The 72,089-nt window shown below is 39.0% G+C and overlaps 1 long non-coding RNA gene and 1 other non-coding gene across 2 annotated transcripts; one reads left to right on the top strand and one right to left on the bottom strand.

Annotated features, from left to right (window-relative positions):
* Window positions 1–2,026: 2,026 nt before the first annotated feature.
* Window positions 2,027–57,029, bottom strand: LOC138402413 (uncharacterized). The gene is made up of 3 exons (XR_011236783.1): window positions 56,840–57,029; window positions 4,954–5,078; window positions 2,027–2,125 (listed from the first exon to the last, which is right to left on the bottom strand). It is a non-coding gene; the product is annotated as an uncharacterized lncRNA (long non-coding RNA).
* TRNAM-CAU (transfer RNA methionine (anticodon CAU)) lies at window positions 51,796–51,867 on the top strand. Its single transcript has one exon. It is a non-coding gene; the product is annotated as a tRNA-Met (tRNA).
* Window positions 57,030–72,089: the final 15,060 nt, after the last annotated feature.

Below are 72,089 nucleotides of genomic sequence, written 5' to 3' on the forward strand. Positions count from 1 at the left end.
TGGATAAGTAGGTCAATTGGTAATCTTGTTTGGCTAAAACCGTCTAACAACAAGTGTAACACGAAACTTTGGTCGCCCAACCATTTACTCATTTGAGTCAAAGTAGCATTGATACCTTACCAACTTAGGAATTTAAAAAAACCGGCCACAAAAACAGAGGGTTCCGTAATGGGTATGTTTTTCGACATTTTGCACGGTAAATCAATAATTGTTATGCACAAAATAAACAAAAATCTGTTTTAGAATGAACAGGTAAAGCCCTTTCATATGATACCCCACTTGATATAGTTATCTTAGTTTGAAAATTGAAACACATTTAATTTTTTTTTGTGATGTAACCACAAATTCAGGGTTTTCGGATTTTTCCTTCAGACAGACAGACAGACAAAGAAGTGATCCTATAAGGGTTCCTTTTTCCTTTTGAGGTACGGAACCCTAAAAATATTAAAAACTAGCTGATGCCCGTGACTTCGTCCGCGTGAAATTAGGTTTTTTAAAAATCCCGTAGGAACTTTTTAATTTTCTGGGGTAAAAAAAGCCTATGTCACTTTCCAGGTCTTTATCTATACCCATGCAAAAAATCACGACAATCCGTTGCACCGTTGCGACGTGATTGAAGGACAAACCAACAAACAAACACACTTTCGCATTTCAATAAGGGTGGTACTGATCATTAACTTTTCTTTACCATTGAAACCATAAATATCAGGAGAGCATAAAATCAAGTCGTTTGTCTTCAACGGCCAGTAGCCCCAACGGGTCATATCAGGGGACAGTGAAATTATGCGCAAATGCCCCACGGCTCGTTTGCTAAACGTCGCATCCTTGATACCCGATTGACCCAAAGCGCCTTGTGTCAATTATTAATAGACTCTTCTGGATTCAACATCAAAGTTTCAGAGCCGAAAACGAGGAAAATTTTATGACATGGTGTAAATAATTTAACATTTTCTTCAGTGACTGTTCGCCATTACAGATTTAGGTAAGAAAAAATAGACGAAATAAATTGAGAATTATGTAAACTCTGATATGAATCCTCAACCCATCACCCAGCCCACTACAGAGCACGGGTCTTTTCTAAGAATGAGAAGGGTTTTGGTCATAGTCCACCACACTGACCAAGTGCGGATGAGTCGACTTCAAACACCTTTGAGGACATTGTAGAACTTTCAGGCATGCACTTTCCTCACGATGTTTCCCTGCACCGTCCATACTAATATTATAAATGCGAAAGTGTGTCTGTCTGTCTGCTAGCCTTTCACGGCCATCCGTTCAACCGATTTTGACAAAATTTGGTACAGATATAGCTTGCATCCCGGGGAACGACACATGGTATTTTTTATCATGGAAAATCAAAGAGTTCCCACGGGATTTTTAAAAACCTAATTCCACGCGGACGAAGCAATGGCGAGATAATAAAGCAAGTGATTGTTTAAAATTATAGTGTACAATGCACGTAGTTCCAAAAAGCGGTAATAGTCTAGTGGTTAAGATGTCGGCTAACCTATAGGTAAATTATCCAAGTTTATTTTTAAACTAGCTTATGCTCGCGACTTTGTCCGCGTGGACTACACAAATTTCAAACCCCTATTTTATCCCTTTACGTGTTAAATTTTCAAAACTCCTCTCTTATTGGATGACTTCATCATAACAGCTATCTGCATACCGAATTTTAGCCCGATCCGTCCAGTAGTTTGAGCTGTACGTTGATAGATGGGATGGCCGTCTCTGCATAGGAAGCCGGTTTGCGGTCTTACCGGTCTAAGTGGCCGCTCATTCAGATGACTGTATGTTCAGCTAAATAACTGACAACAGAAATAAGAGGATAGATCAGTCAGTCAGTCCAGTCAGCTTTTCTTTTTAACAATGTCTCCATCTTAAATCAGACGTGCGTACCGCTATAAAAGTGTGCACACATGCTATAAATATTCAGCAGAGTGTACTGAGGTAGTGAGGAAGGCACCCTCCGGCACGTCACCACTCACCTGGCGGCTGGCGTGACCTAGCCTGCCGCCTGCCGCCTGCCGCCTGCCGCCTGCCGCCTGCCGCCTGCCGCCTGCCGCCTGCCGCCTGCCGCCTGCCGCCTGCCGCCTGCGTATTTAGGCTGCAACTGCACAGCGACGTACTAAAACAGAATATCGATTACTTTCGCTACTATAATGTAATCCCCCGCCCACTTTTCGTTTTTTTACAACAGGATAATAATATAGTGATCTCTGTTCTACGCGCGGGAGGCTCGACTCCCTCGTGGACGCCCTCTCACTCTCGACGGCACCCCGGCGTATGTAAATGATCGTCTCCTCAACCCTGTGTGCGAGGCACCCTCACACACACACACACACACACGACGTTTGAGGTTTACTGCCCTGACAGCTTTTGTCCTATTTTAAACACAATTTTGACGAGTCCCATACCTAAAGGTAGCCGTATATAAACAAGAGCATAACTCACAAGTACATTTTTTTAACTACACAAGCTTGCACTTGACTGCAATCGCACCACATATCAGATGATGATGCAGTCTTAAGAAGGAGTCTATTCACTGTACTTTTGAAGGTAGGCACCAATATTATAGTTACCGGGGAAAACGGAAGCCGGAAGGGCATTCCATATTCTAGCTGTGGTTGTTAAAAACGAGGAAGCGAATCGCTGTACTTACTGTACGAAACAGTTGAAATGTACCCAAGAGGGGATTTTGGGATTTGCTCGAGCGCGTCAGATTACGACAAGGTAAGTTAATTAGATGCAGAAAAGTGTGCATTTCATTGATCTGACAATTTGAGCGTGACAAAGGAAATGGGAGAGTTACAAAGTTTCAAAAATCTGCCATGACTTTTGGTTGCGTCCAAATCACTCATCCCTTCTTTATTAGGTTATTGCTAATGAAGGTCTCAAGTGGAATCACGCCAGTTTATTTTGAATGCACTATACTTCCGTGGAGATAGGGCACCGTAAATAATACCGATACACCGTAAACCCGGTACCGAGATATGCTAGACATGCAAATATGTCTACTGATGACAAAGATAAGCGGGGGCAGTTTGGAGCGCAACGGTTTTCCTCGGTTCCCATTCTCGAAAAACTGTTTCACCATCAAGCTGTATTAACTTCTGTTGTCATTGTGTTAAGGTTGGATTTTGCTTGGGTAGGTTAGAAGGTAGTCTTAGCCGTGACGTCACGCGTACGTCGAAAATGACACTTTTACGAGCAATAATTTACATTATTTCGGTGTTAAGCCTCGCGTGCCAGCCGATTGATTTTATGTCAGTCTCGTCTCCTATTTGCGTTCGGTAAATCGAATCACTAGCTACACGGCGGAGTTATTTTGTAATGGTAGTTTTGCGTGACTTTTTTGGTTTTTTTTGTCGTTGTTTAGTCCCAATTCAGACGCGAGGCTTTGTGTCTGCGATCAGAAATCATCATGTTTCAGCAACTGAGTCCCGCCCCCCGATTGTGTAAGAAAAACGTACTCAAGTCATAGTTATCGTAATCGACAGCAAATTCTTCCCTTTGATTGGTTGATTCGCTGTTTACATTTTTTCACAGCCATTCATTTTAAGAATTACCAATGTTGACCATGTTTATTCCTCTCCAACGAACCGTCAAACTTGGACAAAAAATCGTAATACCAGAAAAGCATCAGCAGTAAAGAGCTAGTCGTTACAAGCAATCATATCGCCGCCGCTACAAGAACTGCGTGTGCTTTGGCTCTAAAGGATTTAGTTATTTTTTGCTTATCGTATATTGTGGCCGGTCCCTCGGGCCCCAGTATAGTTGTGTCAGCGCGCAATCCGTTACATTTTATAATGTATTCCTGCCATGTTGTAACGTGATATTCTTTTATTCTAACTTAGAGAATAATACTTCTATGTATTTACTAGCTAATGCTCGCGACTTCGTCCGCGTGGACTACACAAATTTCAAACCCCTGTTTCACCCCTTTAGGGGTTGAATTTTCAAAAATCCTTTCTTAGCGGATGCCTACGTCATAATAGCTATCTGCATGCCAAATTTCAGCCCGATCTGTCCAGTAGTTTGAGCTGTGCGTTGATAGATCAGTCAGTCAGTCAGTCATTCAGTCAGTCAGTCAGTCAGTCAGTCACCTTTTCCTTTTATATATTTAGATTCTACGATAATTTCTAAGGGAAAGATTTCTTTTTCTTGTGTGTAAGCATTTTTAATGATTCTGTGTCGGGACTGGTTGGGACTCTACCTCGTCATCGTTATCGTTTCAACTAATAGAGATCACAAGTTTCTGGGGACATAGGTTAAAAAATAATTAAATTGGCTAAATAGGGTCCTACTTAGCCAATTTAATTTTTATTTAATTTTTGTGACCACTTACTAGTTTTTATTATTAACTAGGTGATGCCCGCGACTTCGTTCGCTTGAGTTTCGGTTTTTAAAAATCCCGTGGGACCTCTTTGGTTTTCAGGGATAAAAAGTTCCCCACAATGCAAGCTATCTTTGTACCAAATTTCGTCAAAATCGGTTTAACGGATGGGCCTTGAAACGCTAGCGACAGACAGACACACTTTCGCATTTATAATATTAGTATGGATGTAATCACGGAGTTAGGAATCAGCTTATCAGTAAGCTGTATCTAGGAAATACTAGACAAAATATAGCAGGAATGTGGTATAAGGAGCTCATTCATCGTCTTTTCGGTTGCTGGACGTCCACTGCTGGAGGACTACTTATTGGCGTGACTGCAATCAAGTGCAAGTTCCATACTCTGACAGCTGTTGTGAGTGTCCTTTCGATTCGCTTGATATTTTTAGTCCATCAAAATGGGGGGTCGTCACTACGGCACCTTGGAAGTCAAAATTGGGGGTCACCGTTTGAAAGTTGGAACACCAACGGCCATCAGTGATCCGAGCTATATGGGCAATGGGGTCGCTAGTTGCCCCTTCGGCTTTAAGACATTTTAGTGATGATAAAAAATCGAATTACCAGGAAAGCATCAGCGGCAAACAGCTAGTCCATACAAGCGAGTCGATAAGGGCACGGACACACGCGCGCACCCAATTAAGATCTTCATTAGGCGCCTTCTGCGAAGCCTCTATCACTCGCACGGACTGTAATAAAACGAGCCATATGAACTAAGGTTTACTTTTTAAACTTTTATAAATTGCGACTTAAAACACCATCAAATTCTCATGTAATATTATGAATAATATTGTTCTTTTAACTTTCTTAATTTGAGGTCTGTCTGACTGATAGTTTTCACCTATTATTATTGATATTATGTAAATAATTTTGAAGGTTTTGAATAATATTCAGTACCTAGTTCAGCATTCGTTCAGTACCTTTTCTAGGTAATATTTTTTATTCTTTATGTATTCGTAACCTTTTGTGCAACTGAACCCACATCGAAAGCTACATTTAGACTTTGAATACACAGTTACTTATCACCAAGACGCACTCAACGGCTTATAAAAAAAGTTTTAACAGCCTATCAACATTATCAAAATATCACTCAATTTAAAAACTATTAAAATTTTAATTCAGTGCGTGATCGGGGAGAAAAAATAGACATCAACATTTATTGAACTTTTCGAGACGCCATAAGTTTTTCTGGTTGTCAGTTTATCAATGACCAAGTTGGATGTCTCATATGAGTCTTTGGCATTAATTAGCGGGTGATATGAGATTTTGGCCTTTATTGCGATGGGTTAAGGGTGACGGTGCGGAGTGTGGTGGCACGGATGGTAGCACGTATCGGAAGCAACAATGATGTACCACGACCAGTCCATTGCGAGCGATTTTTTTTATCAGTATCCTTTGGACGTCGAGCTACGAAACTGATGGTATGGTATTTTTATAAGAGATCGAAATTCACTGTCGAAATTAGATAGATTTTTAGAAATGATATAGACAGTGTAACCTATAATTAAGAGCTAGAGCCTCAATAGCTCAACCGGTAAAGGAGTGGACTGAAAACCGAAAGGTCGACGGTTCAAACCCCGCCCGTTGCACTATTGTCTTACAATACCTACTCCTAGCACAAGCCTGACGCTTAGTTCGAGAGGAAAGGGGAATATTAGTCATTTAACATGGCTAATATTCTTTAAAAAAAAAAAAATATTCTTACTCACACCTGTAATGGTGATAGAAGAAAAAAATTGAATTTGAAGAAAAAGCGGTGAAGTCAGACTCGCACACTAAGAATTCCGTACTATCGTACTAGATACTTATCGTTACAAGATATATACTTATAGCACTATTTACTTTTTTTTTTTAATTTACATTTTGAAATTTTTATTAGATTTATTTTATTTTATTTTATTTTATTGGTTTGCCAACAGATAGTACACATATTATAAAATAACAATTACAGTTCACAGAGAAAAAATTTAGAGTGTACACCCAATTACTGGCAAACCGGCATGCATTTTAAAAGTTTGCAAGTGCGGGATTACCAGTTAACTTAAAGCTAAAAATACAAATATGAAAAAATAAAAAATAAAAACACTGCATTTTACAATAGTACTAAAAAAATCCATACATCAAATCCTACACATAGAAAATCCATACTCTCTGAAAATTTCGATTTTCTACCTATTATATTTCATGAGATATAGCCTGCTGACGGACAGACGGACGGACGGTCAGCGGAAGCTTAGTAATGGGGTCCCTTACTCCCTTTGGCACCTTTCGGGTACGGAAATCTAAAAAAGGGATATTTTAGAGGGATATCTAATACCAGACTGGTGAAGAGCTGATTGGTGGATCTAAGATCCTTATCTATTGTTTTGATCTCTAATCCTTTTACCATAACAGGTCTTCATTTTAATACGCAGTTGGTCATGCCATTCATAAATAACTAATCACATTGTAATTTAAAATTTCCAATTAGTCTGCGTACCTGACGATCATATTAACCCAGTGTGAGTAACTAATATATTTACAGCCATGCGTGGCTGTGATGCTTATACATCAAATCCAATCCATCAGCCTATAGCTGACAGCTGGATACACCTTCGCCTTTTCAAGAGCGCGCTACCTTCGGTTCTGTGACAGATATGATCTGACCACTGCCAATTCAGCTTGTTTGCCCGCCCTTTGAGCCCTTTAAGCTATGCAGTGCAAATATGGATTAGTGTTTCCTAATATGGCATGGAAATTTCATTTTGTGTGTACGATAAAAGTTCATCAATCACAGTTCAGCATTTGCTACACGAGCGACATTAAAAGTTCGTCATTTTTTCAGTTTAATTTTCCTACAATTACATGCTTATTTCATCTCGTTAACTTTACTATATACAAGTAAATTGTTAATTCGGCACCCGGAGAGACATCAGGCACTGGACCAATGATCTTTCCCTGCTTTCCATCTCCAATACATGAGAGTGTAACACCGAAAACTTCTCAACAGAATTTCGTAAGCTTTAATTTTTTGGTCTGACCAGGGACTCAATCCTGGGACCTCATAATCCACAGACGATTAAGCTTAACACTAGACCAATGAGTATATTAAAACACTAGTGAGTAACATACAGATTTATAGTCATGTGACAGTCAGTCGTGGTTGTAATTGATGGCTCATATACGAGCAGTTACTCTTTATGGCGCCGCCACTGAACTCGGTGCATGACAATGAACTGAACACAGCTCTACACGGATGTTTGATGACCTAATAGGTTCTATAAATCATGCTACTATAGGTGATTCCATAATATAGGTACTACAGTAAGTCTGTTGTACATGTAACTTCCTGCCTCTAGGTTTTTCTACAAAAAGTTTGTCTAAAGCTGGCAGGTGAAATATTAATCAAAATTAAGCAGATCTTAACCAGAGAAAACTAAATATAGCTATGTTTACACATTTGAATCTTCTCAAACTTTATTTTCTACGTGTTAATCGTTTGCAACTTAGATTTGCAATCATTACGTCACATTGTAAAATCTGTTACGTACTAATATTATAAAGAGGTAAAGTTTGTAAGTAAGTAGGAAATAATCATTTATAATACCACAATTGAATTCAACCTGTCAGTTTGACGTGTGGTTAATTTGACTGGATCATTTTTATTTATTTATTTATTGACACTTTATTGCACACAACACAAAGTAAACATTGAAAAAACACAATACAGGATCATGTTTGTTTTTTATATATAGCAACTACCAGAGAAAATTTTCAAAAAATTATCAGTATAATACCATGTAGGTTGTACCACGTGACGTCGAATGGTGCAATTCTATTGGTCGACATTTGGGTCGGAAAAATAATCTCTGGAAAAGTGACATTGTTCCTAAGTTATTTTCACAAGTTTATTGATTGTAAATTTTCACACTTAATTATTCTACGATAATGTAGTTACTATAATAATTTGCACACCAAGTTATTGGTTGAATGTCAAGGGAGCAAAATAGATTTAAGACCAAATTGTACCACGTTCTAGCAAATAAAAACTATTTCTATTTCTATTTCTATTTCACAATGTTCTCTGCGGACTCGGAGAAGCTTTACTTTTTTACTTGTAACATTTTTATAGTTTCAGAGATTACGGACAAGAGAATTAACATCAATATTTCCCTTTTGATATATAAAGTAGCTCATCCATCCCTCGTGGCTCGGTGCGGCGGGAAGACAATGAGCGCGGGCCCACCGCGTCACTCCTTAAACCTTTTCGCCTTATTTCACTAGCCTTGCCTTCCTTTTGTTTCGACCACTTCTTTATTTTGTTGTGCGATCTTATTATTTCGCTACCGTTCGCATTGCTGCACTCCGAGAGCTGGAGGCTCCGATTTAGCATCGGTTTTAAGTTTTTAACTTTGGTAGGTACTCATCTTAAACAATGTACAAACATAATATCTTTCTCATGTATAGATTAGACAAAACACGCCTTTACACGATTTGCTTTCATCAGCAGTATCATCATCGTCATCATCAACCGATAGGTGTCTTGTAGATACTTCCACACGCCTCGGTCTTGCGCCACCTGAATCCAGCGCCTCCCTGCGACTCGTTTGATATCCAGATGGGTGCCAAGTTCTATAGAAGGTCTTTATATCATTAGAATCACCATCGGCTCCTCGTGTACCTGGCTGGCTGCGTTTTTGTTCACATTGTCGTAGCGTCGCCGGACTGTGCGCGGAATGATGTATTCCCACCAAAAACATAAATGTGAAAAAGAAGCCAAGTTCTATATGAACAAAGTGAGGTATTGTAAGCTTCACCGATACACGCATTGATATCCAGATGGGTGCCAGGTTCTATAGATGGTCTTTTAAAGATGGGCGTTATTGGCTATTTATGTCAACGGTTAATCAACAGTTATTTAGTTTCAATACCGATATTGATAACCGTTGCCGAATATCGGTATCAGAGTTGTGTTTCAACTAATTTAATATGCGCAACGCGCAGCGGTTTCCGTAGTAGTAACTAAGCTAGCTGCCGTATCAATACCGTCTGCATAGCTAGCGCGCACATATTCACTAAAATAAAACCAATTTTACTTTCATGAATATCGTGAAGTAATCACAACCTTAAGTTCATAGCAGCAAAGTTTAATTTGATCATTGACATAGGTCAAACTATAGTGGACGCCTGCACAAATAGTTTGCCACAGTCCAGTTAACCAAAAACATTTCACGAAGATTGATAAACCAAAGAGGACCTTATCTCTATGATTCTAAGGCTAACTATATTAATATTGATAGATCAAAGTGTTGTGTGGACAAGTACTTGTACAGTTAAGCCTTAGCGTAATAGAGATAAGGTCGGCTTTGGTTTACCAAGTTCTTAGTTACTAAGCCGGTAGCCAATAACCGCTCCTTCTCAGCTTTCAGTGAAAGAAAGAAAGAGAAGGCATAATTATTGCGTTTCTAGTTACCAAAAAACCAAACAATGCATTGTCAGTTGCCAGTTGGCAGTGTTGCGTTGTCAGGTGGTTCGTCATAGATGTTAGCTGAAAACCGTTGCTAGCTACGACAATAACGCTACGGTACGCTATAGGCACTGCAGCGGTTTTCAGTTAAGTTTAGCTATAGCGGACACATGTCTATGGTCTTTATATCATTAGATAGAATCACCATCGGCTCCTCGTGTACCTGGCTGGCTGCGTTTTTGTTCACATTGTCGTAGCGTCGCCGGACTGTGCGCGGAATGAAGTAATACTGCTCACAACTCTCCGGTATTGTGTATTTGCGGGCCTTTTTGTTTTTCATAATGCGCAGTGTCAGGTTTTTGTGCGGAACCCGTTCTGTCCTATGCGTGTTATGTAACGTTATCCTTGTTACAAAAACTTGATATAACTACCCACTATCAATAATAAACTCAAAACTGAGGCGACTTCGTACGCAAGTGTTTTTTTAGGGATCCCGTCGAAACTCTATGATTTTCCTAGATAAAAAGTGGCTCATGTCACTCTCTAGGGGTGACCCTCCCTAGGTCTTTAACGCAAAAATTAAGTTAATCCGTTGCTCCGTCGCAAAGTGATTAAAGGACAAACTGACAAATCAATAAACCAACAAACAAACGCAATTATAATTCAGGTAGTGACTATAGTGACTATCTTATGCCATGCGTTGCAATGCGCTTCACGTAACACCAACTGTACGTTAACTGTACTATGTCACAAACCTTCACGCAAGGGCCAACAACAACTATACTAAGTATCAAATCAATTGGATGAACGACTCGCGAACGGATAGCCACTAGGGCACTAGCTAACGAGCAGACAAATATTAATCAATACTTATAATAAAACTGTAACAGGTCAAATTCTGTACATTGAAGATATTTAGAAAATATTTTTCGAGGGCACTCTATAATCGATACTGAACACAAAACTGTAATTTTTTTCATTTTTGTCTGTCTGTCTGTCTATCTGTCTGTCTGTCTGTCTGTCTGTCTGTATCACGGCCGCGCATCACGCTGAAACTACTGAATGGATTCCAATGAAACTTGGTACGATTTGAGGTCATACTATGAGGAATAATATAGGATACTTTTTATCCCGAAATTCAGCATGGTTCCCGTAGGAGAGGGGACGAAAGTTAATATGTATACTGAGTTGTAATTCATTAACGCGTAGTCCGATTTCATTCATTCTTTTTTTGTTAGAAAGGGGATATTTTAAAAATTGTTCCGTAAATATTTCAAGGTAATCGGTTTTTAACCGACTGTCAAAAATGAGGTGGTTCTTTTTTCTACATCGATTTTTTCGAGGTTTCTGGACCGATTTGCAATTTTTTTTTTAAATCAACAAAAAAAGTTTTCGTGATGGTCACATAAAAAATTCTGGATTCAACTCCTTAATCCTGATGCTGCAGGGTTACTGCCCGCCTGAGTTATCAAGATTCAGGAAGTGTTCATAGTGAATTCATATTGTAGGTACCAAGCAACGACTTTATTCTCAGACTTCAAGTCTCAACTCCTCAACCCTGATGATGTAGGGTACAGCACTCCTAAACCATAATGTTTCAGGAACTGCGGATGATGTAAAATTATTTTAGGTACCAAGCATAGGCTACATCATTGAACTTCGGATCCTAACTCCTCAATCCTGATGCTGCAAAGTACTGAAGTCCTAAATCGTGGGGATTTTAGAATTTCTGATAGTGAATTGATATTTTAAAAAAAATTAAAAAATTTGAATCGACTGTTAGGCGGAACGAAGTTCGCAGGGTCAGCTAGTATTTAATATGCCTGAGGATACTTCATCAAATGCCAGACAATGGATTGGGATAATGATGATGATGATGATGATTTACATTAATTTAAAACTTACGCTATAACTTACAAGATTTCCAAAATCCAAACACACCCTGATTTGAGAAGTTGAGCCCACAACAAAAGGCGGTTATTTTTTAATTCTAAAAACACCCTTGTTACAAATACTATATCCTCCCATTAGACAAAAACATAGTTGTTTTTTTTTCAACAGTATCTATGTCGTCAATCAATAGTCAGATCCAGTGACATGGACAGGAAATCAGCAAAAAAGCCCTTTCCTTCAATACCAGTCGTACTCATTACTTGAAAAAATAATCCAAGCAACGTATCGTATCACTAGACTCAGCCCGGCTTGGTATAAATTGATCAGCAATTTATTTTGCTTGTTATTTAATTTGTTCACTACTTTTTTCATGACTGTGATCTTCTATTGCTGTTATTTTTATTGATCAACATTTACCAGACATTAGCAAAAAATAATTTAATTTTTATGAATACTCGGGTAACTATCTTCTTTATATCATCTTCGTTTTCTACTAAATACAGTTTTTTATAAATAATTAAGCTAAACACTTTTTTAGCCTAAAAAGAAAGAAAGGAAACCTTATACGATCACTTCGTTGACCGTCTGTCTGTCTGTTGTTATTTTCTTCCTAATAATACCATGTTTTTTCTAACTTTATAATGCTCCAACTAGTCAAACAATTTAAAAGAGTTAGTAGAAATTGCTTGTATACTATCGACAGATATATGTATAATTATTCTTAATCCCAGGAAAACAAAGGGTTACCACGGGATTCTTAGGGTAAGATCTATAGAGCGCACTCTGACTTAGCTTAGACTTAAGACAGAGTTAAAACGAGACAGAGCTATATCTGTCTCGTTTTAACTCAATCTTAAGTCTGAGCAAAGTCAAAGTGGGCTCTATAGATTTCTACCACAAAGTCTGAACCCATACAAACGAAGTCACAAGCAAAAGCTAGTTGAAGATATCTTTAAAAATCATCTGGGCAGATATGGAGAGAGTATATCTTACAAATTCGTGTACAGGTCCCCGAATAGGACAATCTCCACGAGATCTCGACAAAACGAACAGTCGCGTAACACAGTCTACTTAAGGTTAACTGAGATCTCCTTTTTAGGCGTGTTGGAGTGTGAATGCGGCGTGTCGTCCGGCTAATTAAGGGAAACATGCGCGGGCGCAGCGTTAATCAGAGCTCAGCAATGGCGCCCCCCGTGCGGACACCGAGTTGCTTTTAGCGGGAGATGTAGTGTAATCTCGGGAATTCCAATTATATTCCGTTAATTAGATCGTTTCGGGGCTTTACGGGCGCTGTTGGTGTTGCGGACTGATTTATTTGTGGTTAAGTAACACTTTGTCGCTTGAAAGTGGGGGGAAGTTTAAATACTGAATGAGTATAAGCCAAAGGTGCATGGGTTTAATAAAAACTGACATACCCCTTCCAGTTTAGCCCACTTCCATCTTAGACTGCATCCTCACTTACCACCAGGTGAGATTGCAGTCAAGGGCAAACTTGTATCTGAATTTTAAAAAACATAACTTTGAAAAGGTAGAGGTGCGTGCCCGGGATCGAAACCCGATGAAGGAGTAGGAGGACGAACTCTAAGAGGAGACCCGTGCTTAGTAATGAGCCGGCCATGTGTTTATGATGATGATGATTGTAGGTATTAGGTAATCATCAATAGCGTTTGGTAAAGCGAATGGAACTCAGTGACGAATATAAACATATTGGATAATTGGGTGTAACCAGAACTCAAGCAAAAACGAAGACAGGAAATTACTGATGATTACTAATATGATAACACAAAAAAAAACGCGAAACAAAAAAAATATATCCTATACTTTGTAAAAGTTTACTGTATTTTGCTAATAAAACATCTGATTGACGCTAGAGGCCAACGAACGTTGCGTAAGTAAGCCACCCGGAGTCAATGTCGCGTCGTAGGTGGGGCATTGACCCCAGTTTTGCAAGCTATACATTGCGGGTTTGAAAAATACTAAATCACTAAAACTACAAAATGAGGAAAATGGTTATTGGTATTGGATTGTGTTCAGGTAGTATAACAATGTCGCTAAGTTTTTTACACTCTGTATTTGTGATGAACTGTTTTCTCATCAATAAATATCGTGAGGAAACCTGCATGCCTGAGAGTTCTCCATAATGTTCTCAAAGGTGTGTGAAGTCTACCAATCTGCACATCACCAGCGTATTAGACAGGACAGTGGCCAAACCCTTCTCACTCTGAGAGGAGACCCGTGCTCTGTAGTGACCCAGCGATGGGTTGAACATGATGATGATGTTTTCTCAAACGTTTGTTTGTTGAAAGATATATTGATGGCATGTCTAAAGAAGATAACGTCATATTTCAGATTATCCGACATTCATGAATTAATAGTCGTGGTTGATCAAAGGGAAGTCGAAGAAATTAAATAAGCTGACATGAAATTGTAAGAGACATGGATTTGTAAAAAGCTAGCTCAGTTCTTGGGATGCGATCAAAAATCAAAATCCTTTACCTACCTACTGATTTTCATTGCAATCTAAATATATAAAAGGAAAAGGTGACTGAATGACTGACTGACTGACTGACTGACTGACTGACTGACTGATCTATCAACGCACAGCTCAAACTACTACAGGACGGATCGGGCTGAAATTTGGCATGCAGATAGCTATTATGACGTAGGCATCCGCTAAGAAAGGATTTTTGAAAATTCAACCCCTAAGGGGGTGAAATAGGGGTTTGAAATTTGTGTAGTCCACGCGGACGAAGTCGCGAGCATAAGCTAGTTTAAAATATGTATCATTGCATCTTTTTCTTTTTCTAATATGTATAATTGCATCTTTTTTTTTATCTTTTCTTTCTTTCTTACGTCTTAATTGCATCTTGTTCTTCGTTGTTTTTTTTTCTTTAAAAAAGAAGAAGAATATTAGCCATGTTAAAAGACTAATATTCCTCTTTCCTCTCCAAGTAAGCGTCAGGCTTGTGCTAGGAGTAGGTACGACAATAGTGCAACGGGCGGGGTTTGAACCGTTGACCTTTCGGTTTTAGTCCACTCCTTTACCGGTTGAGCTATTGAGGCTTTACATGTGATGCAATGTAACAAGAGAAGGACAGACAAATTTATTTTAACTCTTAAACCTCGTTACTTTAGATTAATTAGATTAATTAGCCAATCTTAAGATAAATATTGGCAAATCTTGCAGATTATGTTTGTAGACTTTTTTAGCAATATTAAAAAGAATAAGATGCAGATACTCTAAATTTTGTTTAGAGAAATAAATACATACATCAGAATTGATGGCACTATTGCCTTAAAAGTTTACTTAAAAGACATTTAAAAGCCAAAGAAAATGATTCATCCGCTTGCTACAACAGGCTTCATTTCGTATGACATGCGGGTAGCAGAAAAAAAGCAATCTAAAGCAGACCACGGGACAATGTCTGCAGATTTTTTAATGCGCCCAACATTGCTCCCGAGTTAGGAATTTATTGAGTCGTATACAAAATAAACGATATCCTTTCCACTGGGACGCTGCTTACTGAAAATTGGGTTTAAACAGCTTCAAGTTAAGGAAGATTTTTCAATGATGTTGGTTCAGATGTCGTTTTGCCAGTAGTAGTATAGAATTGATGTTCACATCAGCTGTCCATCTGTATGTCCGCACTAGCTGATAGCGTATCGACACCCTTCATTTGCGTATCGGTGGATATTATTCTTAATTGCTGTTGCAAGTCTGGTTTAATTGAGTGTTTAATATTTTGTATACCAGTTTATATTATTAGTGGAATGTGGAATTGAACATGATATCGTTCAATGTCTTTGAACAAATCTATTTCAAGGTATACCAGACTTTTTCTGATCTGAAGTTTTGTTTATTTTATTTTATTCAACCTATGTTGTATAGTGTAGATCATGGTCGGCAAGTGATTTTAGGTGAGGTCCGAATATTGTTGAATTTTTGTATCGAGGTAAAGAAAAAAAATCCGTTTTCATTTTGCCACATAAGGTAATAATATATGAATATAAATAATCACAATTGGTAATTTTTATGTCGTCCAAAATGATACCAGCAATGGTCTTGGGCCAGTTTTTAGGGTTCCGTACCTCAAAAGGAAAAAAGGAACCCTTATAGGTTTCAATTTTCAAAGTAAGATAACTATACCAAGTGGGATATCATATGAAAGGGCTTTACATGTACATTCTAAAACACATTTTTATTTATTTTTATACATAATAGTTTGTGATTTATCGTGCAAAATGTCGAAAAAAATTACCCAAGTATGGAACCCTCGGCGCGCGAGGCTGACTCGAACTTGGTCGGTTTTTATTTTGTCACGCTGTCACGCTGCCACGGCAGGCCTTGTCACTACCTAGTTGTTTCATAGCTTTGCTACATTTGACGCCTGCCAAATGTCGTTGTAGGTGAAGCCTGAAGGTTTTGTTACTAGTTTCATAACTGTCGTGAACTGTTGTTGGTTTCAATCAGCCTCAGTATTGTGAAGAGACCCTAGCGCAACAAGCGTGCGTGTTCTGCGACGCATAGCTGGGAAAGCTGTCGAATATCTCGGACGTTTTTCCTCGACCAGCTGTTGCGTTAATGCGAGCCCATTGTTAAGCTTATTGTGGGAAACGGGCACACGGTTTATAGTTTTCAAGTATTTTCATTGCGGGCCATTATAGCTTTTTGTTTGACGCATTTGTCTTACGGTCGCGGTAGGTATGTTGCCTTTTATTTACTGTGGGGAATTTACTAACAGTTAAAGACTTGGAAACCGTATCATTAAGCTCTAGGTACCATCCATACTAAATAAAAACCGGCCAAGTGCGAGTCAGACTCGCGCACTGAGGGTTCCGTACTACTATCGTATTTTATCGTCATTTTGCACGATAAATCAAAAACTATTAATCCTAAAAGTAAAAATAAAACTGTTTTACAATGTGCAAGTAAAGCCCTTTCGTATGATTGTGACGTTTCGACAAGCCCCACTTGGTATAGTAATCTTACTTTGAAAGTTGAAAATAGCAATATTTGTTCATGAACACATTTTAATTTTATTCTTGTGATGTAACCACAAATTCACGGTTTTTAGATTGTTCCCCTCATATCTGCTATAAGACCTACCTTCCTGACAAATTTCATGATTCTAAGCCAACGGGAAGTACCTTTTGAGGTACGGAACCCTCACCTTTTCACCATCCACTCAACCACTTCTGACGTGGTATAAATATAGCTTGCATCTCGGAAAGGGACATTCCTCATCATTATTACCAACCGATAGACGTCCACTGCTGGACATAGGTCTCTTGTAGGGACATCCACACGCCACGATCCTGAATCCAGAGGCTCCCTGCGAGTAATTTGATGTCGTCTGCCCACCTAGTGGGAGACTTTCAACTTGCGCCTCCCGGTGCGAGGTCGTCATTCTAGCACCTTGGGACCCCAACGCCTATTGTTTTTTCCGAGCTATGTGCCCTGCCCATTGCCACATCAGCTTCACAACCCGTTTAGCTATGTCGGTTACTCTGGTTCTTCTACGGATTTCCTCATCTGGGAATTGACTACTTGTTCTCCCAAAAAAACCGGCCAATGGCCCCAAGTAAAATTCTAGGTCAACGGGAAGTACCCTGTAGGTTTTTTGGCAGACCGGCAGACAGACAACAAAGTGATCCTATAAAGGTTCCGTTTTTCTTTTTAGGTACGGAACCCTAAAAATTAAAGAATTCCTGAGGGGTTTTCATAAAACCTAAATCCGCGGATGACATTCATCTCTACGATGCAAGCAAAAATTGAACGTAGGCACTACATAATTTTTTTTTCAGTCGCTTAAACGAATGGGCTGTGAAAAGGTAACAGACAGACACTTTCAAATTTATATTATTAGTAAGTAGGTACTTATGTATTAACCTAAGTTGGTTCGCTACTGCAAGTTAAATACAAATTACTCTACAACCTAACAGTTATGTACTGAAGTTACATAGAATTGGTGTACATCCCATCCATACTCAAATAAACAGGGCAAATATCCCAACGCGTCCCATATCCGGGCAAATTGGCTCAGCGGCGTGTTAAGGGTCCCTTGCGCCTCAGCAGAAGGTCATCGGCTAATTAAGAGTCCCTCAAGCAATCAAACTTGCCCGGCCTGTGATTGGCTGCAAGTCTCTCGGATCAGATCAAAGAGCTAGGCGTCAAATGGAATATTTTAGGGAGGCCGTTTGAACTCCGTTGAGAGGTTTAAGGATGTTTTTCGTGGGTCTGTTTGTTTATTGAACGGGCCTGAACTATGTAGTTTTTTATGTGATGAATTGTGTCAATTTTGTTATGTGATGAACTATATCACATACAGCGCCCAGACTCAGACCCTATATTTGTTATGGAAATAAAATGTACCTATATAAAAAAAACTAGCTTATTTATGGGTTGAATTTTCAAAAATCCTTTCTTAGCGGATGCCTTTTTTAAAAATAGAGATAGCGAGCCAATGAGTAGGCGGGTCACCTGATGTTAAGTGATTACCGCCGCACATGAACATTTGCAGCACCAGAGGAACCGCCGATGCGTTGTCGGCCTTTTAGGAATTTGTCTACGTCATAATATGCCTACGTCATAATAGCTATCTGCATGCCGAATTACAGCCCAATCCGTCCAGTAGTTTGAGCTGTGCGTTGATAGATCAGTCAGTCAGTCAGTCAGTCACCTTTTCGTTTATTAATTTAAAAAAGAACGAAAGAAAAGTGCTATTTTAAACTAGATCTAGACAGCGCGGTATAGGTACTTTCACTATGCTTAGAGAGGAGAGAAAATTCAAAGTACATACCTAGATCTCCGTCTGAAATTGACGCGTTCATTCTGTAGAACATACAGAATATTTACTACATTTTGGTTATATTATGTATAACTAGTTTGATTTATTGTCAACTTTCATAGTCATTTGTTCTATAGGTAAGTATTTACTTACATTTTGAAAGTTGATTATTGCAGGTGAATGAAATGTTATTAAGTTTGGTAAATACTCTTTTACTTAAACGCCTTTGAAGCTTCGAAAATCGAGCAATAACAAATAAACAACCAAAACGACTCACAAAATGTCCGTCCTTCGCGATAGGATTAAAGGGATCGCTTCGGCGTCTCGGGTGTAAACAACCCTTTAAAATAGTGCGCCATTAGGGGGGGGGGCTAAATATCTTTTAGTAAGTATCTGCCAAATGTCTGATTTCGAGAAGGCTTTTATGTAATACTGGATAGAGGAGGTACGTTCTTCATGATTGAGAAAATTCAACTTATTTTTTGATTTATGTATTTAAACAGTTTTGCCTAATATCCGAGCTTATGATAACCTAGTGGTTAAGATGTCCGCCTCCTATTCGGAAGATCGGGAGTTCGATCCCGGGCACGCATCTCTGACTTTTTCAAGCTATGTGCATTTTTAAGCAGGATTAAAATCAAATTAAATCCTTTAACAATCCCGTGGGAATTCTTTGATTTCCCGGAGGAATTTCAGACGAGATGTCTTCTAGTCCGAAGTGCCTCAGAACCTACTTAAAGATCATAGTCTTCGAATTGGGCCTCATAAGAACGCTCAGTCACTCAGCGGACGATTGAGAGAGCTATGCTTGGAGTTTCTCTATGTAATCAAATTAGAAATCAGTTGGTTCGTAGGAGAACTAGAGTGACCGACATAGCTCAATGGGTAGCGAAGCTGAAGTGGCAATGGGCAGCGCACATAGTTCGAAAAACCGATAGACGTTGGGGTCCCATAACCAAGTAGAATGGCGACCTCGTACCGAAAAGCGCAGCGTTGGAAGACCCTCACTGGGGGACAGACGAGTCGCAGGAAGCCGCTGGATTCAGGGAGCGAAAGACCGTGCTAGGTCTTTCGCAGGGGTGTGGCATTCCCTACAAGAGACCTATGTACAGCAGTGAACGTCTATCAGTTGATGAGGATGATAATGATAAACCATAGGGATTAGGTAAAGTCCATCTTTATGCCCATATACTTTTGAGACTAATTAATTTGATTGAACCAAGGGATTCCACCACTTCAGCCAATCGTTAGTTCTCGATATACCTAAGTAAAATATATACAGGGTGTAACCAGAATGCTCGCAAAAACATAGCGTTATTGTTAAGATATTATCTAAACACAATCCAATACCAATAAACATTTGCCTCATTTTGTAGTTTTAGTGATTTAGTATTTTTCAAACCCGCAATGTATAGCGTGCAAAACTGGGGCCCCCAACGACGCGGCATTGACTCCGAGTGGCGTACTTACGCAACGTTTGTTGTCCTTTAGCGTCAGTCAGATGCTTTATTTGCTTGATGGTTTATCGTGAAAATGTACAAATATAGGATTTTTTTACTTTTTTCGCGTTTTTTAGGGTTCCGTACCTCAAAAAGAAAAACGGAACCCTTATAGGATCACTTTGTTGTCTGTCTGTCTGTCTGTCGGTCTGTCAAGAAACTGACAGGGACAGACAATAGAATCATGAAATTTGGTAGGTAGGTGGGTCTTATAGCAGACATTCGGGGAAAAATCTGAAAACCGTGAATTTGTGGTTATAACACACACAAAAAAATGAATTGTGGTCATGAACTAATAATTAGTATATATCAAGTGGGGTATCATAATATGAAAGGTCTTCATCAAAGGAATTTTAAAACAGATTTTTATTTATTTTTGTGCATCATAGTTGTTGAATTATCGTGCAAAATGTCGAAAAAATACGAGTGTGGTACGAGGGTGGCCTCGTTGCGCGAGCCTGACTCGCACTTGGCCGGTTTTTTTGTGGTATCATATCAGTAATCATCAGTACTATCACCTGTCCAAACAATATAACATAACACACTCCAAACCCCACGTAACTGCACAAAATTCTACGGCAAATCTTTTACAGTATATGTTGTACAACTGTGGAATGCTCTGCCCAAAAATATCCGGGATTCGAAATCCTTGCCCATATTCAAAAATCGTCTTAAAGAACTATACTTATCGATGCCATAATAGTTAATTTATTCGATCATAGGTATAATATGTATGTATTTTATAATATATGTAGGTATGTAGTTATATATATATATATATATATATATATATATTTATTTATTTATTATGGATTGTATATATATTGATATTTATAATAGTTATGTATATGTATGATAGTTATGTATGTATTACTGAAATAGTTAATTATATAATATTATACCTACTACTTCATTTTTCTGTATTGCGTGTAAGTACTATCCAACACACCTAGTTTCTCCTTTCACCAAAGGTTGCTTGGTAGAGATTGCTGTGAGCAATAAGGCCGCCTTTGCATACAATTATTTTTTAGTTTTTTTTGTAATAGTTATGTAATTTTTTTTGTGTGCAATAAAGTATTTCTATCTATCTATCTATCTGTCTTCGTTTTTGCTAGCGTTACAACCTGTATAAAGGAAATCGATTACACTCGGCATGCCTCCCGGGTGCGCTCTTGGGTTGTCGATGGATAAGTAAATGAGAGGACGTCCCGCGGGAGCTGCGACGCGGGTCCACTGAACACTGCTGAGTGGAAAACACTTTGAAGTGGGAAATGGCCTTTTCCTCTGTAAACAAGGTAGGTAAGTATCGATTATTCAGGACACCATGATGATGAATTTTTCACTTTTAATTTAATTCGCTTGTTTCTAAACCTGTTCAGTATAATACTTATTCAGTGTTTTTCCCTTTAACCGGATCTTTTTTAGAGTTCCGTAGATCGAAATGGCAATCGGGGAAGGAACGCCCCGCACACCCGCACACTGCACAGCCTCTGCGCTTACGCGGTGCGGGCGAGCGCGGGTGACGTGCGGGTGTACGGGGCGTCCGCCCGCCTCATACCCAGATTGCCATCTCGACCTGTCGCGGACTATACTTCATCATCAATTATTACCGAAAGACGTCCACTGCTGGACATAGATCTCTTGTAGGGACTTCGACTTCGATGTCGTCCGTCCACCTAGTGGGGGGTCTTCCAACACTGCGTCTTCCGGTGCGAGGTCGCCATTCCAGCACCTTGGGGCCCCAACGTCTATCGGTTGTACGAACTATGTGCCCTGCCCATTGCCACTTCAGCTTCTCAACCCGTTGAGCTATGTCGGTTACTCTAGTTCTCCTACGGATCTCCTCATTTCTGATTTGATCACGTAGATAAACTCCAAGCATAGCCCGCTGAGTGACTCTGAGCTTTCTTATGAGGCCCATAGCGACCATGTCTGTCCATGGACTATACTTAAACATAGATATGCCTTAAACTCCCCTTCCCCCTCAGTCGCTATAAAAATCTATCCGACGACAACCGACACCACGTCTCGCCACAATGGGCCAGAATTAAACCAAAACTTGCCGTAATTAATTTCAAGTACTCAACGCTTTTGTAATAAATCGTTTCATCCGAGTATAAATTTTCCTACAAAATTGAACCGCCGACTTTCATGTTGTCTCTTTTGTATCCGATACATTTGCATAATATCATGTCACCTGTCCCTTTCGATTCGGATGATTCCCGGCATCCAGATTTTCGCTAATCACGCGTCTTGTCAACTTTGCCAAACCGACTTCCGACCTTAAATTATTTGCTATAGGATTGGAATTTGAATGTAAGCGGGTTGTATGTTTGATCGAGGGTGTTCGTTAGGTAAAGTTTGTAGAAATAATTCGGTAGATAGATATCACGGAGCGAATCGCCGGTGAGTTGTCGACTCGAGCTAAGATAAGCTGTAATAATTCTTAACATCGCGTTAGAGGGTAGACGATACTTTTGTGTTCGGATATATTTCATTTTATACGGAAAATGGGAAAGTTTACGAGTTCGTTTTGTCTGTTTATTGAATGTTAACTGAAATAAAAATTTCTCGCTAGGTTTGTAAAAACTGCACTTTTATTTTTATTGTTTTGAAATGAACGCTTAGTTTAGGTACCTACCGTTGTGATTTTGAAAACCAATGAAACGAAAAACCGACACTGACACAGAGACTATACTTGGCTAATTGAAGATTTTTTTCACGTTAGTTAGTTAGTTTAGATTTTAAGGCATGATTTTTGTAGTTAATTTGTATTAAACATATTGTGTTGGATCAACAAATAAATATATTTCTATTCTATACATTTGGAAATGGCTCTATAGGTAGATCCTGCCGCCATGTTGATTTTTTTCTAAAAAAATAAAATAGAGCCAGTGTTCGGGATGATGTAAGGATTCTAACGATACCCCATAACTACATCCAAATCTGTTCAGGTCTTTAGAAGTTATGGCGGAATAAAAAAACTCGCACACATAAACCTTGAAAACATTGCATTTCTTTTTTTCAGTTGTCGTGTATAAATTGTTAAGTATTGTTCTGAAAAACCAGTTAACAGTGCGAGAAAGACTTGCACGGGAAGGGTTCCATACCATCGTACAAGATAATAATTGAACACTTTTATGCGATTTGTATTCTCCTGATTTTTCTTTTTACTTGACCTAGAATCATAAAAGACAGGTAGCAATGTCTTATAGCACATAAGACATTGCTACCTGCCTTCCTAGGTCAACGAGAAGTACCCTAAAGGATTTTATCCCCCCGAATAGGCTACTTGACTCATATCTAATTTCGTCCAATAAATGATTATTTATTATAGTATTTTGCTTAAGACAACGAAATATATCAATAACAATTATTAAAAACGCAGGATGGATATATAAATCCAATTAAAAAAAATACAGTTTTTATTTTTATTTGAAACGCAGAAAACGCTGTCAGCCATGATGTGACGTCATTAAATATGTAAACAAAGAAATATCATCCCTATGTCACGCGTGGACTAACGTAGTATCCATATAATATATAAAATTTCAAGTCCTGACTAACTTATATATATATCTTTGCAAAAATAAATTTGGGTTGCAGTCGTTAGTGATATAGGATCCCTTTAAGCAAGTCTTCGCGTGTTACGTATATTTACTTCACTGGGCACTCTAATCCACAACTTTCCCGTGGTCTTTATCGATGCGTTTTTACATTCTCGGGTGATACAATAACGATAATTACTATATTTTTCATGTAAACTAGTATAGAAGTCATGTTTATTAAACTTTGGAAGGTTTTGCTGTTGTTTACAAATGCATGAAGTCAGAGCACAGATAATCTATCGGCCAAACATGGTCGACAGTGTTTTCACTTGTCTAAAAAATATATATTTTTAAATTAAAGTTTTACGGTTTTTAGGGCGAAAAAAATATAGTGTTAATTTTTTTGATCTAATAGGACAAATATTAACCATTTAAGACCTACTTAAAAAAAGTGTCAACTAGCCTATTGACAGATACGACAGACAGACAGACAACGATGTGATCCTATAAGGTTACCTTTTTCTTTTTAAGGTACGGAACCCTAAAAACAAATAAATCAACGGTTTTATCATGTAATCTACCACAACTGAAATCTGAACACAGGTCATTAACCTCGGCTAAGATGTCAGGCAATGACGTCCGGTTCCGGCGCCGGCCCGCTTCCGGTGGCCGCCGTGACGTCACAGCCGCATGACGCACTTCCGCCACTACCTGCTGTAATAATGGGTTGTTACACACATTATGTAGTCAGTTTTTCGGATATTAAACTACTTACTAGCTGATGCCCGTGACTTCGTACGCGTGGATTTAGGTTTTTAAAAATCCCGCGGGAACTCTTTGATTTCCCGGGATAAAAAGTAGCCTGTGCCACTCTCCAGGTCTTTATCTATTCTTCTTCTTAAAGTGCCATCTCCTACCGAGATCCAGTTAGCCTTCATGAATACCGGTTGGCAATCATGAAGGCTAACTGGATCTTGTTTACTGCTGCCCTAAACAGTGATCTTGTACTCATGTTAAACCTCTGGCGAAGGTTCTTGAGCCAGGATATTCGTCTACGGCCAGGTCTACGTCTGCCTTTTATCTTGCCCTGTATTATAAGCTGCAGTAGATCGTATTTTGGGTTGCGCATAACATGGCCCAGATATTCGAGCTTCTTTATCTATACCCATGAAAAAATCGCGTCGATCCGTTGCTCCATTTTTTTTTACAGAGCACACATGACATGACCTAAGTAGGCCTCTGAGCTATGCCAGTCGTTTTTGTTCTTTTGCGAATTTCTTTGTCCCGCATTTTATCCCTGAGCTATGGAGCGAGGTGTATTGGGTATATTGTACCCAATATAGCTCACTCCATAGCTGATCGACTTTTGATTTGTGGTGGAGTCCATTGTCAGTGAAACTTACTAACTGACTGACATATCAGCATACCGCTCAAGTCAAGTGTAGGTAAATAGAAAGAAAGAAAACTTTAAAATTAATGGTTAGTAAGTAGTAGTTAGTAGATAATAAGAAATACTTAATAATTAATTTAATCTAAAATTAGTTCTTGCACCCACTTGGCACAAGATGAAATGGCCCCAGCTCAGCATTAATGCTGCAGGTTTTAAGAATAAAACCTGAGCGCTGGTAAATAGGGTAAATAGGTATCTTCAAGGCAAGCTCGTCATTTAGGTACCATCATCAATCGCAAGTCTATCAATTTTGACGACCTCCCTGGCGCAGTGGTGAGCGCTGTGGTCTTAATAGTGGGAGGTCCTGGGTTCGATTCCTGGCAGGGGTTTGGAATTTTATAATTTCTAAATTTCTGGTCTGGTCTGGTGGGAGGCTTTGGCCGTGGCTAGTTACCGCCCTACCGGCAAAACCGTGCCGCTAAGCGATTTAGCGTTCCGGTACGATGCCGTGTAGAAACCAAAGGGTTTATTAAATTATAAATATCTAATAAATTAATTGGGTTTAATTAAAACTGCCACACCCCTTCCAGGTTAGCCCGCTATCATCTTAGACTGCATCATCACTTACCACCAGGTGAGATTGCGGTCAAGGGCTTGTATCTGAATAAATAAAAAATAAATAAAAAAAACTAGTCTATAAATTTAATATTTTGCAAGCAGGTTGTCTTTATAAAATAGACCCTCAGTTTCTGAAATTCTTCCCAATAAAAAGAGATATACAAATAAATAGGCAATAACACAAAGTACGACATAAATCAGAGCAGTTATCGACTCTGTTAGATTCACAGCATCATGCAATATGAACTGGAGAGAAAGTACGAGGGTGCATCCGATGAATATGTATGAGACGGGAGGTCGTGTGGGGGGTCGAGGGGGGTTGCCGTGTAAATGGAAATTTCAAATAAAAACGCCTCAAATATTAACATGAGCTGGATCCGTGTTTTCCCGCGTTTTTTGCTGGACACGTGTGATAACAGAATATAAAACTGCGCGTTTTGGAGATTTGTTTCCTGAATTATGACGCTGACTGTAACTCCTGTACTCGCGGCCGATTAGTTCAATGTTTGAAGTAGAAATATGAGATTTGCTTATGTCGAAAATGAATTATTTCTCAGTGATTATTAAATAGACCGACGACCTTAAGAAGATAGCGGGAAGTGGGTGCATGAGGAATGCGGAGGATCGTGTGTGGTGGCGTGCTCTTGGGAAGGCCTATGTCCAGCAGTGGACGCAAACAGGCTGATTGATTGATTGATTGATTGATTAAATAGAGGGTCTTCCAAAACAAATAAAATCCTCCTTTGTTAGCTTTAAGTGTGATAACCATTTTAAATTATAGCTTAAACTAAAACACCCGGCCAAGTGCGAGTCAGGCTCGCGCAACGAGGATTCCGTACTACAGTCGTATTTTTTCGACATTATGTACGATAATTCAAAAACTATGATGCATAAAAAGAAATAAAAATCTGTTTTAGAGTGCACAGGTGAAGACCTTTCATATGATACCCCACTTGATATAAAATTGAAAATGCTAATTATTAGTTCATGACCACCATTTAATTTTTCTTTTGTGATGTAACCACAAATTCTCGATTTTGGCTTTTTTCCCCTTACGGGAACGGGAACGGGAAGTACTGTATAGGTTTCTTGACAGACACGACAGACAGACAACGAAGTGATCCTATAAGGGTTCCTTTCTTCCTTTTGAGATACGGAACTCTAAAAAAGCCTCCTTTCACAACTCATTTTGATTTAGGGATATTTTCTAAGATTGTAATGTAGGTACAGTCAATAATTAACCTTTCTGTATAAAGTAATTAGCCCCCAGATTGTATCAGCCACAAATCATTTCGCTACCAAGGTCCGGTATTCCAGTGAAAAATAACTAAAACGTGTACCTACCTACTATGACATTTCTTAATGTCCACTACACTAAAATGGACATAATACAAGTACGCTAGAAAAGGTGTGCCACACAAAATGACAGTTATTTTTAGTGCCGATTCGAAGCGCCCCACCGAGCGTACCGGGAATTAAAATTGACACTGTGTCTAATGAAGGATGCAGGGCCAAACACCCACACACAATCCAAGAATATAAAGATAAAAATGGCAACAGGAGATTTTTGTATTTTATGTGGCCCTAGCTTATGCTCGCGACTTCGTCCGCGTGGACTCCATAAATTTCAAACCCTCATTTAACCCACTAGAAGGTGGAATTTCGAAAAATCCTTTCTTAGTGGATACCTACTCTTTACAAAGAACATACCCTCCAAATTTCATATCTCTAGGACTAGTCGTTTAGGCTGTGCGTTGGTGTATAATTATGTCAGTCAGTCAGGACTTTGAATTTTTTATACAGATTAATCAGAAAACGTACCTAAAAGCAAGGCATAGCTGTTTTTATTGGAGGATTATGATACTTATTGTACTTTCCAAAAGCTGAATATTTCTGTAATCTAAACAAAATATTCCTAAGTATACTAATTTCTTAGCAGCGTCGCGTCTGGAAATTAAATGGTAAATTACCTACAGGTAGATACAAAATTCTGTTTAATTTCTGACATTCCTTGTTTTGCCTCACTGTGCTAACAGATGTCTTATCATTAACATGTAATTCCGAATAATCTCACATGATGCTCACTGCTGCTATCAGCACCAAAATAGCGTTAATCAAGTTGCTTCAAAAACAGGTCGGCAATCGCAAGTCCAGTGTACCTACTTGTCTATTAGTAGAGGTCAGTGGTCCACTAAATATGCACGGGTCAGCGATAAGATCTACGGTACAATAAATATTATTTACTCCGTTCCACTAATTACTGCTTCGACAACTATATTATTTTTAGTGTTGTGTTTATATGTTATGGTCGGGGGTTCGATTCCGGGCACGCACCTCTAACTTTTACAGTTATGTGCCTTTTAAGCAGTTAAATATTATTGCTTTGCGGTGAAGTAAAACATCGTGAGGAAATCTGCACGCCTGAGAATTCTCCATCATGTTCTAAAATGTGTGTGAAGTCTGCCAATCCATACTTGTTCAGCGAGATGGACTATGGTTAAACCCTTCTTATTCTGAGAGGGAACCCGTGCTCAGTAGTGAGTCGGCTTTGGGATGATGATGATTATGTTTTGGATATGTAACAGAGTTCACTCCGCTAAGATGTTTAAATAAACAGCGATTCCAATTTTTTTCCATGGGAGGAGAAAAATTCTCATGGATACCTCCCACAATCCTCAAGGATACATACAAACATACATACTCTGAAAATTTCAACTCTCTACCTATTAAAGTTCATGAGATACAGCCCGCTGACAAACAGGCAGACGGACGGACGGTGGCTTAGTTGTATATAGGGTCCCTTTGGGTACGGGCCCTATAAAAAGTAAATAGTCTTGTAAGATGGAAAGGGACCCTTAGATGTGCGAGTCCGACTCGCACTTGACCTGGTTTTTGTCGATTTGGGTGGCAATTTTGAAGTTTTTAGAAGGCACTAATTACCAAAATCCATATCCATACTTAATATTATATAATAAATGCGACAGTGTGTCTGTCTGTCTGTCCGTCTGTCTGTCTGCTAGCCTTTCACGCCCCATCCATTCAACCGATTTTGATGATATTTGGTACAGCGATAGCTTGCATCCCGAGGAAGGACATACGCTACTTTTTATCCCGGAAAATTTAATTTTTCCCGTGGGATTTTTAAAAACCTAAATCTACGCGGACGAAGTCACGGGCATCATCTAGTAATTATTATAAAATACACGATAGCTGACAAGTTTTACTAAAATGTTTGGACAACAATAATTAAGCTTAAAGATTGAGTAATTAACTATACAGCGTTCGTATCGTAAACAGATCGTTCTACATTGGGGCCAAGGCTATCCGTTTCAGGCGGAAAGTACCTACTGAAATCCCTTGTATAAGTATAAGTATAAGTATCCCTTGTATAGGTATAAGTATGACATTTCATAATGTCTAACTAGCTAAATATGCGGCATATTAATATACTGCGATAACACCGGCTCACGCTTTAGCTGTGATAGCCTAGTGGTTAGGAGGTCCGCTTTCTAATCGGAGGTCGGGAGTTTAATCCCGGGCACGCACTTCTTTTCAGAGTTATGTGCGTACGTTTTATGTAATTAAATATCACTTGCTTTAACGGTGAAGGAAAACATCGTGAGGAAACCTGCATGCCTGAGAGTTCTCCATAATGTTCTTAAAGGTGTGTGAAGTCTACCAATCCGCACATGGCCAGCGTGGTAGACTATGGCCAAAACCCTTCTCACTCAGAGAGGAGACCCGTGTTCTGTAGTGAGCCGGTGATGGGTTGATCATGATAGGATTACTTTCTTGTCTGATTGTCTGTCTGTCTATCTGTCCGTCTGTCCGTCGTGTCTATCAAGAAAACCTATAGGGTACTTCCCGTTGACCTAGAATCATGAAATTTGGTAGGTAGATAGGTCTTGTAGCACAAGTAAAGGAGTAAATCCGAAAACCGTGAATTTGTGGTTGCATCACAAAAAAAAATTAAAATGTGTTCATGAACAATTTAATTAGTTTTTTTTTAATTTTCAAAGTAAGATAACTATACCTACTAAGTGGGGTATCATATGAAAGGGCTTTCCCTGCACATTTGAAAACCGATTTATTTTTATTTTTCGTCATAAGAATTTTTGATTTATCGTACACTAGCTTATGCTCGCGACTTCGTCCGCGTGGACTACACAAATTTCAAACCACTATTTCACCCCCTTAGGGGTTGAATTTTCAAAAATCCTTTCTTAGCGGATGCCTGCGTCATAATAGCTATCTGCATGCCAAATTTCAGCCCGATCCGTCCAGTAGTTTGAGCTGTGTGTTGATAGATCAGTCAGTCAGTCAGTCAGTCAGTCAGTCAGTCAGTCAGTCAGTCACCTTTTCCTTTTATATATTTAGAAAATGTCGAAAAAATACGACTGTAGTGTAGTACGGAACCCTCGGCCCGGTGCGCGAGCCTAATTCGCACTTGGTCGGTTTTTGAACTTAATCTTGTTCAAAGTTAGTTAGCTAGGTTTCTGAAACGCTATAATATCTGGGTCGTATGTAAATCAGCGAGCTCATAATCCGGCGTAACATCAAATAATTCACACCAATTCTAATTAAATAACAAGACGTATTTTTGTTCCGACGGTTAATTCTACAATAGTTACAATTTCCTTTGTTTCCTAATAACGTCGTTTGTTTCAGCTTAGTAATAAGCCTAAGGTCACACTGCAGACTTTTTGTTTGACAACATTTTGTCCATGCCTCGTGTAGAGCGCTGATGGCTACGCGCTACGTCGCCCAGCGCCCTCCTGTTCGGAGGGTTACAGGTTACGCACTTCTAACTTTTCGAAGATAATTATTTTCTAATTTTGAGAGGAGACCCGTGCTCAGTAGTTGGTCGGCGATGGATTTATGATAATGATAATAATTTTTGTTACTCGGTTAATTTTACTATAGTTACAATTTCCTTTGTTTTCTAATAACGCTGTTATTTTCAGCTTAGTATTAAGCCTGAGGCATATTAGAGATTTATAGTTTGACGACTATTTGTTCAGTCGCATTCCTGTATAGTTTAGAGTTTAGACTATAGTCGCAGAGTCACGACAGCGAGAAGCTCTATTAATTGGATCCATCAGTGTAACAAAAGCCATAGCACGATGACAGAGCAAGATATATTTGCCTATGATAAGCATACCTACGTCATCATCTTTTTTTCTTTTTTTGCCGGCCTTTCAGGAATTTGTTGGTTTGTGTTGTTACAGCGTTGAAAGACCCCCTCACTAGGTGGACGGACGACATCAGACGAGTCGCAAGGAGCCGCTGGGTTCAGGTGGCGCAAGACCGTGGCGTGTGGAAGTCCCTACAAGAGACCTATGTGCAGCAGTGTACCTACGTCAATCGGTTGATGATGATGATGAAAATCACGCGAATGAAGTCAGGGGTATCAGCTAGTTTTTTTTAAATAAATTAATGAGCAGTTACTTTAGTAACGCGAGTTATGTTGCGCCATTTTGTCGACGGACTAGTCGCTAGTGCGTTCTCGCGGTTAGTATAAGTAATAATTACGCAGTGCGTAAGTTATACGAGGTAGCAAATCTTTGCGGTCGCAGTTACACGACGTTATCGCGGCTCCACGACAGACGACCGCTGTACACGGAACCCACAGAATATATAATAGTACCTACCAGTGGCGTGCACAGAGTGCAAAGCCAGGGTAAGCAGTAGTTAGGAAGGTACCTACTTACATTGAGTATTAAGCTATTTCAACTAGGGTAACTATTTCTTGGGTAAGCAGTGCTTTTATGCCTCTATGAGCTGCACGCCACTGGTACCTACCTACTAGGAACTTGATGTATTCCCGCGAAATTGTGCTTTGTTTGGCCTACATGCTGAATAATTAACGCTCCAGTTCTAACTATTTAATAGTAGTGGCTTTACCTATTTAATAGTTTCTCAATAGGTATATATGCATCTATCATCATCATTATGAACAACCCATCGCAGGCCAACTACTGAGCACACGTTTCCATTCAGAATAATTAAGATTTTGGCCATTGTCTTTGCTTGCCAAGTGCAAATTAGATGACTTCATCTTTGAGAACATTATGGAGAATTCTTAGGTATACATGCAGGCTAACGTAGGTATATACCTAACTCTAAAAATTTAGAGGTGGGCGCCCGGGATCGAACTCCAGATCCTTCGAATAGGAGGCCGATCTCTTAACCGCTAGGCTATCATCTCATGCGAGTTCCATACATGCATAATCTATATACCTACAACTGATTAGACAAACACAGCTAGCTAATCAGTGCTCTACTCCAATTAAGAAGCTTCAATAAACACATAATATCGATGGCTTCCAAGTATACCTATCTGTATCAACTAGCATTGTTAGGTATATGTCTATTGACATTTTGATGAATTTAAATTTAAATTGTAGATGTTATAAGCTGTTGGTAAACCTAATTAGGAAAAATAAATAAAAAAAAAGATAATCTAATGCACACAGGTACAAATTTAGCTGATTAAGATTTAATTATTTATCTTAGACACGCTCTCCTGTAGGTAAAAGTAGATTTTGCAGCTTTGATCCTACGTTGGAGCCATCGAATACTATCAATCGGGTAATCAAAAATCGGGTAAAAAAACGCACCGAATTGAGAATTTTTTCCTTTTTGGAAGTCGGCTAAAAATAAATAGTAACCAGAATTCTTGCATTCGTCAGCACTAGTATCGATAACTGGCAGAGATCTCGATTCGGTACGGCAATAAAACACACAGAGCAAAAAACGTGGAACCAACGGATTGGGGATGCTGATTGCTGACGTCACGTCGCTACTTGTGTTATGTGTCGAGCTTCTGCGGGTGACGGCTACTTGACTTTAGCCGAGTCCTCCAAATGGGATACATTTAAATACAATATAGTTGACTGCGTATTGACTTAACGCGCTGAAACCACACGTATACCTACTAAAATCAACGTAGGTGCTTAATGAATTATGTATCTAAAACGATACTTGGCGTCGACATATTTCATGACTCAGCTATTGCTTTCAGAAAAAACTCTTCGATCATTTATCGGTGGGTTCATCTTCTTCTAAATATATAAAAGAAAAAGGTGACTGACTGACTGATCTATCAACGCACAGCTCAAACTACTGGATGGATCGGGCTGGGCATGCAGATAGCTATGATGACGTAGGCATCCGCTAAGAAAGGATTTTTGAAAATGCAACTCCTAAGAGGGTGAAATAGGGGTTTGAAATTTGTGTGGTCCACGCAGACGAAGTCGCGAGCATAAGCTCATGTAAAATATGTGTATTGTAAGTGTTCCTAATTAATTAAATAAGTGAAATATTAAGTACCTACCTTCGCGTGCAATGTACCTACATAATATTTTTTTTTATTCAGATACAAGTTAGCCCTTGACTGCAATCTCACCTGGTGGTAAGTGATGATGCAGTCTAAGATGATAGCGGGCTAACCTGGAAGGAGTATGGCAGTTTTTATTAAACCCATACCCCTTTGGTTTCTACACGGCATCGTACCGGAACGCTAAATCGCTTGGCGGCACGGCTTTGCCGGTAGGGTGGTAACTAGCCACGGCCGAAGCCTCCCACCAGACCAGACCAGAAATTTAGAAATTATAAAATTCCAAACCCCTGCCAGGAATCGAACCCGGGACCTCCCACTATTAAGACCACAGCGCTCACCACTGCGCCAGGGAGGTCGTCAATATGATGTTTATAGTAAGATCTCTTTTACCAATATTCCATTATCACGACTTAGGGCTAACCCCCATGGCCCCCATGGAGAAGTGGCGGCTAAGCCGGTGATGGAAGACGTAAAGGGTTATGTTATTTATCACTCCCGACGTCTGAGTGAATAAATTGTGACAGATATACCACATCTTTTACTTAGAGATGTTCACTCTTCACTTCAGGGTTTATGCTCGTGTAGGATCATCATCATCATGATCAACCCATCGCCGGCTCACTACAGAGTACGGGTCTCCTCTCAGTGTGAGAAAGGTTTTGGCCATAGTCTACCACGTTGGTCATGTGCGGATTGGTAGACTTCACACACCTTTGAGAATATTATGGAGAACTCTTAGGCATGCAGGTTTCCTCACGATGTTTTCGTTTACCGTTAAAGCAAGTGATATTTAATTAATTAAAACGCACATAACGCCGAAAAGTTAGAGGTGCGTGCCCGGGATCGAACCCCCGACCTCCGATATGAAGGCGGAACAGCTTACATACAGGTATTACATATTATTCTATGTTTAATATTTGTGTCTATCACGTAGACATAATTTCAAAAAGGGTGGGTGTGTCTGTCGTGTCGTCACGTCCCCAAATATATTAAAATGTTGAATGGCCGCTGATTTTAAAGTCATCGCCATGGGAGTTTTAATTTCGCAATTTGTCCGGCGCTCGGCGCGTGATGTACACTTGTACAGACGGACAGATGGTTACAGGCTGTAGATAATGTTATGCGTGTGACTGTACTTAGATTTCATTTTTTGATAACGTCATTTTAAGGTGTCGGAGTGAAATAGAGATATTGTGAGCTTAAAGCTTTAAGGGTGGTTTCGACAAGCCGAGACAAATGGATGGCATAGATCAGATGCAGTGCAAACGTACTCTAAAGTTGCCTTATTTGAATTGATACTTGTCGTGATCTATAGTCAAGAAAGGATTTAGAGCATCGATAGCTCAACGGTTAAAGGAGCGGACTGAAAACCGAAAGGTCACCGGTTCAAATCCCACCCGTTGCACTATTGTCGTCTACTCCTAGCACAAGCTTTACGCTTAATTGGAAGGGAAAGGGGAATATTAGTCAGCAATTAACTTGGCCAATATTCTTTTAAAAAAATAGAAAAAAAATTTAAAAATAAGGGTTCCTTTTTTTCGTTTCACGTAGGTACGGAACCCTAAAAATACGAAGCAAGCAAGAAAACCTAACCAAAGTAAAACCTAAATTAATGGTACGGGAACCTAACAACATACTTCACCAAAATACGAAAACAACAAAATAACAACAACAGAAAAAAATAGAAAGATAATCGAATTATGCATCTCATTATGCCCGTTTCAAATAAAGGGACAGAATATCGTCCCTTTGCATCGAATAACGACGACTTCCTTATGTAAGGGACACAGATTTGCACTTGGACACAGTTCCATTAGCCCTCACCTGCGATATGTAAATTAAACTCTATGCTAATGAGCTCTAGGTTTCGTTTACATTGATACGTGGTAAATAAAAGGTGCTTGAGTAAACAGGGTTGTCACCTGTTAGTGCTTTAGAAATAATAATATAGTACATTATTTTAGCAGTAGGTACCTAGTGTTACTTTGATGCTTTACGAGAGATGTAGGTAAGTATATAAAAATTTATTTTATACCTACTAGATGACGCTCACGACTTCGTCTGAGTGAAGTTAGGTTTCTTTTAAATTCCCACGGGAATTCTTTGATCTTCCGGGATTTGTCCCTAAAGTAGCTCAGGTATTTCCACCCCGGGTTGCAAGCTATCTCTGTACCAAATTTTATCACTTCGTTTAAACGCATGGCCCGTGAAAACGCAGACAGACGGGCAGACATTTATTATACTAATGTGGATGGATGTTATATATGGATGGTATATACGCCATCCAAAAATGTTGTCATGATATTTTTATAAAGTTTGTTGAAATGTGCAGTTTCTTACTGCACTTATATACTTTTTCTGTGCTTTGTAATACATACTTAATATTATAAATGGAAAAGTTAATCTGTCTGTCTGTTGTCACCTTTATGCGGTCAATCCATACCGATTTAGACAGATACAGAGATAGCTTGCATCATTACCTTGTATGTGATACGAAACCTAAACGAAATCCTAATCACATCACATCACACTAATAGCATAAAGTATTTTTTTATTACAGTGGTTGCGTGTTATGTTTGTTACTCTTTGACGCAAAAAAAATACTGGATGGATTTGGCTGAATGGAGATGCTTATACCCTGACTTGTCACATAATATGCTACTTTTTATCACGGAATACTAAAATGTTCCCGCGGAATTTAATAAACTTATGTCCACGCAGACGAAGTTGCGGTTATCAATCTACTAAGCAATAGTAACGTAAGTAAAGGTGACAGCCCTGGCCGTAAGGGTGGTTTATATTGCGGCGAACCAAAATGGTGGTTGTTTTTAGTGAAAGGCGTCAGCTTGTATGATAGGATTTGTGTATGGAAGTATGAACTAATCTCCCTCTGGCGCTTGATAACTCAATAACGTCGCATAATGAGAGCCTTTGATGGCAACCCTCGGGACGCGGGAGGTGTCGAAATCCTAATTGTAGATAAAAAGATAACTTTGACGAGCCCTGCTGGCTGTTGGGGATCCGCCATTGATTGGGATTATTTTATGCATTAGTGTTCACGGTTCGCGGGAGTGTCGGAAATATTGGATGAACACACATTTGACAAGGTAATTAAAACTTTGGGTTTCCTTTTTTGTCAAAATTTAGTAGGTACCTATTTACTCCTGCTTGGTGGCAAACAAAAATGCAGTTTAAGATAAAAGTGTAGGTATTATTGAATGACTAGTTGATGCCTGCGATTCGTCTGAGTGGTCAGTGGATTTAAGATTTTAAAAACCCCGTGGGAACTCTTTGATTTTTCCGGGATGAAAAGTAGCTTATTTCCATTCCCGAGAATGATCTGTGAACCAAATATCTTTTAAAACTGTATATATAAAAAGAAAAGGTAACTGACTGACTGACTGACTGACTGATCTATCAACACACAGCTGAAACTACGGGACGGATTGGGCTGAAATTTGGCATGCAGATAGCTATTATGACGTAGGCATCCGCTAAGAAAGGATTTTTGGAAATTCAACCCCTAAGGGGGTGAAATAGGGGTTTGAAATTTGTGTAGTCCACGCGGACGAAGTTGCGGGCATAAGCTAGTTCATTTAAAACACACCAAAATATAATACTTAAGTAATATTATAACACAGCAGACGGAACGGAATCGTACGAGCCTACTCCTCCGCTCCTCCGCTCGCTGCAACAACATCTGACAGAGTGTACTTAAATTCTCTGATTATAGATGCTAAATTTAGGAAATTAAAAAAATTATAAATGCAAAATATATTCTATCCTATTCCATTCCATGCCATTCCTCTCCACTTCATTCCATTCCATTCCATTCCATTCAATTCTTTTCTTTTATATTAGCCATGGATTTATATATCAAATATTTGAAAAGAGCAACCGCCGAGTTTCTTGCTGGTTCTTCTCGGCAGGAAAGGCATTCCGAACCAGTGGTAGATGCATCCGACTATTCGTAAGCACTTGTAAAAGTTTATACGAATAAAAAAGATTTTCATTTCATTTCATTTCATTTCATTTCGCCAGAGAGAGAAATAATATACATTTTCACGAATATGTTTGAACATGGTTGGAACCCGTCACAGCACACGGGACGGAATGGTACGAGCGTTTAATCGCGCGGTCCCGCGGGCCCCATCCTGCGCTCGCTGCGACAACCTCGCCGGAGCTTACCTCCTCTCTGAGGACTTATAAATGCTAAATTTATAAAATGCTTTCACTTTTTTTTAAACGTACGTGACTTGCGATTGTATTGCTTTTTCACTAACTTTAAAAAAGGAGAAATCAAATTTCTTATTTTTATTGTAAGCTTGGGCATTTACCTGTGTTAAATCTGAAAGTATATGGAGTAACGGATCGACTTGTTTTTCGCATGGTTACAAGTTAAAGATTGAAGATTTAAGCTAATTTTTATGTCGAAAAATCAGTGAATTACAACAGGATTTTGAAAAACTTAAATCTACGCGGGCGAAGTCTCGGGTATCATCTAGTCTAAATTATATGAAAGGAAAAGGTGACTGACTGACTGACTGACTGATTGCTCTATCAACGCACAGCTCAAACTACTGGACGGATCGGGCTGGGCATGCAGATAGCTTTTATAACTTAGGCATCCGCTAAGAAAGGATTTTTGAAAACTCAACCCCTAAGAGGGTGAAATAGGGGTTTGAAATTTGTGTAGTCCACGCGAACGAAGTTGTGAGGCATAAGTTAGTATCATATAAAAGAAACTAGCCGGGCAAACTACACGTCTATATGCAAAACGAGTATATCCTTAATCGTATAACGTTATCTCGATCAGATAAGTAAGTAAAGGGGTCATTTAGACCCCAAGAAGCATTTCAAGGGTTAACGACTAAACGGTCTTAGTTTAGTGCTAATGTACTGTTACTTTGACTTCGGTATTGTCTTTCAAGTTAGTTGTTTACTTTGGATAGGTACCTACTGATGGAAACGTCTATATTCACTTTACTAGATGGATCAAATCTATCTACATAGTATTTTTTTTTTATTCACATACAAGTTAGCCCTTGACTGCAATCTCACCTAGTGGTAAGTGATGATGCAGTCTAAGATGATAGCGGGCTAACCTGGAAGGGGTATGGCAGTTTTTATTAAACCCATACCCCTTTGGTTTCTACACAGCATCGTACCGGAACGCTAAATCGCTTGGCGGCACGGCTTTGCCGGTAGGGTGGTAACTAGCCACGGCCGAAGCCTCCCACCAGACCAGACCAGAAATTTAGAAATTATAAAATTCCAAACCCCTGCCAGGAATCGAACCCGGGACCTCCCACTATTAAGGCCACAGCGCTCACCACTGCGCCAGGGTGGTCGTCAAAATAGTCGTCAAAGTATAGACCTCAGGAACCGAGTATTTGACGACGAGTATTTCGACAACCTGGGCGCTCATGGGCTAACTAATTGTATCTGAATAAAAATAAAAACCGGTCAAGTGCGAGTCAGGCTCGCGCAATGAGAGTTCCGTACTACATTCGTATTTTTTAGACATTTTGCACGATAATTCAAAAACTATGATGCATAAAAATAAATAAAAAACTTTTTTAGAATGCACAGGTGAAGACCTTTTATATCATACCCCACTTGATATAGTTATCTCACTTCGAAAGTTGAAAATACTAATTATTATTAGTTCTTGACAACAACACAACAATTTAATTTTTTTTGTGTGATCTAACCCTAAATTCACGGTTTTCAGATTTTTCCCAAATGCCAGCTATGAGATGTACCTACCTGCCAAATTTCATGATTCTAGGTCAACGGGAAGTACCCTGTAGCCCTTAAGGCTAAGCATAAGCTACGAGGAGGTATGAACAATAGGTATTGGCTGTGTCTATTAATGTGTATATTTATACTTATTGTTGTTGTTGTTATTGTATGTTTATATTAGGTACTAGTAGAAAATAGCCAGAAGTCTCCCAGTGTCCCTAATTGAACGAATGCACAATCCTTAAAGTTATCTAAAGCAAATCGCATCCTAGATTCTCTAAAGCCATTTACAAACTTTCTGTCTCTAATTTCATCTGTTATGCTTAAGTCAGTTACAGGAAGTAATGCAAGGAAGAGGATGGAAAAAAATCATTATTCGGGTAGATTGTTTTGAAAAAGGCCGCCCTTACGGAGGGCCGCGCGACTGGCGGGTAATCAATACGGGTGGCACTCGCGCGGAATACTAAACAGGTGCCTCTCTAGACTCTACTGCTGTACGTGTACACTGTACACTGTACCATCCGACTCACTGGCGACGTGTATTGCTCACTATTGCGATGTTTAAGTCCCGCAAATTGCTAATGCGCGTGGCCGCCATTTTAGTGACGTCAGCACTAGACTGAAGTTTCGAGCTGATGGTATATTTTAATTTCGGCTGACATCAAAATGACTTCATGTCGATGTTAATGAGACATGGTTCCAGCGCAATAGCAATTTTCGGGACATAGAAAAATGTTACTCACGAGGGTTTTCTATCAAGACATTCTTGGAAACGCTCTGGCTTGGGAGAGCATGTAAAGCTGTCAGTCTTGCACTTGAGTTCTCTCTGGTCATGTCACATTGCCGTGCTATCGTACTATAAGAGTGAAGGAAGAGGCGTAGATTGTTTTGAAAAGGCCGCCCTGATGGTTGGGCGACTGGCGGGCAATCGATACGTGTAGCGCTCGCGCGGAATACTAAACAGGTGGCTCTACACTGTGCCAGCCGACTCACCGGCGACTGCCGCAGTGTATTGGCCACTATTACTATTATTTTAAAAAAAACTAAAAAATTACTGAGTTTTTCTGTCCAGACATTCTCGGTAGTAAGTAGCAACCCAGCCTCGGAGAGCATGTAAGGCTGTCAGTCTTGCACGTGATATCTCTCCGGTCATGTCATATTGCCGTGCCATCGGACTATCAGACAGGGAATAACGTAGATTGTTTTGAAAAAGGCCACCGTTACGGAGGGCCGCGCGACTGGCGGGCAATCAATACGGGTGGCACTCGCGCGGAATACTAAACAGGTGCCTCTCTACTTGTACGTGTACACTGGCCAGCCGACCCACTGTCGCCGTGTATTGCACCTTACGTTGTTACCTACTACGATGTAATTACTAAAAATATAACTAACTAGCTGATGCCCGCGACTTGATCCGCGTGGATTTACATTTTTGAAAATCCCGCGGGAACTCTTTGATTTTCTGAGATAAAAAGTAGCCTATGCGGTAATCTAGGGTATAATCTATCTCCATTCCAAATTTCTTCCAAATCCGTTCTGCCGTTTTTGCGTGATTGAATAACAAACATCCAAACATCCACACTTTCACATTTATCTATCTATATATTATATAAAAGGAAAAGGTGACTGACTGATTGACTGACTGACTGATCTATCAATGCACAGCTGAAACTACTGGACGGATTAGGCTGAAATTTGGCATGCGGATAGCTATTATGACGTAGGCATCCGCTAAGAAAGGATTTTTGAAAATTCAACCTCTAAGGGGGTGAAATAGGGGTTTGAAATTTGTGTAGTCCACGCGGACGAAGTCGCGAGCATAAGCTAGTAATATTATATTAGGATTAGAATGACGGTGAAGTGATGAAGATCTGCAGGAACTTTCGGGAGACAGTGTGGAATTATTTTCACTTTCTTGAAATTTTTAATTCAAAAGTTTTTTTTAAAGAATTAATTAAAGAATAGCCAATATCACTCGGAACGATGTAAGAATTTTTTTATGACAGCCCCCACATCCCTATCTGTTCAGGCATTTAGAAGTTATGGTGGAATAAACAACTCACATACATATTATCTACATATTATATGAACTCTGAATACACTAGGTACCTACATTATTAGTTTTTTTGAGCAGAGTAATTGATATTGATTTGATTTTTTCTGAATTCGAACGAAAATTTCAACCCGTTTTGCTATCGCGCAATGTAATCGCGTATTTTGGCGCCAAAACTAAAGAGGTTAGAACGGATATTGAACCGTTTATCAGGCATCGAATCTCCAGTGTCAACAGATAACCCGTTTCCGCCAACACCGCGCAAACAATGCTGCACTCATCCCGGGCCAATCCAATCATCTCAAACAGTAACTATCCGGGATAACAACCCTTGAGAATACGCCAAATCAACTTACCGTTTCATTCGCCCTTGTTGACTTTTGACAGTTGGTACTGCTTAAGGCTCGGATAGATACAAAGCGCGGAAAAAGTCAGCGTGGTCCATACCACAACCCTTACAATACTGCTACAGGTCATAATTACCCTTACCCCATGGTCATTATGACCCGTACTGCTGCGGGTCATTATTACCCCATGGTCATTATGACCCGTACTGCTGCGGGTCATAATTACCCCATGGTCATTATGACCCCTACTGCTACGGGTCATAATTACCCCATGGTCATTATAACCCGTAGCAGTACTGCATTGGTAATTTACTTCAGAAGTAGAGATGTCCTTGCTATATGAACAATTTGCAGTAGTCTAGTAATATAGAGTGCCAGAGGTTGATAAAGGAATCCACGGACTCTCTTGCCATAGGAGCTCTGGTAGGCTGTTTAAACAGGCGCTAATGTAGGACGCAACGTGCGTTGAGTGCGTTGACACATTGGCCCCGTGTCATATCAGGGAGACAGCATCAAGACCGGGAGCCGCAGCAGAAACAGCTGAAAACGGCAAGCGGTGCAAGTATGCTTCTCTTATCGAGAGTTACATTTTTGTTCCGTTTGTCGTGGAGACCCTGGGGCCATGGTCTTAGTCTTAGTGCTAAAAATTTTTTACGAAATATTTCACCGCGATACAAAGTGTGTTTAGTAGAATTATATAATACAGGCTGTATACTCACGTGTGGATAGTCGACACTATCCACACGTGAGTATACAGGATCAGCTATATTTATAGCACATCGCCACCGTTGCACGATTTGTATGACCAGGCCTTATTATTGCATCGGCAACGTTATAGTTTACTTAATCAGCCCTGGAACGCAACCGATTCGGCGCGCGGTCTCTGGGGCCCCTTAACCGGTTAACCGGCCCCCAAACGGGGCTCGAGCCGGGGTCAAAAGGGGTTTCCGTCATAATCTCGATGCGAAAGGAAAATATTCCTTATCTTTTTAATTATGGCCCGGCGACGTTACGCTACGTCATCTGTTTTAATTTACCCCCCGCCCCCTCGGGACGGCGATAACAAATATGGTGCTATGAGAGCGTTAGGATTAATTTTGTAACTTATACGGCCATTAAGGAGATTGATTGGTGCGATATACCTTTATCTTTGCCTTTCAACGTTTATCAGGAGATTAAATAACTATAATAATATAGTATTTAGTAGCTGATGCTTGGATTTAGTTTTTTTTTAATCCCGCGGAAACTTTCTGTTTTTCCGGGATTTGGGGTAGCCTATGTCACTCTCCAGGTCTTTAACTACACCCAAGCAACTAACTTTCACATTTATATTATATGGGTAGTGATTAGAGTAGTGATAAGTACAGTTAATAAGAGCATTCTAACTTTCAAACCAGTGGTAAAGTTATTACCAACAGATAAATTAAAGTAAAACTTATAAGAATTAATTATTATTTAAGTATTTATAGAAATATCCTATCATTCTCAATCTTCAACAAAACAAAACATTTTTTAATAGCGTTCACTGAATTAAAAAAAAAGATTTATTTTAGTATCGTTTTGAAACAAATAAAAAAGTGTCATTTATAAGTCGTTAAAACTTTAACGTCGCGACTCATTGAAATAAAAATACATTGTTACAATTCATTTCGCATCAACTGCGTCCCCCAGTTCTATGTCTGTCGTTGCGACTGTGCTAGCACCTCAGTCCCTCAATCCCTCAAATCTGGTGTCAAACTACATCCCATCTGTCACTGCCCGCGCCGCCATAAAAACTTAATAAGCGATCCGTCACCATAAAATAACCATTAAAAAGCCGACGGACGCTTTTAAAAATACATCAAGAAATGAAATCGGTAGTTAATTACCAAGAGACTTCGCGGCTCCGATTTCACTGGGGCTGCTGTTGGGGTAAGTGTGACTTATATCGCGAAAATTATAAACCCCTACATGCTTTGCAATTCTACAGACGTGTCAATTCTGTGGATTTTGTGAGTTGGCAGATGGCTAAGAATCAACATCGTTTAAATACAAAGAACCAAAAGCTTAATTTGCTATTATCTGCTGAAGCGAAACGTGCGTTTTGGTGGATTTGTGTGGTGATGCGTGATGGTGGTGCGTGGTGCGTATTGCTTGATTGGAGGCTGGCTTTTTCCTCATGTTTAGCAGTGGGAGGGTGGGCGATGCATGTCGCATGCTGCGATAATAGCAATAATAGCAAATCAGCGGATAATAGCAAATTAAGCTTTTGGTTCATTGTATATCATGGACTTCCGCAAAGTAACGCCTGCTTCTAAGTATACAATATCAAGATCGTTGTCGGATCCGTTATGCCCCGACTAGTGACAGTTGGAAAATCGGCCCAACTAGTTTCATTACTAATTGCAACATGTAAGCAGCCGACTTGTTGGCACGTCTATCGATAAACAAACACAGCGCGAACCCATCCAATTCAGATACGAAAAGCTCATCAAAAACGCAAAGCAAACACTTGAGCGCGCATCTTGAAATTTAAAATCCCTGACGTATTTGCGCCTAAACACTTGGCGTTTGATATGACGTATGCAATAGAGATGGATTATTTCACAGATAGCATGTGAAAAATCAAATGAAAAACTCTCATTTTTAACACTTGCTTTGTAACACTTTGTAACAACATCTTTGTAACACTTGCTATTATGAAAAATTATTAGATCTATATTGTGAAAAATCACGAAGCGAAATCTTACAAAGAATGAAAATTATCACATATTTTTAATCCCACTTTATTGTTTAAATTTCGCGCGAGCACGGTCATTGACTTAAGCTAAAGAGCATGCGAGCGAGAATATTCGCATTGCTGCATGTTAGAAATAGAAAAACATCTAGTTCAAATTAATGTAGCAAACAATCATATTTTGCAAACTGAATTTTCACACTTCATAAGTGCGAAAATACACTTTCCATGAAAACCAACCTATGGAATGTTATTGATCTTGATCATAATTGCTAGTTAAATCAATGTGGCAAACAATCAGTACCATTATTATAAATGCGAAAGTGTGTTTGTTTGTTGGTTTGTCCTTCAATCACGTCGCCACGGTGCAATGCATTGACGTGATTTTTGCATGGGCATAGATAAAGACCTGGAAAGAGATATACTTAGGCTACTTTTTATCCCGGAAAATTAAAGAGTTCACACGGGATTTTTAAAAACCTAATTCCACATGGACAAAGTCGCCGCCATCAGCTAGTTATAGCTATATAGGTAAGTGCGAAAATTCAAAATTCCTTTCGGTACAAAATCGCCTGTGAAATCATTGCGAAGAAAAATAATAGTTTCACGAAATGAAAATGATTTGAGTAGCAATAATGGCCATCGCTAGAGTATGCAAATATTTAGTATGGGGCACACAGTTGCAGGTACCTATGTGCGACCCCGTTCACGAGTGAACGGTTGACTGACTCCTAACGAATCATTCGGTCGCCCTCCCCAACCCGTCTGGTAAATGCCTACTAGGTATTTGAGTGATGTAACGAACATCTACATTTTGCTACTAGACTCCCTCGACTTCGTCCGCGTGGATTTCGGTTTTTAAAAATCCCGTGGGAACTCTTTGATTTTCCGGGATAAAAAGTAGCCTATGTCCTTCTCCGGGCAAGCTATCTCTATGCCAAATTTCGTTAAAATCGGTTGAATGGATGGGCCGTGAAAAGCTAGCAGACAGACAGACAGACACACTTAAGCATTTATAATATTAGTGTGGATTTAAAAGAATAATTACTAACTATGTAGAACTCATAAATTGAGAATCAGCCCATACTTATTGCATTTGAATTGGAATTATTTTCAACACATTTTGTTGTCTCATTACACATCTCACAAGAAAACCTATAAATATTTTATCGGTAAGTATCGATTGCACCGAAACGTCATTTTGGTCCCTGGGATGAAAAAATTGACTAAAAGTCATTTTTTTTGCGATTTTAAAGTTTCGAACAACCCAAACCTCTGGAAATTGAAAGTGTTTCGTCCTCTTGTAAAGTTGCTAATTGTGACTTACGTGGTGTTTTCGCGACGAAATTCGAATATTAATCACATCACTATCACCTACCCGGCAGCCCATAGATATTATACGTTGCTGATATTATCCACTATTTACCTACGAGCGTCCTGCACGGGTCTCGATGTGAAACGCGTCGCTTCCCTGCGCCAATCCGGCTGCAGGCTCTATCTACAGGGGTGGTTTTGATTGTTAATTACATTCTTGTCCTGGCTCTATGGACTGATGAATTACATTTCGGCTATTGGGATTTGTTTGTATATAGCCTTTGTATACCGATAACAGCTGAATTTTGGAAGAAATGTCTGGTGGGAGGCTTCGTCCGTGGCTAGTTACCACCCTACCGGCACAGCCGTGCCGCTAAGCAATTTAGTGTTCCGGTACGATGCCGTGTGGAAACCAAAGGTTTAATAAATCTTAGAGTTCAGACTACATCAGCACTTACCAACAGGTGAGATTGCAGTTGAATAAAAAAAATAAAAAATAAAAATGAAAACACCAATCATGTCATATTTATTGCCATATTTTTACACGATTGCCAATAAAAGATCTGATTGGTTAACGCTCGCCCACTATTGGCTACAATGCATTGTTACAACAAGAATCGCACAAATTCAGCCAATCAGATTTGAGTTACAATTGAGATTGTAATAATGATTGATGCAGGTTTTAGACAATCGCCCTGCAGTATACTAATTCGAAGAAATAGTCGACAACCGACCTATGTCCAACAGTGGACGTGTATCGATTGATGATGATGCAAGCATTATTATAAGTAACCTTTTAACGGTTTGTCTTTGTGTTACAACAAAAGGTGCTGTAAACCCGCGCTGCGCCCACGCCGCAGAAATAGTGTTGGGCGTCGCAAAAATCGATATCGACACAAAAGAAGGAGATTATCGGCCTTATCCCCAATTTCATCTAAATACCCGCTATAATCCGCGAGTACAATGGTGACAAAAATAATAAATATGGCGTCGCCGCCCACCGGCACAATGCCTGGCAGTCTGTGTTTCAATATTTTTGTATCGGGGGTGATTAGCGCTGGCAGGGGGCGAAAAAGTGGAATGAAACAAACCAGTTATTGATATGGTCACGCATATAGTGTTTGGGGTAATGGATCCTATTTCTGCCGATGTCTGTAATATTTTCGGGCATAATTAGAAAAAATCAAAACCGGCCAAGTGCGAGTCAAGTTTGCACAACGAGGGTTCCGTACAACATCGTATTTTTTCGACATTTTGCAAGATAATTCAAAAACTATGATGCATAAAAATAAATAAAAATCTGTTTTAGAATGTACAAGTGAAGACCTTTCATATTATGATACCCTACTTGATATAGTTATCTTACTTCGACATTTTGCACGATAATTCAAAAACTATGATGCATAAAAACAAATAAAAATCTGTTTTAGAATGTACAAGTGAAGACCTTTCATATGATACCCTACTTGATATAGTTATCTTACTTTGAAAATTGAAAAACTAATTAAGTACCTATTAGTTTATGACAACAATTTAATTTTTTTTGTGTAATGTAACCACAAATTCACGGTTTTCAGATTTTTGCCCTAATGCCAGCTATAAGACCTACCTACCTGCCAAATTTCATGATTCTACAGGAAGTACCCTGTAGGTTTCTTGACAGACAGACGGACAGACAGACAGACAGACAGACAACAAATCCTGGGCACGCACCTCTAACTTTTTGGAGCTATGTGCGTTAAATTTCACTTGCTTTAACGGTGAAGGAATACATCGTGAGGAAACCTGCATGCCTGCGAGTTCTCCATAATGTTCTCAAACGTGTGAGATGTTTACCGATCCGCACATGGCCAGCGAGGAGACCCGTGCTCTGTAGTGAGCCGCCGATGGGTTGATCATGATGATGATTGACATAGTGCGGTTGAAGTTTTTAACTCGTTTATCATGTCTGTGTGTCTGTTTTCAATAGGAAAAGAATAATGCGTATTCCCAACAAAAATACAGGCCCCATTAAATACGCCCCACTCGCGCCTAATCTGGTAACAAAGCGATGTTGGAACATTTTGGCGCGAAAATAATGAACTGCACGTGCCCTGGCCTGGGACCCTCGGACCAGGAGACCAGGAGACCAGAAGCGCTAGAGCGGTGAACAATGGGCCACGTGTCGATCACTATCAATACGATCGACTGTTCCCGCGGTACAAAACGCACAGCACTGCCGACTAAAACATTACAACAATCGTAATAAATGGAAGCCGGAGAAGTAAGCTATTAATCTGTCAGATGAGAATGGATATCGTCTATTTTGTACGTGATCATGTTTTAAGTTCTTCTTAATTTTGCATAGCTAATTTAGTTTCAAATTAGTTTTGTGGAAATCGACATTTTATCGACACGTTCAAACTTTAAAAGCCAGCTCTATAAGTACCAAAGCATATAAGTATATCATATTAAAAGATTTTTTTTGGTCATTTAATTTTAGCTGCATGTTTTTGTAATTAATTCATTATCATTAATGGCCTTACATCTTTTGTCACCCTCAAGCTAAAACCTACTATAAGAAACAAGTAAAGCATCTTGCAGTTTTAGTAATATTTTCTTTTCTTTTATAATCAAGTTTTTTCCTAGGTGTGGAAAGTGTGGAATTGTGATTAGAGTTTTAATATTCCCATTGCTTATTATTGATTTTAAATCAAAATAAAAGTAGAGGATCGCAGTCAAACACAAGCGATCATGACTTGCATTCGTAATGCATGCAATAAAATAATAATTATACACATGCGACTTATTAGCCGTTCACATTACGATTCGTGAAATAACCGACCAATTAAATTAAACTCTATACATATCCGATAAGATCTAAAATTGTTTGTGGCAATTCAACAACATACACTGTTGTACGTCGGATATACGACAAGTAAAAGCGAAATAACAAAAGGTTTAACAATAGAAGTGTGTCGTATCATTTGTTAAACGTCCCTTTTGATGACGACCACTATTATTTTATGAATGATGGGAGGACGCGGGGATACAATATTTTACAAGCTCCCTTAATATTCCTAAATTTTCATTCTCATCTTTACTGATAGTTACGTTTTGGCATTGTATTTTTGTTTGTGACACAATGTAGATAAACGTTTGCGTTGCGGTTTCCATTTTATGTTGATGGAGGGTTTTATGAAATAGCTTTGTTGTGAAGAGCTGAGTTTTTAGTTTCTTCAACGTGCTTCAGATAAATGTTGATTTTGTCAGGGACCTATTTCATGAAATAGAATTTTTGTTACATACTTAGTTTTGTAGTTTAGTTTAATAGAATTTAGTTGCGTATAGCTTTGTGATCATTGGTTACTCTAAAAACTTACTCTATTTGTGTTAGTATTGGGACTTTATTTATTCTGATAAGATTTTTATTGTGTGCTGATGTGGCACTAATAAAAGCGATAAAGCAAATTAAGAAGATTTTAATTTTTCTAGAGTTATTTTTTTAATAAACTTTTTTTAAACAAGTGCTTTTTCATTCGTCAAGTGAATCTAACACTGGAAAAAGGAAAGCCCTTCATATCTTCCTATCGAAAACAGTTCCAGTTATTATACTAAAAGTTACTTAAGTACCTACTTTATTTTCTTCAATAAAACGCAGCAAGTTGTAAAGTATAATAAAAACAATCTTTTGAACTTGAACTTCTGATGGCTTTATTGCCACTAATATGAACAAAAAGATATTCATAAAACAATTCGCAAAATTGCCGAAATAATTTATTAAAGTAGGGCAACATCGTCACACGACATCCCCATTCATAAAAGATTTTTATTGTTGCTTCTCCAACGTATAAAAACGTAACTTAATGTTACCTACATTTTAAAATACACTTTAAGTTAAAGGCACAGGGTTGATTTTTAAATGGAGCTTGTTTGTTACTACAGATAATAAAGGCAATGTCTACGTCATTTGACTAACGACACCTTAATGCGGAGTATTTAGTCAAGCTGGAACGGTTTTATTGTGAGAGACAAATGTATCGAAAAGTTTTAATTTTGGTTTATGACTCGAGTATTTGTGCCCCTTTGTCATAATATCATAACCCTTTGCTAATTTTGTGTAGTTTTCAATGATATACCTAATTTAGTTTTACTAGTTTTATAGACGATGCCTAAAAAGCTACGCTTATAAAGTTAATGAGTTGGTAGAAATACTTCAACAACTCCCAAAGTACCTGAAAAAGTAAGTCCAAAGCCAAAACAAAAACTTTGGTGAAAACTTATCTTTCAATTTCAAAAAATAAATAAATTAGTTTTTGTGCTGAAAATAGCCTCAGTAGGAATAGAAAGATTTTCTATTCAAATACTTACCTATGAGTTTTAAGTTTACCGTTTAGTAGCCAAAATTAATAATAATCAATGTCCCAAGTCGTAATCTGACGATAAGTTACAACTTACATTAGCATCACACATTGTTATTTGTAAAAAAAATACCATAATTTTCGACAACTATAACAACGTTAGGTACTAAGTAGGTAACTTATCGACAGATCACGGATAGACGTGTACTAATTATTATTAGAAATGGGATTAATTTATCCAAACAATAATTATCTACTTGCTATCCTTATCCCGTACACAATCCCAAACGCGCCTAAGTAAAAAGCAATAAAAGACAATCCCCCAAGATTAGCTGCCCTAATACCATAAAGAACGATACAGACGGGGTGAGGTCACCGCGGGGCGCCTTTGTACTTCTTTATTGGTGTCCGCGGACTCCCCGAGGCGCCGCGCTAGTGAGTAGTGACGGTTATTGGGACCTTTACCCTAGTGCATGATATGGCCATATTTGTTAATTGCGCTATTAGTTAGCACATGAGTTACAGTTACATTTGACGACCTACCTGGCGCAGTGGTAAGCCTGTGGTCTTAAATGGGAGGATGCGGGTTCGATTTCCGGCAGGGGTTTGGAATTTCTAAAGCTTTGGTCTGGTCTAGTGGAAGGCTTCGGCCGTGACTAGTTACCACCCTACCGCCAAGCGATTTAGGGTCTCCGGTACGATGCCGTGTAGAAACCAAAGGGGTATGGGTTTAATAAAAACTGCCATACTCCTTCCAGGTTAGCCCGCTTCCATCTTAGACTGCATCATCAAGGGCTAACTGGTAAAAGTTCCGCAAATTGCTAATGCGCGTGGCCGCCATTTTAGTGACGTCTAAGACGTAAGTAAGACCATTTTAATATTATTAGAGGATAGTATATGAGTCAAACTATCATGATGTGACTTAGCTTTAGCGTATAGCATGTATTTTAGAAAATATAAGGTTTTTAAAATCCCAGACAATTTTACCTGGTGGAGCGCCTGCAGAACTAGCAACATAAGAAGTATCGACTGACGATTAGTGATGGGACTGTTATTAAAATTAAAATATCGATGTCATACTTTTATTTTATAATTAGTGAAAACTACATAATATATTAGTAATTTGTATAACAAGTGCATAAAACAGGCAATTTTATGCCCCAGTTATTTACTTTGCTTTCCATTTAGATTGCAAGGAAATGAAAGTGATATTCTTACTAAAATATGACTAATAAAAATTTCAATTCGAACAATTTTATATTTTTAATAATGAATTCACGGTAAATAATATAATTAAGTTATATGGTGATTCTTTTTTATCATTAGGACAAAGGAAAATTATAATTATAAAAATATCGTATTTAAAACTCGGATTTTCTTATTTGATGGAGATATTGTTAATGGTCTATTGTTTTGGATTTTTTGCTGCCCAGCAATCATCATTGTTTTCATCAGTAACAAGTTGCAGAATCCGACGTGACCGTTTCATGATTAGTCACACACACAATTATAATTTAATACCTATTTTTTCCGCGAAAATGATAATACCATAATAATCGATATACGTACTGCTTCTTGAATGCACTATCGCTCACTGAAGGTGTTTCGCCTGTTCCCGTGGTGCTATACCAGACACGTACGTACAAGCCGCATATGACTGGCACCGCACACAGCAATTTTTTTTCCTTCTGGTGCTAACCAGACAAATGTGACTTGTACAGATTAAATAGTTTAAAATGCTAGGGTTTGAGGAGGAAATTAAAAATATATATTTATCTCTTACCTACTCACAAGGTTTCATAGTAAAAGTGTGTTCAACTAGTCGCCGCACCAGCTGAAAGTCACATACAAGTCGACGTTGACCGGTACCGCACGCAACGCGTTAACGTACAATGGAATATAATAACTTCAAATGGAAATTTGTCAAACAACTTCAAGTGTTACAAGTGTAATCGAGTGATTGTAACATTTGAAAGTGACTTTATAATGTTTTGTGAACAATATCAGTAGCCGAGGGCGATACTTATTTATTTATAGTTGGATGCTCTTCAATTTTAAACTGTTGAAGAGTTTACGAATGACTTACCTACAAGTATTATTTACTTAGTGATTTTAAGTGTTCCCTTGGGAATTTAAAAATTTAGGTAAATCCACGAGGACTAAGTCACGGGCATCATCTAGTTACGAATAATGGAAGGAGTCAAAATGCTCAGCAATGAGGAATACGATGCAGAGAGATTAAAAAAACTTAGTCCTAGTTATAAGACTTATAAGGAATGATCGTTACATACGTCATTTATTTAGAGCAAAGATTTGTGTATAAATGACTCATAGATACCGTTAGACAATTTCGTCGCCGTAACTAAGAGCAGAGTGGCGCAGTGGAAGCGTGCTGGGCCCATAACCCAGAGGTCCGTGGATCGAAACCACGCTCTGCTAGAAAACCTTTTTTTATTTTTTATTTTTTTTGGCTTATCTCTAAACAATATAATTACGTAATCAAAAATTTTTTAATTATATCTGCCTTTTTTCCTTATGTATGTAATTTTTATTCTGTACATGTAACGTACCCAGTAGTGAATGACTCATTTGAGTCATTACTCTATTACTTCGTGATTATTATTATTTCACCGTAACCTATTTGGCTTTGCTGTTCTATTGTTAGCTTGCCAAGTTCTTAGACTAACAGTATAAAAGACTGATTATTATTTGCTACTAGTACCTAGCAGTTGAAATACCGAGATAGCTTGCATCCCGGGGATGTACAATAGCATATTATTATAGGCTTCTTTTTGTCGCGGAAAATCGAACAGTTCCCACGGGATTAAAAAAAAACCTATATTCATGACTATAAATTCGCGGGCATCATCTATTTATCTAGTACAGAGATAACTTACATTCCTTAAATGGATACAAGTAGGCTACTTTCTCTATATTCCGTACAATCAAAGAGTTGTTTCCACAGGATGTTTGAAAACCTACACCCACGTAGACGAATTCGTGAGAACTCATCTTAGTCATTATTTTTTTTTTTTTATATTCAGATACAAGTTAGCCCTTGACTGCAATCTCACCTGGTGGTAAGTGATGATGCAGTCTAAGATGATAGCGGGCTAACCTGGAAGGGGTATGGCAGTTTTTATTAAACCCATACCCCTTTGGTTTTTACACGGCATCGTACCGGAACGCTAAATCGCTTGGCGGCACGACTTTGCCGGTAGGGTGGTAACTAGCCACGGCCGAAGCCTCCCACCAGGCCAGACCAGAAATTTAGAAATTATAAAATTCCAAACCCCTGCCAGGAATCGAACCCGGGACCTCCCACTATTAAGACCACAGCGCTCATCACACATTTATTATCCAATCGTTACGAACTTATAATATCGATTTTAGAATCGAGGAAAATGCTCGACGCCTCGTAAAAGACCCAGCTTTGACCCGCGGCTATGAGGCTCATGGCTCATGGCGAATCAAGGAACCCCCAACGTACCCAACTGTGAAGCAGCACGGCGCGCGGCGGCACACGGCGCGGCGGCACACGGCGGAGGCCGCACGGGGTTTTATGTAAAAACAACCGCAAACAAACAACCGCGCTTGTTTTATCGTGGGATATTGATAATTTATAGCACGTGCCGCCGCCCGATGTTTTTACAAACGTCCGCGCAATTCGCTTTTGTTTTAACAAGGAAAATGGCTGTTGAATTGTGATAAGTATCATTGGTTTGGTTGCGTTGTTGGAACTGTTTGTTGATGTTGCAAGTATTTTTTTGCTGACCGTTCGGGCGGAATGCGACATCTGTCATATTATTGTTTCTTTCCTTGCATTATTTAGGCAGTGGAACGACCGCCGGCGGCGATTTTCTCTCTCAAGAAACGCACAATAAATGTACATTCCGTGTAAACGAAAGAGATGCATATATCGAAAGTTGCTCTCTGACTGTTCACACTGCCGGCGACGACTCGCTTTACTAGTTTTGTCGACGAGCGTTCAAAAATAAACTCGCTCAGCGATATTCGTTCACGATGCTCGCTCGCTTGAACACGTGTTAACGCGCGCGCAGGTTTGCACAAGAGTCAGGACTGACTACTGAGCGACCGCGGGCGAATGGCGCGAGGAATCGCTCGTCGCACTTGCACACTCGCTTATAGCCCGGCGCCAAAACTATCGAAACTAAACACTCGCTTCCCGCTGATTGCCAACTCGTTTTTTCTATAGTTCTTCTCGTTTCTCGTTCATCGTCGGTAGTCGGACCACTGCCTTACAAGCGTCCGCGCAATTCGCTTTTGTTTTGCTGCTCGCTTACTATTGGCTACAACGTAATTGTTGCAACAAAAATGCCATAAATTCAGCCAATCACAACCATTCCGATTGTAATAATGATTGATGTAGTTTTCCCGCAATCGAGCAGCAGGCTCTAGTCTAGGGTGCTGTTACTTTTTTGTTTGACAGTAGGACCTGCATATTTACTCCAAGCAATTAGAAACCTGATTGTAGTCACGTTTTAGCAGAAGTGCTCTTAATAAAATTTAGCGACGCTTTCAGTAATTGCATATACGAGCAGTAGGTACCGACAGCTAGTGCGTAGAACGTACGTCCCCTCCACTACATCGCCGCCCCACATTATTATGTAGATTCCAATTTAAAACCACTTGTTATCTAGTTAGCGACGAAAAATACCTAACTACGGCCCCAAATTAGCCCCCGGCTGTCTACTCCGCCGTACATAATCAATGGCAATTGACAAACGAAGCGTTCTTCTGTCAAATTCTAGTTTTCAGAGTAACAAAAGAGATGTACAACCCTAAACTGCAACAACATTAATTTGCCAATCAATATACGACTTTAAACCTTCAAGATAAGGTGTGTTACATGAAATTTTTAGGGTTGTCGATATTGGTGGATGCTTGCCGGAGGTGGCTTTGCCCTAGGTGCGTAATGGGGGTCTTGTTATGATAATCGGTGCCCTGAGGCCAAGGGCTGCCTGCTGCTGAGATCCTATTCGATGGAATGGTCATCGATTGGGAACAATAAAATACTTAACTCCATTCAGTTTTGAGAGCATCACTTCAACGTGAGGATTTTTAAGTGTAAATCTTCTCGGCCTAGTAAGTAAGTTTAAAAAGTCGACTAAACGTCAGGCTAGTGTTGATAATGGTTGAAATCTTATTCTGTGTCTTACATTGAAATTCATAGTCAAGATAGGGGCTTCTTTAGAAGACGATTCAAACGAGATGTGTCATAGTATTCAACCTTTAAGCAATGCATTAAGGTTGTGTATGACACATGTCGTCTGAATCGTCCTCTAAAGAAGCGCCTATCTTGACTATGAATTCCGGTGTTAGACTACTTGTAGATCGTCCAAGACTTGCACTGAATATTTGTGTATTGTTTTTGTCAGGTGAGGAATTCCGTCTTATAGCTCAGAATTATCTTCATTGGATTCCAAGAGGTTTTCAACTAGTTTACGGTTAATGTGAAATCTTGATGGGAGATCTAGTTATTATAAGTTTTAACTATTTTTAGGGTTCCGTACCTCAAAAGGATAAAACTGTCATGAAACCTACAGGGTACTTCCCGTTGACCTAGAATCATGAAATTTGGTAGATAGGTCTTATAGCAGACATTCGGGGAAAAATCTGAAAACCGTGAATTTGTGGTTACATCACACAAAAAAAAATATTTAGTGGTCATGAATTAATAATTAGTATTTTCTATTTTCGAAGTAAGATAACTAGGTATACATCAAGTGGGGTATTATGATACCCCACTTGATATAGTGGGGTACTTTCATATGTGAAAGGTTTTCACCTGTGCATTCTAAAACAGATTTTTATTTATTTTTATGCATCATAATTTTTGAATTATCGTGAAAAATGTCGAAAAAATACGACTGTAGTACGGAACCCTCGTTGCGCGAGCCTGACTCGCTCTTGGCCAATTTAAAAAAAATGAACTCTATAAAAGAACATAATAGGTGGTAAATATTCAGTAATAAACAGTTAATAGAGAGAGAGAGAGTTGGTCTCTTAGCCCTCAATGCTGAGTCAGTCTCTAATTAGCGGGTGTTGGTAGATCAAAATGTAATTTCAGCATGGAGTCAGGCCTCGGTGAAGGGTGAAGTGGTAATGAGTTGGAATTATTCAACCAGTTGCATTTTATTCACTCCCACTCTTTATAATATCGTTTATATTAATCACTAGCTGATGCCCGCAATTCATCCGCTTGGGTTTAGATTTTCAAAATCCTTTGGGCGCTCTTTGACTTTCCGGGATGAAAAGTAACCTATGTCACTTTCCAAATCTATAAACTATACTCATGCAAAAAATCACGTCGATCCGTTGCTCCGTTGCGACGTGATTGAAGGACAAACCGACAAACCAATAAACCAACAAACAAACACACTTTCGCTTTTATAATAGGGAGGGGTAGTGATTAATAGGTACGAGTATCTATCTATTGAAGATCTAAATCTAAAACCTAATTTCATGCTTTTTGGGGGTTTAGAATTTTTTTATTGGCCTTGTCTAATGGTAGGCCTACTTCTGGTCTTAGCTAAACAACCTTATCGTTAAGGCGAATCTCGTCCTTTGGTAGATACGACGCGTAGAAAAATTTAGACTTCCATACTATTTTCATGTTGAAGCATTGTTTCTACATGTAAATTGTAAACTTCTCATTTCTAGCTTGTTATCGAATAAAACTTACTTAGCTACTTTATCTGTAAACTACTATATTACACGTTTGTTTACTTCACCGGTGCACGCGATCGCCTATCCCCCTCCCACATCTACCGTCTCTGTCACATTTTGACAGATCGCTGCACGTGATACGTCACTTATCACAGTTTATCGACTTCCGCGATAAAAACTATCGATAACATTATCGCATGATAGGGAAAACGAACTCTATGTAATGCTTATTTCAATATAAATCCGTATTTTTTTTATTTTTTTTATTTTTTTATTTAATGCATATCCTTGATCATACTTTATAACCACTGAACCATTTTGATAAGACACTGAGGTCACACGAGTACATTATCTACTCGTGTGCTGAGGTAGCTTGAATTTTGGACACTCATAGGGTCCTACTAGGTACCTACTTTTTATCCCGAGAAAATACTTAGAGTTTATAGGGGATTTTAAAAACTTAATTCCATGCTTGCGATATTTAGATTTTATCGTACATTTTTAACTGAAAACTACTAAATAGTTACCTGCAGTACGCGGCAGAAAGTAATGTACATCGGCCTTTAGAATGAAGTTTCGGATTTGTAGAGCATTGTCTCTGTCACTTGTACCTATATGACGTTTTGTCGGTCCCAACGAAACAACGCACTACAAATCTGCTATCTCCTTCTACAGATCGATGTACATTACTATCAGCCTTGTACGGTACTGTATTACCTACCTATGTTTAGCGATGCCTTCGATCGTGCATCCCTCTTGCTCATCCTCTGTCTCTGTCACATTTTGACAGGTCGCCGCACGTCACTCGTCACAGTTTCCGCGACCAATGTAATCACGCAGATAGTTAAGAATAACGTTAGATAAGACGGGTTCGCGACTTTGTTTCCTCTGTAACGTTCCGAGTTGGCTGGGAGACGTGCCCGCACTGGCGAATGGCAGCTAACTCTCGCTCGTTCGACTAAATTTTCAATTCAAACAGGGTCTTTATAAGGGTAGTGACGCTGTACAAAATTTACATATCGACGTAATAAGGCAAGCTCGGCTGGCGATTTAAATTCGGCGAACGTTTATAACGGGTTCAGGGAAAGTTTGTTAAAATGAAAAATCTTCGCCGAGATTAATATACCTAAATGGTTATAGTTGTGAGTTTTCATTTGTACGAAGTTGGATGAGTGGGCTTGGTTAGTCTGAGCGAAGATAACGCTTTTATGAACCATTAGATGATGCCCACGACTTCGTTTGTGTGGATTTAGGTTTTGTAAAAATCCAGTGGAAAATCTTTCATTTTCCGGGATAAAAGTAGCGTATGTCACTCTCCAGGTCTTTAACTATCGGTACCCATGCAAAAAATCACGTCAATCGGTTGCTCCGTTGCGACGTGATTGAAGGACAAACCAACAAACTAATAAACCAACAAACCAACAAACAAACACACTTCCGCATTTATAATAATATTATGGATACTGATTGGTTCATGCTCGCATTTTCATTCGCGTTGATTTAGGTTTTGTTAAAGTCCCATGAAGAAATCTTTCATTTTCTGTTGAGCTAACAAACGTTAAACGATGGTAAGATCCATTACCAAAGGGCAGATCCTCGATTGTTTTTTTAAATCTACTAGCTGATGCCCGCGACTTCGTCCGCGTGGAATTAGGTTTTTAAAAATCCCGTGGGAACTCTTCGATTTTCCGGGATAAAAAGTAGCCTACGTCACTCTCCAGGTCCTTATCTATGTATAAAAAATCACGTCAATCCGTTGTACCGCTGCGACGTGATTGAAGGACAAACCAATAAACTAACAAACAAACAAAGACACTTTCGCATTTATAATAATATGGGTAGTGATGACATAAGTTAGCTCTTGAGTTTGACCAGAGTTGACCGGTTAAGTATTTCGTCTGGTGCTGTCTTAGCTAGAAACAGGCTTACTTGGAAGGACTGGGTCAGTTCCTATCAAACCCAGACCTTGAGTAGGTGCCTAACTACAACTAACGTTTCAGTATCATGCTAGTCAAAAACTAGGTCCCTACCTAGTACCTACTTAGACTTACTCAGACCCTATCATAATTCATCGCTGTTCGTAAAGTGAAATTCTTGAGACCCTATTCGAGCAAAACTCAAAAGATTTTCAAAGGAAGATAGGTAACATGGATCGATTACGCAAATGCGTCATAGTGCTATAATAATTAACTGCCATACACATGTGAAGTATGACTCGATAAATATGTATGTGCTTAATTACTACCTTGTCTGAGTACTGAGTACTGACTGACTGATTTATGATCATTGCTGGCTCTCTCGCGATATTATACTATAGTTAATCGTTAACAAACGGCGTTTAAGTAAATATTACACGCGTAAAGCACGTGTAGGTGGGTAATGTTTGCAACAAAATAATTATATTCAACTAGCTTATGCTCGCGACTTTGTCCGTGTGGACTATACGAATTTCAAACCCCTATATTATCCCCTCAGGGGTTGAATTTTCGAAAATCCCTTCTTAGCGGATGTCTATGTTATAATAGCTATCTGCATTCTGCATGCCAAATTTCAGCCCGATCCCACCAGTAGTTTGAGCTTTGAGCTGATAGATCAGTCAGTCAGCTTTTCATTTTATATTTTGACGACCTCCCTGGCGCAGTGGTGAGCGCTGTGGTCTTAATAGTGGGAGGTCCCGGGTTCGATTCCTGGCAGGGGTTTGGAATTTTATAATTTCTAAATTTCTGGTCTGGTCTGGTGGGAGGCTTCGGCCGTGGCTAGTTACCACCCTACCGGCAAAGCCGTGCCGCCAAGCGATTTAGCGTCCCGGTACGATGCCGTGTAGAAACCAAAGGGGGATGGGTTTAATAAAAACTGCCATACCCCTTCCAGGTTAGCCCGCTATCATCTTAGACTGCATCATCACTTACCACCAGGTGAGATTGCAGTCAGGGGCTAACTTGTATCTGAATAAAAAAAAAATAAAAAATTTAGACTAGCTTATGCTCGCGACTTCGTTCGTCTACGTGCCAAAGCCGTGCTGCCGAGGAATTTAGCGTTTCGGTACGATGCCGTGTAAAAACTAAAGGAGTATGGGTTTAATAAAAACTGCCGTATCCCTTCCATCTTACACTGCATCATCAGTGGCGTGCACAGTGTTTGAAGCCAGGGTAGGCATTAGTTAGGTAGGAACCTGTTTACTGGCAGGTCATAATGAAAAATATGCATTGAGCTATTACAACTGAGGTAAGCAGTGCATATATGCCTCTATGACCGGCACGCCACTGTGCATCATCACTCACCACCAAATTGCAGTTAAGAATTTAAATCATTATTTTGTATCCTCTGCTGGATGTTGGCCTTTCTAACGGCTCACCACCATATACAGTCCTCCGCCATTTTAACCATCTGGTTCCCGTTAATAGTAAAAATCTCTACAGTAAAGGACTCTTGGCACACAAACAACCTAGTAGGTACATAATCATAAAATGACTCATCAAGATTAAGCACAAAAGACAGAACACAACGGAAGCGTTTCCCCAACATCTTGATTTAACATCATTCAATATCAAATGAAAATCCAACAGAAGACGGTTTAAGGATCAATAATAACGTAAGGCCGGTACACAGATATATAGGTATCTAGATACAACAATATATCCAGCGATAGTGGAGCGCCGAGCGATGTCTGCCCATAATATTCTTTGGGGTGCATCTCATTTGGCTTAAGAACCTGTCTTTGTCAACAAACTTGGGGGCGAAAAATCGATACTAGCCGCAAACGGCAGGCCTTCATCGAACCTTGTCTCACGTAATTCGCGTCTTCATTTACATTTTAAACTTCACACTGCTCGATGATTGCGCTCAATTGATATGATAATCCAAATATATAGAAACATTAGAATTAGAGATTATAAGTCCCGCTAATTGCTGTTGCGCTGGAACCATGTCTCATTAACATCGAAATGATGTCATTTTGACGTCAGCCGACGCGACGTAAAACCATCAGCTCGAAACTTCAGTCTAGTGCTGACGTCACTAAAATGGCGGACATGCGCATTAGCAATTTGCGGGACTTATAACTCTATGTTGAAGTCTAATTTTCTATCCACTATAGTCTATAGACTAGTTTATGCCCGCGACTTCAAACCCCTATTTTACAATGAATGAATGTTCAAAAATCGTTTCTTAGCGGATGTCTGCGTCATAATAGCTATCTGCATGCCAAGCAGCCCGATCTGTCCAGTAGTTTGAGCTTTGCGTTGATAGATCAGTCAGACAGTCACCATTTCCTTTTAGTTATACTAGCTTATGCCCGCGACTTCGTCCGCGTGGACTACACAAATTTCGAACCCCTATTAGGGGTTGAATTTTTAAAAATCCTTTCTTAGCTGATGTCTACGTCATAATAGCTATTCTGCATGCCAAATTTCAGCCCAATACCAATACGTCCAGTAGTTTGAGCAGTGCGTTGATAGACAGTCACTCAGTCAGTCAGTCACCGTCACACTTTTCATCAAAAACAGGAGCCCAGCTGTAGGCAAAAAACTAAATTAGGAAATGGTACGAAATCAATATACTTACATCGACCGATATTATTACACGAACGTGTCTTCATTTAAGCAGAAGATAGGCATGTGAAAAGTTCTATCGATACGTATGGCGGATGTTTTCGATACAATTTAATACGGGCTGCCGAATCCCGGGGCTATGTTTATCTTTATTTATTTACGTGTTGCCGAATACATTGCTATAATGCATCTCTTTGATCCCGCCGCATGCAAACACCCAATATTCCCAGTGTCCCCTGGACATGCAAATTCGGCAAACAAAACAAGGGTGCCCATAATGCCTTTAATGCTTGAAACGCCATTAATATTTTAAATCAACTAGATAGATAAAAATATTCAAATCTGACGCCACTTACGCTAAGCTGTTTGGAAAGATCGAAGGCTTTGCTACTTAAACCTATTGTAACTTTCTTTTGATTTAATTTATAAAGGCTGTAATAAGAACGCTAGCAAAAACTTAGCGTTATTATTACACTACCTAAACACAATCCAAAGCCAATAAATAATCATCTGCTTTATGTTGATTTAGTATTTTTCAAACCCGCAATGTATAGCGTGCAAAATTTGGGGTCAATGCCTCACCTGCGACGCGGCATTGACTCCGAGTGAACTATCTACGCAACGTTCGTTGGCCTCTAGCGTCAGTCAAATGTTTATTTGCAATATACGTAGGTATTGTAAACATTAAAAAAATATAGGACTTGCTTGCGACTTCGTCCGCGTGGATTACACAAACCTGTTTCACCCCTTTAGGGGTTGAATTTTTAAAAATCCTTTCTTAGCGGATATCTACGTCTTAATAGCTATATAAAATTTCAGCCCAATCCGTCCAGTAGCTTGAGCTGTGCGTTGATAGATCAGTCAGTCGGTCAGTCAGTCAGTCAGTCAGTCAGTCAGTCAGTCAGTCAGTCAGTCAGTCAGTCTGTCAGTCACCTTTTCCTTTTATATATTTAGAATATCAGTACTATCACATGTCTTCATTCTACTAGTGTAGCTAGTGCTAGCATTCTGATTACAGCCTGTACATGGAGGCGCTACAAAGTATAAGTAAAACACTTGAATAAGTAAACAACATAAAATTATATACACAACAGATAGAGGTAGCATAATTGTATCTATTAAAAAACATATAAATCAGTTACTACAAGTATCCGTAAATTAAAAAATAAAAACAATTAATTTATTCAAAGAGGTGTACCTTCATTGTAGTTCCTAATTACGGCGTTTTGCCAGTATGTATTACATTGTAACATAGGTACACACATACATAACTACACACAAATGATATATAAAGATATAGGAAGGTACACATTATTATACACATGGTAGTAATTACACCTTTTTACCAGTAGCATAGAATATATAATAGTATATAATAGGTACAGGTACAGTCTTGTAGCACACGAGTAGATATCTTGTAGTAGTATTTTTATGCCAGTACTATCTACATAGGTAGTTGTGGTATAAAAGGATTATCGTTAAGAATTAATCCATACTAATACCTATTGTAAATGTGCTTGTGTCTGACTGCTTGCTTTTCACAGCCCATCCATTGAACCGATTTTGAAATTTGATACAGAGATAATTTATATCCCGGGGATCGGCAGAAAATCAATGAGTTCTCACGGGATTTTTAGAAAACCTAATGTCACGCGGACGAAGATCCGGGCATCATAATATAAGTAGGTAGTAGGTACTTAAATATTTTGTGAAAAAGCTTTTCGCTTGGTCTTTTTAGAGGATTTCGTTATACATGTTTGATATTTTACAGACTTGTAATAAATATCTATCAACCGTCCAGATATTAAAAATTAAACATATAGAAGAACCCAACTTTCTAAGTCGTTTCTAATAGGTTTAGCACCATTTTATCAGTCAGTAGTGACATACAAGTCAAATTCCCACTGGTCAGGACCGATTAAAATCTATTAGTGCCACCACGAAAGGGGAGGGCGAATTAATATTCACATCACGCACGAATCGTATACGCAAAGTGTAATCTTCTTATCGTCGCGTCGGGCACAGCTATCGATGGTCGATGAACGTCACGCGCAGCACTAAGCCTGCGTCCCCGTGACCTCTATTCTGTGATAAGCATCGTAGGTTATTGTGACGGGAGCCTGCTGCCTAAGCTTCCATTTCTGTTTAGGTTCGTATGCAAGTTGAAAGTTCATATTTTTTTTTTTTTTTTTTTTTTTTTAAATTACTGGTCGCTATGACAAGTGTGTGACCCCTGACAAGATGTCAGAGACTATTTCAGACTTTATTAAATTCAGAATTACAATAATTTATTACAATTAACTTAATTTTATTTCGTATAATTAATTATAGCTAATTTATTAACGGAAGTGTCATTTTAAGCAAGGTGAAAGGAACAGAACCATGCAATTTCTGTCCATGTTAGTTTATGTATTCTTATAATAGAAAACAACATTGGGCCTTTATTATCTGGTTCTGTTCCTTTCAATGACTATTCTCGCTATTTTCAAGCAAAATGCCAAGAATATTTGCCGGCTTGCAGTGCTTTCCAGTATGGCGGGGATAGAGTCCCTGCACAGTTCTATTTGGATTTGCTGGTGTAGGTCCTCCCGTATTCTGCTCTGCTGCGGACAGTCGATGAGTAGATGTAAAATCGACTCATCGACACTGTCATCGCAGACACAGCCAGGACCTTTCTTGCACTTGAACCTGTGCAGCAGTGGCGTGCACAGTGTTTGAAGCCAGGGTAAGCATTAGTTAGGTAGGAACCTATTTACTGGCAGGTCATAATGAAAAATATGTGTTGAGCCATTACAACTAGGGTAAGCAGTGCATTTATGCCTCTATGACCTGCACGCCACTGCTGTGCAGGTACAAGTTCATATTTTGAATAATTCCATCTACGCGTACGAAACGCTTTGCGTCATCGATCCTTACACGCATGGCTAGGGTATGGAAAACTCTTCCGAGATCAGTGTTTCCTGCTAATTTTTTATCCGGGTATCGTTAAAACAAAAGTGAATAGGAACCTTCTAGGCAAACGCGTTCCATCTTAGGCCACAACATCACTTCCCATCAAAAAATTTAAGAAGAATATTTCACGCTGGCGGATTGACAGACTTGCAGATTAGCAGACTACTTGCGGATTAGTTTTCGTCTATCTAGCGACAAAACAGAGCTTTCCGTATACGTTTTCCCCTCAGAATCTGTGATCTATTAGAACTATATAGAAGCGCGTGTTATATTACGATAAAATTGGATACATAATTAATATGCTAAAATTGACCCAATCATAAACTTGGAGTCTACAATAAATATTTGTAGTAATAATTTAAACAAAATCGTTATCCCGCGACAGGATATCAACGTCAATGTTACCCAGCCCGAAGGATTATGATTTAATAGTGTTTTATATTCTTTATTGTTGTCAAATTTAATATCTAGGAATGTGACAATACGATAAATAATATTATGTGAATTGTCAATACTGGTAACTAATTATTCATTGTAAATTAAATATTGTCAATGTACTAAGAGTGACATTATACTAAGCTATTGTCAACATACAGTTGGCAATAGCTATTATGTGAAATAATAATGTTGTGTAAACTGTCAATTTAAGTCGCTTATTATTATTGTAAATTATTAATACGTAGACCATCAATGTCACTGATTTTATTATTGTAAATTGGGTGTGTCAACATACCTTTTGTCAACAAACCTAAAATAAATAATGATTAATATTAAGATCATGTGATAGTCGATATCCGCCTTGTTTGCGATGGCAGTGTTATAAAAGTACCCTACCTCGACAGAGAGGGGACAGTCTTGTATCGACAGTCAATCTGTGAGGTTCCTCAGCCCAGAGCAAACACGGCGGACTTACTAAAGTTAAGTATTCTTATATTTTATTATAATTTACCATCTGGTACACAGTGCCACGTTTATGTACGTTTTAGGTACTGTGTAAGGAATCTGGTAATCGTAATGTTTTTAAAAGATGTGTGTTATGGAGTTTCTTTGCCCTTTCTTCTCCATGACTAAACACCTTAGCGAAATGGGTGGTAGATTCATTTTAATATAAATAGATCAATGCTGAACAATACAATTCAATTATTATTCGACTTGGTTGGTTTTACTTCTGTATTTATCACCTACCCTCTTGTGCTATTTATTTTATACATTGAGATAAAAGTAAACACTAGGTTGTTAGCTTCTAATTATTATAGAAGCCTGTTTAGATGATTAGGATTCTTACTTTGAAATAATACAGCAGATGCTTGGCTTGATTTTTAATTACTTAGTATTTGGCCTTACCTGACAAATAATTGATAAATGATAACTTTCATTAGTAATCATTGGATTTAATTTATCATCACTATTAAAGCCCACTGTCTTAACTTCTCTTCTTTTACTAAATTTGACACGCGCACACTACGGAATCAATTCCGCACCGGGTTTTCATAGATCTAAATTTAAATTTACGGATTTTAAAACACACCGCAACTCGCCGCTCAGTAGTGCGCGCTAGCTCTAAGTGATATACGTTCTCCAAAATTGATGCTTGAATTTATAAGTTATACTCGGCTAAGTACTCCGCTAGAGCAAAACTTCATATTTATCGTGTACCTACCTACCTAGTACCTACCTACGAGTAGCTCGGCGAGAGGCGAGAGGAGAGTTTCTCTGAAGCTGGGAGACTAATCGAGTTTTCGCTTCCAAGTTATTCTATTTGAGGCCGCGCAGACTTGCAGCGGCGCCTTTACACCATGCGATTACCAGCTAGATTAACATCACGATCGTCGGCCCACGACTGAGTATAGGTCTCCTCTCAGAATGAGAAGGGATTGGACATACCATGTTGACCAAGTTGTTAGGAATTTCCTTGAGGGATAAGATCCGAAATGACGAGATCCGCAGGAGAACCAAGGTCCATCTGAAAGTCTCCTTACATAATATTATGTGCTTAGTTATACATTCATTGAATAACAACTAATTAATTATTTCATTATCATCAACCCATGGCCAGCCATCTACCACTGTGAAATACCATACTATCCTTTTTCCGTGCCTCTACTAAGCACAGCTCTCCTCTTAGAATGAGAAGGGTTTAGGCCATAGTCCACCATACTGGCCAATTTCTGATTTCTTTAGAGTTAAATACAAGTTTCTTCACGAAGGGTTTTCTTCACCGCAAGTTATTACACTTCTTTATTAATTGAAAGAGATAACAAAACAGATAAATCGAAGAGTGTAAAGTGCCTTACCTGCAAATGTAGTGTAAGTGAAGACAGGCAAGTTGCGCGGATCCCAATCCCGGGGTGGGATTGTGCGTCGATCCCGCGACAACTTCCCGCGACAACTTTCCCGGGATACAACTTGTGCCGGGATCGCTGTTTGCAAGTCTCCTTACATCTAGTTATGCATTCATTGAATAATTACAATTCATCATAATCATCATCCCATCAACCCATCGCCGGTGATCTTCTCCTCAAGAGTAAGAAGTTTTTAGGCCACATTCCACCACACTGGTCAAGTTCTGATTGACAGACTTCACACACCTTTTTACGGTTCCGTACCCAAAGGGGTATAACGGGACCCTATTACTAAGACTGGTCACTGGTATCCGTCCGTCTGTCTGTCTGTCTGTCACCAGGCTGTATCTCAAGAACCGTGATAGTTAGAAAGTTAAAATTTTCACAGATGATGTATTTCTGTTGCCGCTATAACAATAAATAGGTAAAAAACAGAATAAAATAAATATTTAAGGGGGCTCCCGTGCAACAAACGTGATTTTTTTGCTCTTTTTCATAGACAGTGGTACGGAACGGAACCCTTCGTGCATGAATCCGACTCGCACTTGGCCGGTTTTTTATTCCAACATCTCTTTCAAATTCGCAGGTTACCATGATAATTATATTTCACGTGAAAACTATTAAGTAAGTGTTTTTTGGTCCAATATCAACAAGTTAGGTGCGTCAAGATCACACAGAGGGTGAGGTCAGCTAATGTAGATTGATAAGGACTGCCCATTGACACACGGCCGTGTAATCGTCGTGATAACTCGGGGATCTTTCTCGTGCGAGGTCTGTGGGGTCCCCCAGCGATCGCTTTGATAACACGGAAACAATTTGGAGCGGAAGGTCGAGAGGCGACGCCTACGCAATATTTTTTTCGTGAGATTGTGGACTTCATTTTGTTCTAGCGACGATGTCTATGTATAGATCGTAGATTTCAATGCCTTTAGGGAACAAAGTCTATTAGGACATTTTACAAAAGTATAGGTAAAGTACGCGACAGGTCGAGATAGAAATGGGGGGGGGGGGGGTATAGCTTGCATTCCAGGGAAGGACATAGGCTACTTTTTATCCCGGAAAATCAAAGAGTTCCCACGGGATTTATAAGAACCTAAATCCACGCGGACGAAGTCGCGGGCATCATCTAGTTCGGTAGTAAATTTAATTATTTTTTTACTTTTTAGTGTTTATTGAAGTCGGTTTTTTTTTGAATTTTTTCCCCCTAATTATTGCATTTTATTTGTTAAATATTAATTTTAGGTACGAAGCAAACTAAAAGTGATGAGACAAATAATCCTTGAAAATGAGTACCTAGGAAAATAACAGTCCTTTCATAGGATAAATGGACTGAGCCAATAGTTACCCGATATTTGTCATAAACGCCTCTCCACTCCACCCTCTCTCGGAGGCCTTACTCAGAAGTTTGGAGCGTCGGATAAGAGCCTGTTAAAGCTCCATAAAGGATAAGAAGCCTCGAGGAGACGGGGTTAAGGGCGATGTGTCAACAGATAGCAACTACTGCCAGACGCACTGACTTCTGATGGGTACTTTTATATTACTTTTCTATCTAGTGCTGAATTCGTGATTTTTATTTTACACATAGGTACCAAGTATGACATAAATTTGACGTAATTCAATGTAATTTTGCATTAGTACGGGAATCATTTAAGAGAATTGACCACATTGACTCTCTATGATTCCAATTTTGTATCTAATCCATTATAATCAATGATCTAATCAAGAGATGGGCACGATTCAAAAACATGTACAAAATAAATTAAAAGAAACCTAGAACCTCAGCTGGCATCGCTGGCAGCATTGCCAGCTGGCAGCTTTGGAGTCTCGATAACCCTTTTTGAAATCTCCTCAAAAAGAGCTCGGGGTCTTGGGGCCCGGAGGCTAGTGGCCCACGGCTCCAAGGTCTCCACGCCCAAATAAAATAAGTTAGTTGCCAAGTCTAATTTTTTCTAGTAGTAGGTATGTAAAAGTCCCGCAAATTGCTATTGTGCTGGAACCATGTCTCATTAACATCGAAATGACGTCATTATGACGTCACTAAAATGGGACTTATAAATATAAAAGGAATTAATTCAGTCACAGACAATTTGAGTTAAGAACTGATTTTTTTTGCAGAACCAATGACAATCTGATGAATTGAAGATTACTGGCTTTATTATCTGCCTGAACACAGAAGCACAGGCAGCAGAATACAAGAAATATGCTGACTTTCAAACTGGATTAGGATGTGTAAAGCCTATAGAAAGGTACTTTCGTCCCCATACAAAGCACCTGACACATCAGTTTGGGGGGTCGCTGAAGGCCAGTTAAAAGAGCGTGAAGGATAAGAAAGGCCGGGTGATGTGTCAACAGATAGGGCCATCTACTGCTAAATGCACTAACTATTTTCTCGACCGTGACAGCCTTTTGGGCTGGACTGTAGTGGAAACGGACTCTTTTGTATTTTACGAAATTTTGAAACTTTGTTGCATTGTTGTTGTATTGCGCGATTGTTGATTTAATCTAAATATATAAAAGGAAACGATGACTGACTGACTGATCTATCAACGCACACCTGAAACTACTGGAAGGATTGGGCTGAAATGGCAAGCAGATAGCAACAATTTTTTATATAATAAGTGATAAGATAAAATGAATTTATTTAGCAAAATAATAAAAAATTATAACAAATATAACATACCTATCGTTGCAATTTATATAAATTGTATGGATTAATCTGCTGTCTATAACCTATAGTTATACCTACCTAGTTGAGTCATAGCAGAGTGAACTAGAGTGAGGGAACTCTTGGTTTGATCTTAAATCGACGATATATTATGACAAATATTAGGCTATGTAGATACCTACTAACATGACTTGTGACACCAGCCAGTGACGTCGAAGCCTCGACGTTTTGTTGGAAGTTGCCTGACTGTTGTGAACTGTGGTCATAGTCACTGTAACGCATCTAAGACTGCATCATCACTTACCACCAGGTGAGATTGCAGTCAAGGGCTAACTTGTATCGGAATAAAAAACGCTTGCAATAAAACATATTTTACTATAAAATATCTCGACCAAGAAATAGTTCTTTCCATTGTTAGCAACCTATGGGAGGGCAGTCCCGTAAAAGGACATTAGGTGAGACCAGGGCTCCCTTGCACCATATTATGGGATTCTAATGGGACTCAATTACCAGACGTGTCACGAGAGAGATTAGGTAAGGAAAATTTCTCTTTAATTTTGCAGTGTTCTGAAAAATCTACTTCTTAACTTAGAGTTTGTACCTAATCTATAAATAACCGGACCGATTTTTAAGGTTACAAACTAGGCAAAGAAACCAGGGTTGTTGCGCCGCCTGAATCCAGCGGCTCCCTGCGACTTCCATCCGTGCCGTGATAATCTAGTAGTTTTAAGACGTCTGCCGCCCGACGTTTTTGGGAGGTCGGGGATTCGGTCTTGGGCGCTCAGTTCGAATATAATTTTTCGGAGCTATGTGCGTTTTAAGCAAATGAATATGACGATAACTCTAACAAAGAGATAAATCAACCAAGAGCGACGAAATAGCGAGGCTTCGGACTTCCTTTTAAAAATTTATATTTTTTTCCACCGTAAAATGTAATTAGGTACCTGCAATTGACGGGCACAGAGCGTGACCCGCCACTCACAATTACCTCACTAATGTCATTTATTAACTTTCGGCTTTTGTTCACACCTAGTGATGATGATGATGATTGATAAACGTTCGGCTCTATTTAACGAGCTAATCACCACCTTTAGGTAGGAGACTACTCTTCGCAACCGCATTTTAGGGTTCCGTAACTCAAAAGGACATAATTTAATGATTACTTAATGCACGATTTACTTTTATTTAATATACATGGGAACCCCATTACATTAACTTAAAATTTTGAATAATAACCTCATTTTTAACCGACTTCAAAAAAAGGAGGAGGTTCTCAATTCGTCGGAATCTTTTTTTTTTTTTTTTTTTATTTTTTTTTATTTTTTATGTATGTTCCCCGATTACTCAAAAACGCCTGGACCGATTTTGAAAATTCTTTTTTTGTTTGAAAGGGTATACTTCAAAGTTGGTCCCATTTCAATTTGGTGAAGATCTGATGAACATCTTCGAAGATAGATACTGGAACTCCTCAACGGATAAGAGTAAATTGCTCGCGATCAGTGTAATAGCTTAGTAAACAGTAGATTTTTAACCAGTCATAGCATAATTCCATGGGGCCACTAAAAATTGTGAAATAAAAAATTTTTACAAAAAAAATAAAAACCGACTTCGTTACATAAACACTAAAAATTGAAAAATAATTTAATTTATTACCGAATATATTATGTATACAAGAGTTAATATAGTTCCATAATAATATTTTTTGGGGTCGGTGCCAATGAGGTGCCATTGTGGAGTCCCATAAAAATATGAAGTCTAGACGATTCGCGCAGCTAAAGCTAATTGGCACCGGCACCAAAAAGTATTATTATGGAACTATAATAACTCTTGTATACATAATATATTCGGTAATAAATTAAATTATTTTTCAATTTTTAGTGTTTATGTAACGAAGTCGGTTTTTATTTTTTTTGTAAAAATTTTTAACTCAACATTGGGGCCGATTCTCTAGTACACAATCTCTAAACTAAACTAAATTAACAGGTCTAAATCTAGTGCTTTCCTTTTCCGCAAGCAACATTATGAAAGGGATAGCAATAGATTTAGACGTGATATTTTAGTTTAGTTTAGAGATTGTGTACAAAGGAATTAGCCACATTGTTCTTATCCGACTATTTGACATTTTATTCTTATTTGACATATTTCACTACCAGACACATTTTTACCTTATTTTTAAAATATGTACGAGTAATATTATCAGAACTCGATGCTAGGTATAACATAACATATTGCATGCTAATAGGCAGAATTTGGCTGTACCTTTTTGTTTTTGTAACATCTCAACTGTTTACCCATATTCGCAATAAAGAAATTTGTATTTGTATTTAAGGAAAAACGGAACCCTTATAGGATCACTTCGTTGTCTCTCTGTCTGTCTTTCGGTCTGTCAAGAACAGCTGCTTTTGAGGTACGGTACCCTAAAAAGTAAATAGGTACGCAACCATAGACCACAGTTCGTCACGTTCGAATTTCAACTCGTACTTTGCACGCTAGCGGGTAATTTTGCTCGCTAGCGTACAATACAAAGTAGGTACTTTCCACTTAGATTTCAAAGGGCAAAAGGATTGTTTGTTTATTTATAATAATTTATTTGTGTTCACGAACTAATAATTTTATTAGTATTTGCAATCAAGTCTAACAAGTGGTTTTTAAAAGTCTCAATAACTCAAAGGTTTATATTATTACAAAATGATGCTCGCGACTTCGTCCGCGTGGATTTAGGTTTTTTAAAAATACAGTGGGAACTCTTTAATTTTCCGAGATAAAAAGTAGCCTATGTCCTTCCCCGGGATGTAAGCTACCTCTGTACCAAATTTTATCAAAATCGGTTGAACCGTTGGGCTGTGAAAAGCTAGCAGACAGACAGACAGACAGACAGACATACAGACACACTTTCGCATTTATAATATTAAGTAGGTACCTATGGAGTAAGTATGGAGTATAGATTAGTATTTATAGTACCTATAGTTGGCATTGTAGTAGTAAAGATGGCCTCATACCTCGATTGCCATCTCAACCTGTCGCGGACTATATAGGTAAGTACCTACCTATCTTCAAAGGAATGTTGAATGTTATTTAACAAGATGAGGTGTCAAAGTTTCTGCTCACAAATCAATACGGCTTTGCAGAGGCGTAGACAATATCTCACGGCCGACGTGGAGACATAAACACAATAAATGTTACAACATTCGCTGAGTTAACAAGCCCGTGACACCGTGCTGAGGTGCTGAGGAGCGCTCTGGGCTATCCGTAACTTATGCTCTTGGCTGGTTACTGTTAGTTATTTGAACTAACACCGAAGACCCGATAGGCAGATCTTCTAATTTTTAGGTTCGGAGAAGGAACAATGAAACAACGTACTTCAGCGGAGAGTGTGTGTATGTAACGGTTTATTTTGACATTTCTTATATAGGTACAATTCTGACCATAGACTAATTTTAGGCATAATCTACATGATAGTTC

This window comes from Maniola hyperantus, chromosome 5, assembly GCF_902806685.2.
Source record: "Maniola hyperantus chromosome 5, iAphHyp1.2, whole genome shotgun sequence".
In the NCBI taxonomy this organism is placed as follows: Eukaryota; Metazoa; Arthropoda; class Insecta; order Lepidoptera; family Nymphalidae; genus Maniola; species Maniola hyperantus.